The sequence below is a fragment of the Juglans microcarpa x Juglans regia genome, chromosome 3S (genome assembly GCF_004785595.1).
Source record: "Juglans microcarpa x Juglans regia isolate MS1-56 chromosome 3S, Jm3101_v1.0, whole genome shotgun sequence".
In the NCBI taxonomy this organism is placed as follows: domain Eukaryota; kingdom Viridiplantae; phylum Streptophyta; class Magnoliopsida; order Fagales; family Juglandaceae; genus Juglans; species Juglans microcarpa x Juglans regia.
Genome location: NC_054599.1, coordinates 10,856,730 through 10,928,818, shown reverse-complemented (window position 1 = coordinate 10,928,818; position 72,089 = coordinate 10,856,730). Strand labels below are relative to the sequence as shown.

Sequence of the window (72,089 nt, the reverse complement as noted above, 5' to 3'; positions counted from 1 at the left end):
TGGCTGTCTATTATTTTTGGGTTTTTCCCCCAAGATATTTTTTTCTCCTGCATATAACCCTGAATCTAATATCTGGCAGGCGCCTTGAAACTATTTAGAGGTGCAGGGTTTAATCTTTTTCATTGATATTGATTTGAAGCTATCTAAAACTGGTTGTACGGAAACAATTACGACGACTCATTTTGTTGCTATTCTATTTATGTTTGCAACCTTTTTCAACATATGTAATAAAATTCATCAATGATATTTATGATATATTTTTGGTTTTTGCTCTCCATTTCTTCGATGGCTTAGAAAGGGGGGTATGTTACATTTAAGCTTGCACCCGCATGGTCTTGGTATGGCTTTGTTTCTTTTTGCAGATGAGATGAGATGACTAGACATTAAAGTTAAAAGTTGAATAAAATATTGTTAGGATATATTTTTTTAATATTAATTTTTATTTGATTTAAAAAAGTTGAATTGTTTATTTTATTTTGTGTAAAAATTCAGAAAAGTTGTAATGATTAGATGAGATGAGAGGAATTGTGAAAACAAATGAGAATAATGGTTTCTCCTATTCAGGTTAGGAAGGATGTGTTTGTTGTAACATTTAGCTTACTAATTTGAGAAAATGTAAGAGGGGCTTCCCATTAGAGGCTTAGCTCAGGGTTAGTGATTTATCCATTTGCAGTCATTAAAAGAAGTGGGGAGATTTTGTTCTCACCTTCTCCTCCTCAAAGGCAGTCCTAAAATGTGTCCATTACCTCAAAAACTAATGCAAAGGCATTAGTGTACCCTATGTTAATTCTAATTCAATAAAATTGCTCCTTAGCATTTTAACATTTATTTGGTGGATGCCGCAAATATGGCACCAAGACACCCGAGTCAAACTTGTTGAACCTACACTTTTTTGGTGTTTATTGGGATTTTTACCCCTTTCATGTATGAGAAAAGATATTTGTAATTGTGAATTATGCAATTGTCGTGTAATCACTTTGAAAAATATAAATAAAACATGAGACTCGCATGAAAAAAATTAATTTTTTAATAGTGCACTCCACTATTTTTCAAAGCGATTGCACAGTGTTACGCGCTTTACGATTATATGTAGAATTACTCTTGATGTATTTCTTCTCTTATATTGACCATTAAAGGAAAAAATAAAAAAAACATAAACTACCAAAACTGTCTACCATCTTATAATCAACCTACAATTTATCATTTTTGTCTGTGCATTTTCATTCTAATTGGTGTTCCAGATTTTGTATGCTGAGGTTTCTTCATCCACGAATTAGAGGTTTGAGACATTCCAATGGTCTATGGGTTGAGTTTGAGAATTGCCTAGCCTAAACAATTGCTAAAGAATAAGATTTTCATATCGACCGATCAAGGACCATAGAGTTGGTAAGAACTGGCGTGTAAGTCAATTGAAATTGAAGTTTAAACAATGACTTTGGTTCATGTCATGTTAAATTAATTTTCAAGGTGATTATAATTTGAGAATTCCTTAGAACCGATCGGGCTGGTTTTAGTCAAATAACAGCCTCTCAATCACATAGCAACACGTAGAACTTCCACCACACTTATCTTGGACCAGCACTAGATCGAAAACTCTCTATCTCTCTTCGCGATTTCAAGGTTCAGAGCCCTCGCACGCCTACAATCTCTTCTTCACGATTTCTCGAAACTGATTTGAGCCCCACGAATTGCACCCCCTCAAAGCCCTTTATGTCGCGTCCGAAACCCTTTCCGTCGCGTCTTAGTCCCCTCGCACCCTTTCAAAGCTCAACCAATGCCGCGTCTCAACCCCTTTGCACCTAAGAAATGAAATTGAAGCCTACCCGTAAGAAATGAAATTGATTGCGAGTTTGTTCATGGGCTGTTGTTGTCTAGCATTATGGATGACAATTTACGAAGAAAGTTTGTAATAGCTGCATAGTAGTCTTAAGAATTACAACCAAGAGCCCTGCAATGTATGGTTTGTTTGTAGTGAATGTGCAAATGTATTAAACAGGGAGTGTGGAATAAGATGTAGGAATGAGTGTAATTTATGGTTTGTTTAGGTGTTTCAAAGAAATCAGCTTCCACCCACCACCATTGTGACATTTAATCAAACACATACCTGAGTGTTAGCCATGAAATCTGTGCGGGTAATTGGTTGCGTCGGCGTCTGACTTTTTGAGCTGCATCGGCATCGGATTGAGATTGGGGCAGTGCAAAGAGAGGCAGCGACGAAGAGAGGGGCATCAAGGAAAAGATGGCGGTGCGATTTAGAGAGGGGCACTTGCTCGGCGTCGGACTCAGACTGAGATGCTTGCATTGGCGTCGGACTTAGGCGGTGCAACGAGAGGCAGCGAGGAAGAGAGGGGCAGAGAGGGTCGGTCTCGAAGGGAAAGGGCTGAGAGGGCATACGACTCTTTGATTCTCTGTGGGTAAGCGTATTCAAATTACCGTGTATTTTCCTATGTGGCTTCAGTTGAGTAGAGGGCTGATTTAGTGGGATTCTCAGCCTGACTGCTGGGAAGCGGTTCTCTTATAGTTTTACCTAGAGTTCACTTTCTGACCATGAAAGAAAAAACAAAACTGATTAGTTTTTTCAAGACCTTGAAAGCGAACACCTATTTAGAAGTGATGATTCCTCCTCCTTTCTTGAGAGAAGAAAAAACGAAATAGAAAGAAAGAGAAATAGCGCATATTTAACTTGGCATTAGAAACATGAATTACTTTCCTTTGTACTTGTAGTTTGTATGTTCACTCAACTGCGATACATGGTCAATGTTGCTCAATTAGTCAATGACTTGATCCCTTTGCAAATGTCGCTATTGAGGTATGATTTTCTGCTACATAATCTTTACTGTTTGGCAACCAGTAACCATGTGATACAACTATACTAGAGTATGAGCAAGTCAAGGAAGCGCCAAAGCTATGGAATTTGATATTGAATTATACTGGATATTTTCAAAAGAAAAAAGATTCCATTACCATGGGGCCAACTTTTCCTTTTTTCCAAACAAGTCGAATGTTGTGAAAGGCCCCCTCAAAAGCATCATTAATGGTTAAAAAAAATACCATTTGAAGATAATGCATAAAGATTTTATGGAGATCGAGATGTAGGTCATTTACAAAAATACCCTAAAACTTTTAAAAATTGCCACTAAGGTTCTAATTTTTTACAATTTGCAAATAAGCTCTAAATTTAACCAAACTTCACAAACATCATATTTTCCATATTCTAAACCATCTATACCCTTAGAATTGTAAAATTCAAAGTGCAACTATGATGAACCCATTCAACCCGTGGCATGAAATTCCTTGGCGTCTAGAAGTGTTTTCAACTATTCCACCTCTATAGTTGCATGTGTACTCAAATTCATCTAGTGCCAATAGAAATTATAACCTTAGGGATAAATTAAAACTTAGGCTTAGGTCACACAAGTTCATTCTAACACTTAAACATGGCTCAAGACCTTAATCACTATTAAACTAACCTTTAAGCAAGCATGATATCTGGATTCGTTTGTTTTCACAACTCCTCTCAATTCATCTCATCTCATCTAATCATTACAACTTTTTCAAATTCTTATACAAAATAAAATTAACAATTCAACTTTTTCAAATCTAAAAACAAAAATAATATCAAAAAAATATATTCTAATAATATTTTATTCAACTTTTAACTTTAATCTCAATTCATCTTATCTGTGAAAACAAATGAGGTTTCAAGTTTCAAAAACTGGAATTAAATCATGCATTTTCCTTCTTGTCCCAATCACAGAAAAAATAAAATTAAGGCATGGAGTCATGCCATGATGTTGTTGGGTAAGGTTATGAAAATCTGGGCAGATTTTTGCTTCATTGCTTACATCCCTTTGTTTTATCTCCATGGCTGAAATACACAGGTATAGTGACACTCTTTGATGCCCTTTTCAGGTGGTGGAAGATGGAGGGACTAGCTGCCAACTGTTGATGTGTGTGCAACTCAAAGAAGAGGTGAAGTGGGGGGTGGTTGCCGAGTGGTGTCTTGCACAAAAGCCAATCAGTTTTGGCTCTACTTGGGATGGTTTTTGAGTCAAGGTTCACCATGATGACTGGAGGGGCTCTTGGGGATTGGAGGTGGAGGGAGGTGGTGTGTGGTGATGGCTCAACCAAGTGCAGAATTGTAACAAAACTCAAGCCATTCGGTTTGGCTTCAACTAGGCCTCCCACTGAATTGGTTGGAAACTTTGGTTTCGTTTCCTTGGTGCAAAATCGACCAACACTCAAACTGAACTAAGGGGAATAATGTGAGGGGTTAAAATACAAAAATGCCCTTTAGAAAAAGGTGTAGTTGGAGTGGGCTAGGGGCAGAATTGGTATAATGCACCAAGTGATGCATTACGGTGCCGATTGTGGTGTTTTGGGTCAATGACATGTCTATGCCTCATTTGACATGTGTTGGATCAAAACTAAACTTCTAATTTAGTCTAAAAATGATGAAAATAATAATAAAATCAAGAAGGCTCAGGTAAAAAAAACAAGAGAGAAATAATTAAAAAGGAAATCAAGCTTAAATCATGGTTTAGAGATCACTAATCATGTGTAGGTTGATTAATGCTCTCAACTCAATTTTAAAACTTAATTATGAACAAATGGGAGTTCTAAGGGGCATGGGGTACTACTTGGGCTTGAGGAAAACTAATGGTATGGTGTAAGGGCTTCAATTAGAAGTGCAAAAATGAGAGACAAGGCTTTTGGGCCTTGTTGGGCTTGAGGGGCTATATGTGTAAATTTCTTTGATGTGGGCTTTTGGATGTGGGTTATTGAGTGTGCCTTATGTCCAAATTTGAGAGTTCATGCAAGGTCTCAAAAGCTTGCTAAGATTGGGTCAAAATGGTATGTCTATCTAGGAATGGGCCAAGGGGCACTACTAATTGAGCCTGAAATCTACTCCGCTGGACTAGAACTTCAAGGGCTTTGGTAATTTTTGAAAAAAAAAATTATGACGTGATCATAATTATATTTTTCCCACCACTTGATAGAAACTTGGAGGGCTAAGAACATAATGTTATGGAAAGAAGGATGGGGTTTGATAACATATTCTCATTTCATGATCCAATTTAATTTTGTTTTGAGGAAGAAAATAAGAAATGGAAGACAATATTTTTATGTGAGTGAATATTCATTTTGGGATAAGAAAATCTTAAAACTTTCTTAGAGAGGGAAAAGAAGGAGAAAAGGTTCAAGATCATAATAATCTCACCATAGTAAAAATCATCGTGGAAGTGTCTTGATCTCTTGTAATTTGTCGAAATGGAGGAACCAAGAATGTTGCAAATTTTTGTTTTGTTTGAAAAAAATTTTTGTCCATGCTTGGTGATAATCGTAATAATCATAATATGACAAGTCATAAGGGTGAGAAATTTCCTTGTTAAATAGGAATTCTTTTTCCCATTGTTCCAAGGTGAGGACTTATTTAATGGTGACTTTATAAAAGACAATAATTGGAGATGCAGGTGGAGAAGGTTGAATTTGAAGAGAACAAGAGATTTTAGAGAGAATAATTGGATTTATGTTCACTAATATGAATTCATAAAAATACCGAATTTTCTTAATATTTTGTGGAACGTAATGCTAGTCTGGCAAGAGAAATGGATCAAGTATTCTAGGAATCAGACAGGTGCTGGATTTCAGACTCAATGAGGAAGACTAGATGACAGTGAGGTTTAATGATAATAGAGGATGCAGAAGGTTGAGATAGGAGTGGAGGACTAATAATTTGAAAAAGAGTAGAAGAAGAAGGAGAAACAACTTTTGAATATGTTGATAATTTTGGAGAGGCTAATGGTGAGAATGAGTTGTAAGATGGCCTAATATTTTGTGATAATATTCCGAATATTGTGTATGGTTTTGGAGTTGCAGAAGGATAGGGTGAAGGATAAGGAGGAGATGTTGGCCTAACATAAGAAGATTTAGACTTTACTCTTGACTTTGAGGATGACATGATCTCCTGTAAGAATTCTAGAGATAAAAATTCAGGAAGAGAATTAGAAACTCTTTTAATATGTTCAATATCAAAATCAAAAGAGTTAATTACACTTTATCCACTCGAACTTTCACTCAATTCACAATGTGACTCCGAAACTAATAATTGCATCAAAGTGGACCCTCGAACTTTCAAAACTTCTCAATCTCCCTTCCATCTACCAACAGAGTTAAATCTAATGGAAATTCACTACATGTGTTGCTCATGTGTATAATATTCACTGCAAAGATATAATTTTCATCTAATTTATTATCATTGACCATATAAAATATAAATTAATATATGTTATCAATTAATAATAAATCATTAAATAATTAAATAATTACTTTTTATTAAATTATATATGGTTAATGAATATCAAATAATTTCATTGTGTAGATAGACTATTCATACTTGCTTGCAACTTTGGTATAAAATAATTTTATGTATGGTTAATGATTAATGATTTATTATTAATCGATATCATATATTATTTTATATTTTATATGGTCAATGATAATCAATTATATGAAAATTACATATTTACAGTGAATTTTCAATGGATTTGACGCTGCTGATAGACGGGACGGAAGGGGGGATTGAAAAGTTTTGAAAGTTCGAGGGTCCACTTTGATTTAATTATTAGTTTTGGAGGCATATTGTGAATTGAGTGAAAGGTCAAGAGGGCAAAGTGTAATTAACCCAAATAAAAATCCTTAATATAGCTTGCCATCTAGTAAATATTTGTTTAACAGCCAGACTTTTTACATCTTTAATCAAAACTTCCTTGGCTGATTTGCAATCTATTTAAAGTAAAAACTTTTGATTCAACAAATCATTTTGAAATTTAGAAATACATAGCACAATAGCTAAAATTTCTTTTTCAATGGTACTGTAATTCTTTTGAGCAGGATTCCAACATCCTGAATAGAATCAAATAATCTGTTCTGATTCAATTGATGATTTTTGCTTCATACTTCCTCCATAACCAAGATCAGAGACTTCTGTTTCAACGATTATAAAAGTATGAGGAGATACAAGTCCTAAGTATGATAATTTCTTAACATGAGACTTTATTTGTTTTTATAATATTTGTATGATTTTCTGTCTATGGAGGTAGATTCTTTTTTAATCTTTTGAATAATGGTTTACGTAATGGCTTAAGAGATTGATAAAAATCTACAACATAATTAAGGCTTCCCAAGAATCTTTGTAATTGTTGCTTATTTCTTATTTGATCAGGAAATTTATTAGCAAATTTTATTGTTCTACTTATTGGTGTAATAGTTCCTTGATATATATCATGTCTAAGAAACGTACTTTTATTTTGGAATAATTTTATTTTTGATGATGAAATAACTAATCCATTTTGTTTAATAATTTGAACAAAAGTATTTAAATGTTTCCAGTGCTGTTCAATAGATGAGAAAAAGATTAATACATCATCTATATAACTATTGAAAAGTGAGTGAAATGAGTAAATATTTCATTCATAATATTTTGGAAGTCAGTAGGAGCATTTTTTAATTCAAATGGCATAACATTCCATTCATAATGTCCAAATGATACTATGAATGCTGTTTTATACCAGTCTTTTTCAACAATTTGGATTTGCCAAAATCTATTTTTCATGTCAAATTTTGAAAATATAGTGGAATTATAAAGGCGAGATAATAAATCTTTCTTATTGGAAATTGGATACCTAATCCATTGTAATATTTTATTTAATGGTTTATAATTGATAACTAACCGAGAAACTCAAGAGGCTCCATATCTTTAGGAAACCTCTTTTTGGCTTTTTGTGCGATTTAGTTTTCTAGGGTTTTCATGGCGGCTTCCGCTGCCCCCCTGGTGGGTCCTACAACAGTGGGGTCTTTTTCTGAGGGTGGTGTTGGTCACAAATCCTTTTCTCATGCATTACGTGGCGTTTCTACGTCTTCTACGTATAAACTTCATATGCGGTATCCTGTTGAGGTGGATGGGGAAGTTGGTTTTATTTTTTCTGAGGTAGAGATGAATAAAGCAATGGATAGGGGTGTAATTTCAAACCGGAAAATCGGTCCGGACCGGACCGGCTTTATCGGTTTTGAACCAGTCCAGTCCGGGACCGGTTCCTATAATGTAAAAACCAGCCGGTTCCCATTTTGAGATTTTTCAGCCCGGACTGGACTGGCTGATTAAAAATATATATAAAAAAATAATATTTGTATTATTGTATATATAAGTTTTATACAAAATATTATATATATATATTAAGTTTTATATATTATGTATAATTATAAAGTTTTATGTGAAATTTTTATATATAATATATATAATTATTATATATATTCATAATATCATATATTCATAATTTGTTATTATAATTTATAAATTATTACATAAAATGTTAATACTAAATCACTAAAAGTTTATAACTAATACTAATAGTCTAATATAGACTAATGACTATAGTTATACTTATAATTAATACTACAAGTTTTTACTAAAAGTTTATAACTAGTACTAATATTAAATATATAGTTTATAATTAATACTAATATATAACTTATAACTTATAACTATACCAATAGTCTAATATTAATACTATTATATAGTCTAATATATTATTTAGCTATACTAATATATAAGTCTATAACTAATAGTTATAGACTATTTAACTAATACTAATCGTCTAATATAAACTATAGATTATAGTTATACTTATAATTAATACTAAAAGTTTATAACTAATACTAATATATAACTATACTAATAGGCTAATATTAATACTATTATATAGTCTAATATATTATATAGCTATACTAATATATAAGTCTATAACTATTTAATTAATATTAATAGTTTAATATAAACTATAGTTATAGTTATACTAATATAGTTCTACTAAATCACCATAACTAATACTAATATATAACTATACTAATAGGCTAATATTAATACTATTAGACTAGTCTAATATATTATATAGCTATACTGATATATAGGTCTATAGCTATTTAACTAATACTAGTAGTTTAATGTAGACTATAGTTATACTTATACTAACATAGTTATACTAAATCGTTATAACTAATACTATTATACTAATATATAACTTATAACTATATCAATAGTCTAATATTAATACTATTATATAGTCTAATATATTATTTAGCTATGCTAATATATAAGTATATAACTAGTAGTTATAGATATTTAACTATTTAACTACTACTAATAGTCTAATGTAGACTATAGATTATAGTTATAATTATTATTAATACTAAAAGTTTATAATTAATACCAATATTAAATATATATTTTATAACTAATATTAATATATAACTATACTAATAGTCTGATTTTGACTATAATTATACTTATACTAATATATTATATAGCTATACTAATATACAAGTCTATAACTATTTAACTAATATTAATAGTTTAATATATTATATAGTTATAATTATACTAATATATAAGTCTATAACTATTTAACTAATACTAATAGTTTAATATAGACTATAGACTATAGTTATACTTATACTAATATAGTTATACTAAATCACTATAACTAATACTAATATATAACTATAGTAATATGCTAATTTTAATACTATTAGACTATGTTATATTAAATGTATTACAAATATATATATATATATATTATATAGTCTAATATATAAAATATTTGACTATAGTATATTAAATGTATTACAAATATGAAATATATATAAATTTAATTATCATTTAAAATAAAAACACATTGAAAATAATTAAACTTGAATTAAATAGGAAAGGGCCAAAGGCCAAACGGCGCCCGTTTTATCTATTTGAAAACCCTAAATCAGTAAATTTGAAAACTTCATCTCCTTCGTGAATCCATGATTTCACTTTCCGCCGGTCGTCTCTCACTTCTCAGCCCTCTGCTCTCGCAGCCTCGCCTCTCCCAGCAACAGCTCGCTCTCTCCGTCTCTCGTCCCGTGTCTCATTTTCTCGTCTCTCACTCTCAACTCTCCCGCCTCTCAACCGCTCGTCTCTCACTTCTCAACCCTCTACCCTCACCCCTCGCCTCTTGCAGCTCACCCTCTCCGTCTCTCGTCCCGTCTCTCACTCTCTCGTCTCTCAACTCTTTTGGCGTCGCTCTCAATCTCTCTTCTCTCAACTCTCTCGGCCCCTATCTCAGTCTCTTTGTCGATTTGCTCCCATGGTAAGTATTTTTTTTTTGAAATTACATACTAGCCTACTATGGTTTTTGTGATTGGGTTTTGTGATTTCATCTATTTGTGATTGGGTTTTGTGATATTGAGATTTTTGTGAATATGTGATTGCCGATTGGATTGATTGGTTTTTGTGATATTAGGGTAGGATTTTTGAATCTAAAATTTATTATTGTGTTTAATGTTTATTGTTACCGATCGAGTTGATCAGGTCCTTGTTGGTTGATCAAACCATGCCCATTGCCCATTTTGTGGCCTAGATCAGTGGATGGTTAACATGTATAGAAACCTAAGGAACCATGGGATTTTTCTATAATCTTGAATTTAAAATCTTGTATTTGCAGATTTTACATTCATTGCGAGTAAGCTTTTCTAAATATGATCATTTTTTCATTAATTATCTCTAAGGTAATATGCATAATGCTTGTCTAATTCTGTGTAAGAGTGGGTTTATTCTTAGAGCAGAAGTCAAACCCTGGAATCTGCATCAACTGAATTTTATGCTTACTCACAATGATTGTAAAATCTGAAGATTTTTATAGCAGATTTTTTTACATGGGAGCAGTTTTTTTTGTTAAAACAGATTTTTTTATAGCAGATTTTTTACATGGGAGCTGTTTTTTTATGGTAGAATTTAAACTGTGAAGACTCAACAATTAATGTTTATTTTTGTTACTATAGAATCACTTATGGATCCTTCAAATGAAACAGAAACAAACGGCAATTTTCAACCTACAATGGAAATGAGTCAAAGGACTGTAGAATCAATGGAGACTAATGATCCGCTTTCTTCCAAATCAAATGTAAGTAAGCCATCTATTGGTAGGAAAAGATCAGTAGTTTGGGATTATTTTACAAAGATTCGTACTGAGGATAAGTCGAAACCTAGGCCTTCATATAACCTTTGTGGGATGACTTATGCTTGTGATCCTAATATAAATGACACAAAATCAATGTTGGGGCACTTGAAAAAAATATGTAAGAAGTCTCCACTTAGGAAAGTAGATAGAAACCAATCTATATTAGGTTTCCAGTCTGGATCAAGCAGTGTGGGGCTTGTACCTATTTCTTTTAGTATTGAGGCGTGTAAAGAAGCTTTAGCAGAAATGTTGGTTGTTGATGAGCTTCCTTTTAAACATGTGGAAGGGGAGGGGTTTAAGAAATTCATGCTTGTTGTGCAACCTAGATGGAATGCGATTCCATCACGTGTAACGGTTGCAAAAGATATTTACAAACTTTATTTGAGAGAGAAAGACAATCTAAAAAGTGCTCTTAAGGGGCAACGCATTTGTCTAACCATGGATACATGGACATCCGTGTAAAATTTTAACTACATGTGTCTCACTGCACATTTTATTGATGAAAATTGGAACATGCACAAAAAAATTATCAATTTTTGCAAGGTTGAAACCCATAAGGGTGAGACACTAGGTAAACAAATTGAAATGTGTTTGCTTGAATGGGGAAGGCCCAAAATATTTACAATTACACTTGATAATGCAAGTTCAAATAATGGGACAGTTTCGTATCTCAAAAGAAAGACAAGGAATAGAAGGGATACGATTTTGGAACATGAGTTCTTGCATATGAGATGTTGTGCTCATATCTTGAACTTAATTGTTCGAGATGGGTTGAAAGAATATGATCAATCAATTGCAAGAATTAGAGGAGCTGTGAAGTATGTAAAATCATCTCCACAAAGGTGGAACACATTTAAGCAATGTTGTGACAGTGAGGACATTACTTGTAAAAGTGGTGTATGCTTAGATGTAGCAACCCGTTGGAACTCCACTTATATGATGTTAGATAGGGCTGAAAAGTTTCAAAAAGTATTTCAACGGCTAGAGGATGACGATCCGGGATATCTTAAGAGTGTTGGGGAGGATGATAGTGATGATGATGATGGTGTTAGTGAGTTGGGTAAAGGAGGGGCATCCAAGTTAGGGCCTCCAACCATGGATGATTGGGATAAGATTAGGTTGTTTACAAAAATTTTGAAACTTTTTTACGATGCAACCTTGCGTTTCTCGGGGACCAATTATGTCACTTGCAATAGTTTTTTATTTGAGCTAGCAACAATTCAAGCTACAGTTAATTTGGAGTGTGTGGAAGGGTCTCATAATTTGAGGACAATGACATTTAGTATGAAATCTAAATGTGAGAAGTATTGGGGAAATATTGAAAAAATGAATATTTTGTTGTATGTTGGGTTGGTTTTTGATCCTCTGTATAAAATGCGTGGTCTAACATATATTTTTGAAGGAATATATGAGATGATAGTTCAAAAGTTCTTATGTTGGTGGATCGGGTTCAAGATGCCTTGGCTCGTTTATATGATAGTTATTGTGAAAATGATGAAAGTAATGTTGGGGCACAAGATCAAACTATAATCCAATCAAGCGAGAGAGGGGCTAGTAGTACAAGTTCAACTGCTGGGGTAGGTCAAGGTGATTTCAGATCATTAATCCATGCACAAATTAAGAAGCGTTTGGAGTCGGATAACTCTTTGGCGACTAAATCTGAATTTGAGAGATATTTATTTGAAAAATATGAAGAAGATGATGTGAAATTCGACTTGTTGACTTGGTAGAAGGTCAACTCCATTAGATACCACGTAATTTCAAGAGTTGCGTGGGATGTTCTAGCAGTTCCGATATCTATAGTGGCCTATAAGTCAGCTTTTAGCACAACAGATCAAGTACTTGATCCTTTCCGCAGTAGCCTATCTCCACTTATGGTAAAAGCTCTTATTTGTACACAAAACTGGCTCCATTTTTCTGCCCCAATTAACATTCGTACTTTAATGGATGATGTTGAGGAGTTTGAGAAAATTGATACAGGTATGTAGCACCATTCACCTTTTCATTAACTATATCTAAAGTGTAAATCATATTAGTAATTTGTTTTAATTATTATGCTTTTTTTTCCCTTTTGTGTAGAGCTCATGGAAGACTTAGGGAGTTCTTCAAGACCTACTTCTTTGGCTGGAGATAATTAAATTTAAGGTAGGTCAACTTGTATAACATTTTTTCTTAATTTTTTTAATTTATTTAATGTAATTACTAACTTTTTATTAGAATTAATCGCTTGATTTATTTTTATACAATTGCAATGATTGTTGAAGGGACTATTAGAGTTGGTGGCTTGGTGCATAGCTATTGAAGTTTTTTGTTGGATGTTCTAAATTATTGTAATTTGGACTTGTAATTTGTTGGATTTTTAGACTTGTAATTCAGACTTTTAAGTGTTTGGACTTGTAATTTTTTGGACTTGTAATTTGGACTTTTGGACTTGAAATTTGTTAGACTTTTGGACTTCTAATTTAGACTTTTGAACTTATTTTATTCTATACGCTCATAGGCTTGTTGATGTCCATTCTTGAATTTCTTGTGACTGCTCTAAAAAATATATGTGTAAGTACTAAGTTATTTCCTTTAATATGCAAGGACTTATTGTAGATAAGGTAGTTTATTGCAGATTTTTTTTTTCTAGTTTTTTTCCAATTTTTCAGTAAAGCAGTTTTTTGGAAAGCAGTTTTTACTAAAACAGATTTTAGTTAATCAGAGTTTTTGTAGTAAAGCAGATTTTTTATTAAAAATTTGATGTAGTTTTTAGTAAAGCAGATTTTTTTAGTTAAACTTAAAACAGATTTTTTATAATAAAAGTATAAAACAAAGTTTTTTAAATCAGTTTTTTTTTTAAACAAATTTTTAATGACAAACTGTGAAACTTACATTTTAAAAAAACTGAAAAATTGGACTGGACTGGATCGAAAACCGGTAAAACCGGAAGTACCGGTTTAGGAGGGTAACCGGTGTGTAATCGGTTTTGAAAAATACAAAACCGGTACATACCAGTTCGGTCCTAGATTTTGTCCAAAACTAGACTGGACCGGACCGGTTACACCCCTAGCAACGGAGGATTTTCAATATGCATTGGTTATGAAATTTATATGTTCCAGGCCTTCCATTGACGTGATCAGACTTTCGATTATCAAGACGTGGGGTCTGTCAGAGATTCCAACCATTAGTTTCATGGATGCTTTCCATGTGTTGATTCAGATGAGGAACGGGAGCAACTTTATGCATGGATGGGCGCGGGAGGGCAGGGTTTTGGCTGGGAGTTCCTTTCAGCTCTTCCATTGGACAAAGGATTTTAATCTGAACAAGGAGCCATCTCTGGCCCCTCAATGGCTTTTTCTTCCAGATCTTCCGATGCATATGTATAGATTTGATTGTTTACAGATTCTTGCTATGAGGTTTGGCCAGTATTTGGGAACGGATAATGCTACGATAAATCGGTCTCGGGCTATAGGTGCAAGGCTGTGTGTGGAGGTGGACCTGTTGGCGGACCAGGTGGATCGATTTCTGATTGTTGTCTCTGCAAGCCATAAAATATGGCAGGAAGTAAGGTATGAAAAACAAGGTTTCTCTTGTGATAAATGTCATAGACAAGGGCATTCTAAGGTGGTATGTCGAGTAGGGGAGAAGAAAATATCTACAGGTGTTAATGGAAGCAATAAGGAACTACATGGTCTTAGACCAGAAGTTTGGCGGATGAAGAAAATAGATCGGGAGAATGAGAAGGAGGTTAATGGAATTTCGAAGGAGGTCTGTCAAGATGCTAGTGCAACACAGAGTAGTCTTGTTGGGGAACAAAGTGGTGAAGGTAATATAGAAGTGGCGGTTGGGGCTGTTCCAACGACTGATCCTGAGAGGGAAGTGGAAGAAGGGGAAATCGTGCATGACGAGGTTAATGATTTAGTGGGAACAGGGGCTATGCGTGAAGAGTATCAAGGGGACAAATATGTGGAAGAACTTTCTGTTGAAATTGAGAAGGTTGCTAATAGAAGTGTTGGCCAATGTTTGGAGGTACACGAGGCAGATGTATTGATAGTAGACGGACAGGGGTTGGTGCGCGACGTGCCAGTGCAGATTCATGATGTGGTTTCTGAAATATTGCAAGAAGAATGTCGGTTTTCTAACGTGAATGTGACTCGTGAGTGTGAATCTGATCAGGAAATGGACGGAAGCGCGCTGGAGAAGTTATCTTTGGAAAAAGGCTATAGCTCGGATAAGGATATGCAATATCACGTTCTAAAATCGAGTTCAAATGGGAAAAGTGTTAAGAAATCTCATCGGATGGTCACTCGTCCGAATAAACTTAATTTATGATTAGTAAAATTTTAGTTTGGAATGTGCAGGGGTTGGGCTTGTCAAGAAGTCAGTTAAAGAAGCTTGTGAGAGATCTGGTGCCTTCTTTGGTGGTTATTTCTGAACCATTCGCTGAGGAAAATATGATGTTTAGGTGGGCGAGTTTTTTGAGTTTTCCAAATTATTGTGTCAATGAGTCTGTGGGGGGAAGATTTGGATTTTTTGGAGTGACAACGTGAAGTTTTAGATGATTCCTATGTCAGATCAACTTGTTCTGGTTTTTTTAGCTTTGAAGAACAAAGTGTTTTGATGTCTTTTGTCTATGCAAAATGCCGTCAATTTGATCGCAGAGAGCTATGGAGGGACCTGGTGCTTGCTAAGAGGGAGGATATTCCTTAGCTAGTAGCGGGTGATTTTAACATTATACGGAATGATTCTGAGCGTATGGGTGGCAATCCGAGGCCTTTATTGGCTATGGAAGAGTTCAATTCATGTTTGGACAGTTGTGGTCTTCTGGATATTGGAGTAAATGGAAGGAACATGTCTTGGTGTAATGGACATGGAGATTCATCTAGAAGCTAGGCAAAGCTGGACCGAGCTCTATCGAATGCGGCTCTTTTGCAGAATTTTCCAGATATTTGCTATGAATATGGCAAAAGAGTGTCTTCGGACCATAATCATGTGATCATTCGGTTTCAAAGGGAGGTTTGTAGATATGGACTTCACCTTTTCGATTCCAGAATATGTGGTGTACGCATCCTGATTTTCGGAAGTGTGTTGCGGAAGCTTCGAGGGATGATGTTCAGGGATCGGGTTTAGTTTGCTTAGCAACAAAGCTCAAAAGAACTAAGGTGGCCATTCGAAACTGGAATTGGCAGGTCTTTGGGCGTGTTGATCACGTCATTAAGCAATTACAGAAGCGTAAGGAAGGATTGGAGGTCCAACTTCAGGGAGGGTAGTCATCAAAAATAGAGGAAGAATTTTTTCTAACAAAATTAGAGCTGGAAGCCTGGGAAAAGAGAGAGGAAATTCGTATAGCTCAACAGGCTAAGAAGAAATGGTTAGTGGAAGGGGATAATAATTCTAAATTGTTTCATGCTTTTGTGAATCAAAGGAGAAAAAAGTCCTTTATTTCATCACTGTCGCTGTCGGATGGGGAAGTTCTTGAGTCTCCCGAAGCTGTTCATGAGGGTGTAGTGTGTTACTTTCATGCCTTTTTAACTAGTGCATGGCCTAATGAAAGAGCAGATATAGGTGATATTATTTTTCCTGTCATTTTTGAGGAAGAGAATTCAATTTTATGTAGTGTGCCCACAAAGGTGGAGGTAAGAAATGCTATTCTTTCTTTCCCTAGACAGAGTAGTCCAGGTCCGGATGGATTTGGTTCGGCATTTTTTCAAGATTATTGGGATATAGTAAAAGAGGAGGCTGTCGAGGCGGCTAGGGATTTCTTTAAGGGGTCTCCTTTGCCTAGATTTTATTCGGCATCTTATATTGTGTTGATTCCAAAGGTCCCTAATCTTTAAAGTTTTGATAAATTTAGGCCCATTAGCCTTTGCAATGTTAGTTATAAAATTTTTTCTAAGGTTCTGGTTGCGTGCATGACTGGACTATTATCTAGACTGATATCTCCGGAATAGGGAGCTTTCATTCCAGGTGGAAGTATTTTTGAGAATATCACTTTGGCATAGGAAATGGTGCATTCGTTGCACAAGAATTCTAATGGTGGAAATGTGATGTTGAAGGTGGATATGGCTAAGGCATATGATAGGGTGGATTGTGCCTTTTTGGACTCGGTTTTGAAAGGATTTGGTTTTTGCCATGCATGTGTTTGGGTTGGTGGCGGAATGTGTTTCTTCTCCTTGGTTTTCAATAATGATGAACGGAACTTACAAAGGTTTTTTTAAGCCTACTCGGGGCCTTTGCCAAGGGGACCCTTTGTCTCTTTATCTCTTTATTATTATGTAGGAAGTTCTTTCTCGTCTTATCAAGAAGGATTTTGAGGAGGAAAGGATAGGGGCTTTCCATCATCCCCGAGGAGCGCCTTTGATGTCTCATCTTTTATATGCAGATGATATTTTAATTTTTGTAAATAGGAGAAAGAGGTCTCTTTGAAGGCTTATCAAAACTCTAAAGAGGTATGAGGACTGGTCGGGGCAGTTAATTAGCTAGGAGAAATCAAGTCTTTTTTTGTCTCGGCGTATTGCTTATTCTAGAAGGCACAATTTATTACGGATGACAGGTTTTGTTGAAGGTGTTTTCCCTGCCACTTATCTTGGTGTTCCTCTAGTTTCGGGACGGTTAACTGCTCGAACATTAGAACTGCTAGTGTTAAAAATTAGAAATAAGGTGGCTGGATGGAAATTAAAACTCTTATCTCAAAGGGGCCGGCTCATTTTGGTCAAGCATGTTCTATCTTTGGTTCCGATTCATCAATTGGCGGTATTGGATGTTCCCAAAGTTCTTTTAAATAAGATAAATTCTATGCTTGGGTCTTTTTTCTGGGGTGGAACGAATGGCAGAGGGAAGCGGAAATGGTGTTCTTGGTCTAATTGTTGTAAACCTATTTATGAGGGAGGATTGGGAATTAGAGATCTTGTTGAAGTGGAAAAATCTCTGCATATGAAGTTTGTGTGGCACTTGTTGACAGTTGATAACTTGTGGACTAAATTCTTTAAGGCCAGGTATTTGAAAAATGGCAAACATTTACGGGAAGTAAATCCAAATAAGGGCTCTCGATTTTGGAGGTCTATTATGCGTGTTGTGCCCGAAGTGCTAGATCATGTTCGATGTCGGATTAAGGAAGGAAAATCCTCTTTCTTGTTTGATCGTTGGCTAGCCTCGGGTCCACTATGTGCACAGGTTCAGAGAGTGCAAAATAATAAGCTGCGGGTTCGTGAGTATTGGGATAAAGATGGGTGGAATGTTAACATGTTACTAGAGTTGTTGGGAGAAGAAAATGCTAATCTAGTGATGAGCTCAGGTTTATCTTGTAGGGAGGGGCTTGATATTCCCATCTGGGAGCCGTCGATAGATGGTAAATTTAATACGGCAAGTGCTTGGGAGGTTGTTCACGATCATAGAGAAGAGGACTCGAGGTTAAATTGGTTTTGGCATCCTCTGCTCCCGAAGCATGTTTCTATTTGCATGTGGAAAGCTTGGTTTGCTTGTCATCCGGTTGATATGCGCATACAATCAATGGGAATTCAGTTAGCTTCGAGGTGTAATTGCTGTCAAAATGGAAAAGCTGAATCTTTAGACCATGCTCTTTGCTCGGGATCAATTGCTCAGGAGGTTTGGAAAAAAGCAGGGGTGGCTTTGGGAATTAACTGAATGGCAACATCTACTTGGAAAACCCGAATTATTTTATGGCTGAATTGTGCACGTCGTGCATCACAATATGGGATGTTGGTTGGTCTGCTTCCGAGCCTGACCACTTGGAAGTTATGGTGGCGTAGATGTAAGGCTCATATGGAGTCTATTTATGAATCGGCAGATGGAGTATGGATGGAAGTGAAATACTGGTTGTAGACAATCTCAGAGAATATGAATGGAGGGGCTTCTCCATCCCGAACAGATATTCAATTTCTTCGTGCTTTGGATATTCCGACTAGATTTTGTATTAAACGTTCACCATGCATAGTTAGATGGCGTAAACCTGGGATAGGATGGGTTAAACTCAGTGTGGATGGCAGTTGTCGGGGGAATCCCGGGAATTGTGGGGGTGGCGGTGTTATAAGGGATGATAGAGGAGTATTTAAGGTGGCGTTTTCGTCGATGTTTGGACATGGCACAAATAATATGGCAAAACTGAGAGCTCTCATTGCTAGGATAGAGCTATGTAAGGATCTTGGATTTTATCAAGTGGAGATTGAATGTGATTCTTCTTTAGTGGTCCAGTGGCTATCAAGGGGAGTTTGTTTAGCGTGGTACCTCTGGGACTACTGGGATGAGCTAGTAGCAGTTCTAAGGGGAGTTAACTTCTCGATTTCACATGTTTTTAGGGAAGCAAATCAAGTTGCAGATTTCTTTGCTAAACAGGGTGAAACTGGTATGGTTCGAAGGTATGGAGTTCATGATGCTCTTCCGTAGCAAGTGAGGGGCATGCTTAGGCTGGACGCATTTGGTGTCCCCTCTCTCCGTCGTTGAGGTTTTCAGTTTTAAGGAATTCTTTATTGCGATTTAGCTAGCTGGGGTCATTGGTTGTTAATAGGCTTGTGTAGATTTTATTTGATAGTTATATTGGTATTCTTCCACCTTAAGTGAGGGTTTTTTGAATAAACTTTGGATGGTCGGCTATGTGTGTGGCTACCAGTTCTAAAAAAAAAATTAAAAAGAAAACTAACCGAGGAACTCCTCGTTCTATTTCTGCCTATTTTTTAACATAAAAAGCAGCACAACTCCATGGTGATTTGCTTTTCTTTATTAATTATTTTGTTAATAAATTTTTTTTTTTTTTTTTTACAAAATTCTAATAATTCATTGTTCATTTGGATTGGTGAAAGTATTAGGCAAGCTAGAACATACTTCTTTCTCGACTATATTTTTAAAATTATTAATTTTTTGGATTAACAATGGATCTTTTAATTGTTCTTTAATTCTTTTGTAGTTTAATTATTGTTTTAAGAACTTATCTATTTTTCTTTTCTTTTAATCTTATTTTTCATTAGAATATTAATTTCTTCAGTTAATGAAACTTCTTTTATAGAATTTATTTCCTTTGAAACAAGAGGAAATAAAAATTTAAATTAAATTTATTGTCCAAATATTTTTGTAGAAATTCATTCTTCTGTTACATAGAAAGGGTAAAGTAAAGTAATAAATGGATTTCCTAGTATTACTTTGGTATTAATATTTTTTACTAAAAAAAATGTTGTTTTAAAGAAAATTCCATTATTACATATATGTGCATTAGATAATTTATAATTTATATTTAATTTTGTTCCATTTGTTTGGGATGATGCTTATTTTGTTTTTTCAAAATATTTGGAAGGTATTAATTCTTCTTAGATACAATTTAAATCTGCTCATGTGTCTAATAAAATAATTGTTGTAAAAGAAAATTCTTGATTAATAGAGACTGTCACTTCAATATACCATTTTTAAAAATTTATCCTGTCAATGACATTGATAAAATTATCTATTTCATCCTTAATAACTATTGTCAAGTATTCTCCTTATTTCTATTAGGAGTATTAATATTTTTATCTATTTTTAATAATATAATTTATTATAATAATTGTTCAGTTGAAAGTTCTAATTTAAGATTATATGTTTTTAGATTTTTAACTTCTTGTTTTATTTCATTAATCTCTTGTTGTAAGTCTTGTAGCATGATTTTTTGCTTTCCAGTTTTAAATCTACTTACTATTTCTGAAAAACTATAAGGTGCTGGCACTGAAGTAGTATGATTTGTACAAATATCTTTTAATTTTACTAAATAATCTTTTCTTTCTTGTGGATCATTATTTTTATCAATTAATTCTAAGATAGTACCTCATGTTTTGAAAGAACATTAATGGTTTTGTTGCAAATGCAATTATTTTTATCTAAACAATTACAAACATGAGTCTCATCTTCCTCAGATTCACTATCAAAAGATTGTTCTAAAAGACTTGATTCCTTTAATTGATAAATTTCTTCTGAAAAACTTTCTTCCTCTTCACTTGACGGTATTATAAAGATATTTAATAATTTTTTTTAATGTTTCAATACATCTAATTCATTAATTTGTTGTTTAACTCTACAATTTGACTTATAATGTCCAATTTTTTCACATTTATAACAAATAATTTGTTTTTTCTTTTTACTATACATTTTTTTTACGGGTTTATTATATATTTGTTTATTTTTTGTCTTTTTATACGATACTTTATATTTTCGCTTACGCTTGTTGTTAGAATAATTCTTATAAATTCTTTTTTCCTTTTTATGTCTTCTAGAAGGAGGCAATAATGAAGTACAACTAAACTATTCACAAAAGCTACCTAGTTCTTTCTTAGCAAATTTCTTTTCTTTCTACATTTGATTTTTTTAATATTAAATCATTACATATAATTAAACCAGTTCTATTAATAGTAGTTATAATATCACCATAAGTAAGATTAATTAAATCAATTGTACCATATGATTTTACTAATGATTCTCGTACCTTTGGGCGAAGTAATAGGGAGGTCCGGCTATGAACTTTTTTTCCAGTATGGTTGTTGACAGTCATTTATGATTATAATTTTAGTTAGAAATACATCTTTTGAAAATCAAATAATTGAGGGCATCTTAAATTAATTAATAGATCGCTGGTTGTTTCTTTAAACTGAACAGGATCACCAACAAAATGCTTAGTTAATATGAATATTAAAGTATTAACAGCATCTTCTAATGGATGGTCGTCTTCTGTTTTTATTATTTGCATTCTTTCATCATGTTTATATTGATATCATATTTTATTTCTTTGTTCATTTGAAAGATAATGATCCCACCAGCCTTTTAATTGGCCAGTGAAACCCAATAATTTGAGCTACTTGATGATATGTTTTTCCATTACATTTATAGACATTAATAACCATATTCATTTCTTGAAAATGATTTAGTATTTCATATTCAAATAATTCATTTGTATTCCATTCATATAATACGTCTGGTAAAAAGGTAAATTTTACTATATGTTCTCCCTTTTCAAATTGCATATCTGGTGGGGTTGGCCTTGGATACTAGTTACGAGTAATAGAAATGTGTATTTTAGAATCCCTAGCGGAATACTCATTAACATGGTCTCCTCTAATCTTGTTTATTTGTAAATCCATATTCTTAAACTGATTTTTGATATTGCTAATTTCAGAGTCGTATATAATAAGTGAGTCTGTTTTACTTAATATATTAATATGAGGTTGTTTTGAAGTAGAGGCACTGTTAGTAATATTTAATTTTCTAATTTATTAGAGATTTGTTCTAATAAATCATTTTTATTTTTAGAAAAAATAGTTTTTAAATGAGATGGAATCTCATGGGGAACAAATAAAAGGGTTTTCTTTACTTCTTTAACGGTAGGATTAATAAGAGATAATTGGGTCTCAACTCTTTCTAATTGTTTACCCGTAATCTTTAAAAATAAATTAGTATAATTATTTTGTTGGATTATATTATCTGTGTTTTTAATTTATGTTTTAGAATTATATTTCTTTATTGGTGATGCTAAGATTTGAGTATCCTTTTTGTTGTACTTAATAGCTTCAAAAGGGGGAAGTTTTTCATAAACAATTTTTAATAATCCATTGATTAGTAGTCCTATTTATGGCTGATAATTGGTTTGATTTATAAATTTCAAACCATGTAAAGAAATGTATATTAGTGTGTATTTCTTTTAAGTACTCATAATATTTCTCTTGAATATAATCTCTTTCTATTTTGTAAAAGTTGAGAAAAATAATAATCTCTTTTAATTATTTTCTTTTTTCATATAATCTTGTTTAAAATATTCCTTATTAATCTTGAAATCTTCCTTACTAAGGGTGTATATTTGAGCATCGTCTCCAATTACTTGTGAATATGTTGGAGAAGATGATTCTTTTACTGGCTCAGAATTATAAGATGTAGATGCTATACTAGGATTAACAGTATATACATGTGTGTCAGTAATATTTTCAGGAATTATTCTTCGGATCTAGGTGTCCAGGTTCTAGGATCTATTCTGAGAAGCTGAAATAAGAACAAATTTGGGTGTGTGGTAACTAGAGAGTGCTGGTAAAGAATAATGTGAAAGCAGTCTTCTAAAAGGTTGAAAAGCTGTTTGGACTGATCCATCCGCCTTTTGGTCTATGCATTCTAAATCATCTATAGCATTATTTTCTATTTTAGATAATGGAGTTATATTTTCTAACTTCCATTCATTAGGAAGAGTAATTTGATTCCAATGAATCTGTTTAGGAATATGTATACTAGAGTTTGATTTGCTAGATTGTAATAATAATGTATAACCTTTTGGACTGGTAATAAGAGCTTGTGGCTCTAATGTTGTTTTCATAAGTTCATAATGGATTCTATATACTATGGGTAAGGGATGTGATCCTTTCATCATATGATAACCACTTATTTTAATATTTAATGTTAAAGCATGTAAAAATTAGTATAAAATAATGAAAAGGAATAATTAGAATAGCAATTGAAATAAACACGGCCTTGAAACAAACTAGATTTTACCATACCAAGTAATGAATCATGAAATTTTTAATGTCTTCTTTCTCTTAAACAGAGTAGTACTGAGGCATTTAATCTACTTCTAGTGAGTGATTTTATAGCAACTTGTACTAATCCAATATGTATGAAAGAATATTTATGTTCCGTATAAAGTTTAATAGCATCTTAGTTAATAATTGTAATGTTTTATAATCATTGTTTAAACTAATAACTTTTTCTATAGTTTTAATAGTATAATTAGTAAGAAATGATAATTTTGAAGAAAAAGTAGATTGTTTATAAATTTGATTTTTTGGAACATTAGGAATTGTCCAATCTTATAAATTTCTTTCTATGTTTAATATATTATAATTTTCTTGATTGATGTTATCAGGCTCTATTTTTGTTTTTGTTTTTTTTTTGAAATAAAAAATCTCATCTCCATTCCATTAAACCAAGAAATACAAGAAAGAATCTCCTCCAATGTTACAATAAGATCAAAAAAGGAAGGAGAGTCTTTTGCTAACAAGTGAGCCATAGAGTTGCCATTTCTCCTAACATGAAAAACCTCCCACTTAGCAAAATTTCGAAGTAACATTTTAGCTTCACACATAAACAGACTAGCGCTATTCCAGCCCTCTTTATCACTTTTGAGCCTTAGTAACTTGTAGTGAATCCCCTTCAAGGATAGCTTGTGGTAGGCCAAGGTCTAACCCAAACTTCACTACTTGTAATGCACCAAATGCCTCAGCAAGTAAGGGGTCAGGGAAAAGATGTTTGCCTGTTCTCATTATGGCAATAACTTTGCCTGCACTATCCCTAACAACCACTCCAACTCCAGTATGACTTTGTACCTTATCTACTGCCCCATCCCAATTCAGCTTGAACCACTTCAAGAGGGGAGCCTACCATATGTCTGCTGAGGTGCACATCTTACTGGTTCTGAGGGCTCTTCTTATACCCTCCTCTGCTAGTAGCTCAAGAGTGACTCTGGCATCCTTAATAAGGATAGAAGGATGGGCAAACTCTTCTTTAAAGATAAACAGTTCCTCCTCCACCAAATTTTCCTAGCCACAACTGCTAATTCTTGTACTACCTAAGTGTTCATAGTCCTTAAAAGAGCATCAAAGAGATGCAACGTAGACAACTGAGGTAGGTAGCATTTTTGTAGACTCTTTGAGCAAGCACTCCAAACATCCCTGGCAGACTCATACCTCCATATGCATGCACTATGTCTTCTGCTTCCAATCTGCAAATGGGATAGAGGGGATGCTCCACAATTCTCTTCTTGAGGAGGTTGGATTGGGTTGGGAGGGACTTGAGGCAAGCTCTCCATAAGAAAACCTTGTCTCTAGGTGACACTTGGATCTACCAAAGTTGTTGCCATACTTCTCTAGATGAGTTACTGCCCGAGGCTTGGCCCTTCTCTAATAAGATCCTTGCATTTTCCATGTGAGAAGTACTTCTAACAGAGAAAGTGTCATCTTTGAATCCTTGCCAAATAAGTCTATCCTTGCTGTTGAGACTACTTATAGGAGTTTTCAAGATAGTATCAGCTTCTCTTGGGTCAAAAATTTCCTTCACAATATTAGTATGTCATTGTTTTGATACAGGATCTATCAGGTTTGAGATAGTGGCATTACTGTCCAGTACCTTGACAGTGCTTAGGCTTTTTCGAGGAGTAGGGTGTGCAATCCATTTGTCTTTCCAGATGTGTATATCACTGCCATTCCCAACCCTCTAGCTAGTAAGCACCTGCTTCAACAAGAGGTCTGGTTGAAAGGAAGCTCCTCCATATAAATGATGGCTTGGATCCTAGCTTTGCTTGCTAAAAGGTTGATCTTGGGTAGTATTTGGCCTTCATCACTTTGGCTGCAAGGGATTTAGGGTGTTGGATCCTAAATCCATTTCCCCATCCATTTCCAAGAAATCCAATGGATCCTATTCTCTTTGTCTTGCTGCCCCCACCAGAAGTTATGAACGACACTGTTAATGTCTTTGAGGAGAGAGTGCGGCAGCTTGAAAACACTCGTGGTATAGGTGGGGAAGGCTTGGAGCACAACTTTGATGTAGATTTCCTTCCCTACCTGGGATAGCATCTTCACTTTGTGGTTGCTTATTCTCATTCTTACACTGTCTAGGATGCCTTTGAAGGATTTGCATTGATCCCTTCCACCAACAGAGGGCAACCCAAGGTATTTTTCATAGGACATAGCAGACCTCATCCCAGCAATGGAAAGAATGTACTATTGAGCAACCTTAGTTGTATTTTTACTGAACATAATTGATGTTTTCTCAAGGTTAAGTCTTTGTCCCGAGGCTAGCTCATACATTCCTTCCAGAGAAATGCAATCCCTCCACTAAGACCTTTGAAATCTACAACAAAACTATTTTCAAGCCTCAAAGTCTTTTTCATGGATTCCACTTTGAGCTGTTTGCACTTTGTTTCCATCAAGAAAACAACAGATGGGAACTTTTTTTGCACCATTTGATGCAAGTCATGAACTGTCTTGGGGTTCTTAAGCCCCCGACAGTTCCAATTGATGCCACTCATTTAGCTTGGTGGGGCTGTTCAACTGCCTCCACCATGTCTGCATTGTACGAATTCTTATTGTCTCTTCCATCAATTTTAATCTTCTTACCCTTGTTTTAAGCATCACAAGCTGGAAAGGGACTTGTAACTCTCTTGTTTTTATTGGGTAGACCTGTGGTACCCCTCCCCAGTCCCACAGAGAAGCTATCAAAGCATAAGTTCCTTGCTCTTCTTTTCCAGGAGGCACTTTCCATGGACTGTTTCAAAGCTTGGACTTGATCAGAGATGAATTGGTCAAGGGAGTTTATCTACAACACTAGGTCATTTGAATCCTCAGTGCCCTTTGATGTTCTGTTGCCATTTCTGGTGTGGTGTATGGGCTATTTAGCTTCAGTATCTTCCTTTTTTGGATCAGTAGCCTCCACTCCTAGCATGTCACAGGGTCCCTCTGAAGGGTGTAGAGAGACAGCTACTTTCTTGTTCTACTTTCCTTCACATTCCTTCCGGGTAATTGTTTTGACTTTGTAAAGTCCTTTAATACTGTAGGTTGTCTAGAGCAGCAACTTTAGCCTTGAGATCAAAAGAGTCCTTTGCAGGCGCCTGACACCCCTCCCTAACTTCTGTTTTGCCATTTTGGACTTCATCATTGTCCTCCCCTCCCTTCCTCCATGGCTGGGAGTGAGCATGACCATCTTGAGTAGCCCTTTCTCCATATTTTTTATATTGCAAATCACTTTCCCTAGCTGCAGGAGCTCTCAACCATACCCCATATTGTTGCTTTCCACCCTCACTCGAGTCATTAGAGTAGGTATTCTGAGTATGTTTGATGATACCACACTTAAAGCACATTGTTGGCAATCTCTCATATTTGAAATGAATCCATGACTTCTTCCCATCCATAGTTAGAAAAGTACATCTTAGAAGGGCTTTACTAATATCAACTTCGACCCTTATTCTCAAGAATCTCCCCCAACTGACTCCTCTTTCATCTACATGGGCCTTTAATACCTTCCCCACATTACTTCTTAGCTGGAAACCAATCTCTTGGTTCATACAGTTGAAAGGCAAGTCATAAGCTTGGAGCCAAAACTCCTCCTTGTTGAAAGCCATCTCGTTGATGGACATAGAGCCATCGAAAGGTTGGAGGCACAGGAGCCAACAATCAAAAGACCATGGCCTACCCTTTACCACCCTTAACATGTCTTGTTCATTGTTGAACTCAACGAGGAACTTGTTGAGCCTAACTTCAGAGAATTGGATCTAGCTCTCACACCTCCAAACTTTGGTCATAGTGCTCTTTAAGGCTTCCTTGTTAACACTTTTGTCTGCCACAATTATCACCAACAAATACAAGGGACTTGGATTCCCATTTTTTGCCATAGAGGAAGGTGGTAAAACCACTCCTTCCTTCTCCGTCTTAGTGAGACTCAGCCTTTCCCATTGCCTAGATAGTTATTCCTCCATGTTCACCACTTCAGACTAGTAAACCAGTCCAAGGGACTTACTCTATTCTAGAGAGAAACTTCACAAAGGAGGACCACATATTGTAATGTGTTTTATTGTATACATGGTCGGCGGTCCAAAGTAATTAGGTATACTTGCTGAGGATTCAGGTTTGAATAAAAAATTCATTGAGACAGAACTTTTAAGCAAGGATTTCCTATATTAAGATCTTGTGAGAACACCACTGAGACCATCCTTAAAGCTCTCTAGCATAAATGGGCTTACCAATGGATTTTCATGGCTAAGAGCATCCACATTGATCTATGCATATGTATATGAAAGTCATATTTGCATTATATGACCCTAAAATCCTCTACATTGGCTTATGCATATCTAAATATTTAGCTAGCTATAAACAATACTTATCTAAATTTGGATAACTATTATTCACTCCACAAAACATATTTTAATCATTATTTCTCTCTCCTCCCACTCTCTCTCTCTCACAATCCTTTCTTTTTCTCTATTTTTGAACAACACAACAAACCTTCACATGCACATTCATTTTATTATTATAATATATTATATATATTATATTTTTTTTTTCATTTTATTATATTTTTAATATAATATATAAAAAAATTATATTTTTTATTATTGCATTTGTATTATTAATATCAAATGTATATACTGGATGTTAATTTCAAAAAATATATAAAAAGCAAAAAGTTAATAATAATAAAATAATATTTTATTATTATTTTGTGTCAAATATGCATAAGTTAATGTGAAAATTTTGCTTGAATGGCAAAGTGGTTATGCAAAAGAGGTGATTTTGCATATGCATATGCATAGACCAATGTTAATGCTCCAATACAAGACTCTCTATAATCGTTGTTAAAATCTGTATCAGTGAATTTTTTTACTCTTTTTTTTTGTATAATTACTATATACATTAGTAAACTATACAATACATAAATTACTATACTATAAAAATTATACGTTAGATTACTATCATATATATTATATTATCTATACTATAATATATATACTATAGTATACTATACTCATAGTATAATATATATATTATAATATACTATACTTATACACTATGTACTAGTATATATACTATACTAGTCTAGTGTTGTTAATATATTAATAAAGTATAATTAACAACTAATATTGTATACTAATATATTATAAGCTAATAATATATATATATATATTATACTAATATTTTGTAAGGATTTGTGCTCTCGAGTAGTAAATCGAGATATGTTACGGAAGATGAAATAAGACATTGATACCATACTATGTAAATTCGAGCAGATCATTTCACTATCATTTTTTGATGTAATGTTCTATTTAGCAATACATTTACCTTGTAAGGTACTGTTAGGTAGCCCGGTGTAGCTCCGTTGAATATATCCAGTTGAAAGATATTTGGGTAGATTGAAACACACTGTTGGGAATAAAGCCCTAGCTGAGGGTTCAACAGCAGATGCTTATATACACAATGAATGGTTGACATTTTGCTATCTATATCTTCGTGGTGTTGAGATATGATTTAATCGTGAAGAGCAGAATGCTGATCTTGCTGCTCCTGCCCTTTGTGAGCTATCAGTGTTTTTCTAGAATGTACGACCCTTGGGGTGCACAAACGGGATATGACTTAATTGGTGGAGAGTTAGGAAAAGCTTAGTGGTACATGTTAAATAATTGTCGGGAGATTGATGATTACCTTAGGTATGTCGCTGCATACTTACAATAATTCTAATTAAAAATTTTTAACTATAATGAATGTGTTCAAATATTCTACTCTTTTGTACTTCTATACAGTGAACACATGGACAAACTTAGGACAAAAGGTGTAGAGAATATAGAGGTGAGACACAAAGAAAAATTTTCCGGATGGTTTAAACACTGCGTATGCAATTAAATGTCCCATGACACAAAATCTTTTTGAACCATTGTAATTCTTGGTAACTTTTTATAATTTTGTTACTATTTCAATTGTTAGATTTTGGAAGAATTTGCTCATGATTCCACATCAGTTTCTTTTGAATTACATGCATTGGCCCATGGTCCTTCACACTGAGCACTTCGATACACTGCATGTACGATGTGAGGTTATAGATTCCATACTATGGACCGTGAACGTAATCGAAAGACGCAAAATTGTGGTGTGTTGGTCAAGAGAAGTCATGGAATAGATGATATTGACTACTATGGTGTCATACGTGACATTATCGGATTAAAATACCTAGGTGGGAATGTGACATATGTTTTTAAATGTGATTGGTGGGATCTAGGTGGTGGTTAGGTTTCGATACATAGGGATAGTCACTTTATGAGTGTCAATACTGCATGTAAATGGTACGAAGATGATCCATTCCTATTGGCTTGTCAAGCTACCCAAGTCTATTACTTGGTTGATCCAATGAAAGGGGCCGATGAAGATAGTGGAGAGATAACTTGGCGAGTCATACAGAAACTTATTCCTTGGAATCTCTATGATGCAGGAATCATAGCGGATCACGATCATAGTGGAGATGAAGATGACACTCTAATTATAGAGGCCTACCCTGAAGATGGGGGTATCAATTTATTTTTGACCTTGGTGCACTTGAACTAATTCACTTATATAGAGATGACGTCCCACCCATACATCTTGACCCATCAGTATTAAATGATCACTCAGTTGAAGTAAGTGAGGAAGAAGAAGAAGAGTCTGAAGAAGAAGAAGAAGAGTCCGAAGAGGAAGTCGATGAAGAAGACGAAGAAGAAGATGATGATGACGAAGATGTTATTGAAGTTGATTCTGAAACAAGCATGAAAAATACATCTAGAGAAGAAGAATAAAAGTATTAAATATTTTATTTATATAGGTGACAGTACAATACATTTTTTTTATAAGTTATTCTATACTAATTTTTTTTTTTTAAATATTAATCATTTTCAAGAATGCCATTAAAACGACAACGAAGAAATATGCTTTCTCCCCCAAGTCCTGAACTCGTTCACAACTCCCCAACTGAGGACTTCGCTCCTGAACAAGTTGATACACTAGAGACAGACAGTCAGTCGACACCTACCAGTAAGGAAATTTTGTTGATAATTAATTATATTTCAATACTTTGGGGACTGTATTTAATAATTTTAAAAATATTAGTTGATACCTTGTCATGTCGCGAACATTGCTTAAAAAATGGCCTTGCTCTCGGAAAAAATAGAAGGCACCGAAAAATCAAGATCAACAATATAACTGATAACTTCACTAGGGGTGTGGCTGATAGTGCAACATCGCTTTCCTCCTATTTCAGCACACTAGTTCGAACGTATGCCACATTTTATGAGTGATCATGTACAGATGTTCCGAATGAGGTTAATGATCACATTCAGAGTCATGTACTAGTGAGTTTATATACAATAGTAAATTTTTTAGAGATGTTTTGATTTCATATTTTTGACATAATTCATTTCTTAGGATGAATTCGATCTCAATTTTGACTATAGCGAGGATGTGCGAACTGTGAATGAGTTGATGGCTATATTATTTCGGCATCACAATGGACGATGTCATGACCACTTCAATAAATTCAAGACGTTGAAAGAGACTATTCAATCCCCTTTTCAGAAAATGAAGTTAGACGATTGGAGGAAGTGTTATGATATTTTCACAAGTCCAGATTATCAGGTATTCTAGATTTATCCCCTATAACTTATATATTAATATATTATTTCCATATATTATAGTTAACATTTTTTATTAATCTTGTAGCACTTAAGTTCTATCAATGTATAGAATAGAATGGCTTCGATAATCTACCATCACACTGGTTCAAGGTCATTCCAACGTCTTGTCGATAAAATGGTAATTAATAACTTCTTAAAACTCACTCATTTTTATTATGTTCTTTTATTTAAGTACTAACATTATTTTTTAAAATTATTAATATGACTTTGTTAGAAATGTGATGATCCTGAAAATTTCTCCTTCATTCATGTTTACGCTGCTACTCACATTGATGAGCACAATGAGTGGATTAATCCTGTCGCTAAAGATAATTATGTAAGTGAGGTTATTTTTTGTGAATAAATTATGCAAAATGTGAATACATATTATGTTTCATTCTTCATTTCTTTTAATATGCTACTTATTGTGTGTTTTCTTTGTAATTGTAGCAGAAAAATGATTAAGATGCAGTCAGGCTCTAAGGAATCCTCTCCTAGTAACGTGGACGTATTCATGCAAGTGCTCGGGAGCAAGTCTAGTTTGATAAGAGGTTTGAGAGGTTATTTCAAGTGTGTCGGTTCATCCTCCATGATGTGAGGGTTGAACAGCAAACCGTCAAAAATTATTTTCTGTAACACCTTTCAGGTGATGGTCTCAAACCATCATGTATTTATAACGATTTGTTTATTTTTTGTGATGGTTTCATCTGTCACAAAAGCCAAAATCTATTGTAGTGAGGTAAGCGTATTGACTATTTCAATGAGAAGTTGAATGATACATGACAAAGGCATTACTCTACCTATGAAAAGATGTTCTATGCTTTTCGACAAAACTCGTATTGCTCGAGTCATTATCTTTGACCCAAGGAGTTTGTTCTTTATTCTAATCACGATGCTTGAAGTTTCTGATCAATAGGCAACATAAGTCGGCCTGATTGTAGCCATGCAAAACGGGTGGAGAGTTTACAAGCTTTATTCATTTACCATTCAAACATATCTAAAAAATTCAGAACAAGGCTGCAAATGTTCCAAGTTAAAGACATTCCTTGCTTTGGTAAAATTATAGTTGAATGTTCCAAAGGTACGTCTTGTCATCTATTTTGTGACATTACAGTATGGATATTTGATTAAATGCACCCAATTATTATGCATTCCTTAATGTTCTTTGAAAAGTATAGGACTTGACTAGTGCGTAGGGAGAAAAGGGTGTAGTGGAGGGGCGTGGATTGACCCATTCCTAGCCCCCCACACCTGGGCTGGGCTTAAGTCCAATCCTCTCTCTCTCTATATATATATATAAAAGTTTGTTACAAAAATGACGTCATTTTGATGACGATTTTTTTTTAAAAAGCAATGACGTTTTTTGGGCGGGAGCTTAATTTAATCCCAGCCCCGCTCTCTTTCCTCAAATTCATCTCTACTCTTAGCCTCTCTCGACAACTCAACAACCGACTCTCAATCTCTCCCTCGTTGCGACACTGTCCTTTGCTTCTAAGGTCAAAGAAATTCATCTCTCAACTCTCTCTCTCTCTCTCTCTCTCTCTCTCTTTCCTTTTTTTTAATGTTTATTACTTTGAAAATAATTTTTGTAGATTTTTTGTGGATTTGTGATTTTTTTTTTGTTTTATACAACTGTGTAGTCGTGGGTGGGCAATGGACGGGGGGCTACGGACCAAGGGTTTGCCCCTGCCCCCGCCCCCGTATGGGCGAGTAGCACCACTAACTAATGCCACATAGGATTGAATTGCTAGACGTGGACATCATAAATTTAAAGGAGGCAAGATTGTGATACATTGTACTAAAGTATTGAGTGTAGGTAGTGAACAAAAATTCATATTACTTGGGAGAGAGATTTTGCTCCTTATAATGATTCCAACAAGGTTCTAATTGTATTATTGGTAGATCCTTTTGGAGTTTAGGCTTAGATGTGGCTTGGATTTCCTTTCAAACATTACATATATATGGCATTTTGACAACATTAGATGCATCTTATTGATCTGATCTATATCATGATGATTATTTTGATTCAAACTTGAGAATGAGTCGCTTTCAACAAGTGAAGCCCTAATATGGGTGTGAGATATGGATAATTATTTTAAGTGGTATTTTCGAATTTTTATCTTTTTTGTTTTATCTCTAAATATTTTACTTCATAATTTTACGGTATTTGGCTTGTGTTTGAAGTATTTTGTTTGGTATTTTAGTGTATATATATATATATATATATATACACACACACACACACGTGCACACGTACCTCTTTTCTTTATCTCCATGCACGTTTAATCAAAGACATGATTGCTGTAATTTTCCCTTATACTTACAGACCACTCCAAACTTAACCCATATAAACGCTAGTTATGTATATATATCTTTTCAATATAAGTTTGAGGTTGTTATAATTTAACTGTTTTATGGAAAAGATTTGCATTCAATCTTAATTTTTTTTTTCAAGGTCTTTTCATGTTTTCAACCAATCATTTAGATTTCAATGAAAGGTGAAAAATAGAAAAAACAAAACTTATTTATAATAAATTGAAACAAAAACTAAACTAAAACCCTATATATATTCAAGCAAATTTTTAATTCTACCTAAATATATATATATATGTCCAATTTTACAAATTATCCCAATATAAAAGATAATTCAAAATATTATTCAGTTAATTTTCTCTCAACCAAACATTGCCTTTAACCTTTTGTTTTATTGCAATAAGAATCTTCTTCTATTCTGTGTTATGATCAATCTCTACTCTCTAGGGAAACCTTCCATGTAATACTGAAGGGTGAGTCATGTATTTCCTTATACTGAAGGTTGAGTCATGTATTTCACTTATACGAGCTAGCATGTAATTTTCCTGTATATAGGCACGATATATAGGCACCCTGCAGGTCCAGAAAACTTTCCCCTGCATTGATTCCGTTTTATTTTTGCATAATTAATTATATATTTACTAGAGTTTTAATTATATATGGTTGTGTATATATATATATGCTGAGTGCAAAAAACAATATTATGTGTATAGAGAAGGCAATCGGGTTGCTCACAAACTTGCCCGGTTTGCTTGGAATGTTGAGGATATCTCAACGTGGTGGCCGGAAATATTGTTTTCCAGACTAATTTATTTCTCAAGCCATTTGAATTGACAAATATCTGTAAAATTTATTTTATTAATGAAAAGTACGTTCTGTTACTATCAAAAACAAACAAAATTATATATGGTTACGTTGTAATAATAATTTAAGTATTTAGGATTTCTTTTTCACGAACGGATCATCTTTATTTTATTTATTTCGAGATTAAAATAATACTTGATTGTGTTTTTTTTTTTTTCTCTACTCTTCTTATTGTACTGTGGATTTCTTTGAGGTAATTTTCTGAAGTTATACGATATCGGTGTAAGAGATTTCATTAATTCTTATCAAGTCTGCTGCATTTTTAGTGTCAGATATTATTATATAAAACTTATATATATAGCCATTGGCCATTAGACTTATACCACTATCCAAAAACTAGTTTTCATAAATACAATATATATATATATATATATGTAGGTGTGCTACGAAAACTCATGGTTATTCTTAACTCGCTATATATGGGGAACCCAGGATATGATCTAGAGCATCACGAGACTATATATGTAAATCTGGGAGAACATGCCCGCAGAAGTACGTACGCGTAAACCACGTGCAGTTGCCACTGATCAGGAAGTACAACGGCCCGCACCTACGTACATTAAAACATTCTACAACTGTATTTTCAAGTATTCATGCTTGTTTTATATGCTTTAATTGTTCCAGTACATGATGCAGGCATTGTACATTTTTTCATGAATTACCCAAAAACGAAAACATTTTATATATATTTGTTCGTTTACACAGAAAAATACATGAAACTGAGGAGTATAAAGTACCAGCCTACAACTAAACACTTCCTTCTCATACATCACACTACAAGAAAAACGGACTTTTGTGATCAATTTATTACAACTAAAAGACTATTCGCAATCAATTTTAGTTACAAATAGTCATTTCGCTGGAATTAACTGGTCACAAAAGTCCGTTTTTCTTGTAGTGCCATGAGCAGGGGAATATTTCCTTTCTAGTTAATTAGGAAGAAAAAAATTGAAAACAAAGCTCAAAACCTTGCCTCGTTTGTTTGTTTTCACTGATGAAATGAGATGATATAAGATGAGTTGAGATTAAAGTTAAAAGTTAAATAAAATATTGTTAGAATATATTTTTTTAATATTATTTTTATTTTAAAATTTTAAAAAATTAAATTATTTATTTTATTTTATGTGAGAATTTAAGAAAATTATAATAATTAGATTATATTAGATGAATTAAAAGGAATTGTGAAAAAAAACGAGGTGGTATTATGATAATTCTAATTCTGGTGAACCTAATATTTATTTGGGAATAATATTGTGTCTATCTGGGGTTAGTGTATCTGGCCTAAACGCAATATGACAAGTACATTATGGCCGAGCATATATGGTAGAGATTAATTTGTAGGCATCCTATGTCTAGAACTCGTGACTCTGCCAGCGTATAAAACGTAAGAGAAATGATAGATAAAATGAAAATAAGTACAACAAGACAAGAATAGAAACAAAAGTACTACTGCAAGTCACGACTGCCCCCCATGCAAAACAGTGCGTCAGAGAAATAGAAAAGATCGTAAAGAATCCAAAGATGATAAACCTAATTTAATAAGCTGAAAATATATCCAACTTGCTTGAGCCTTATGATCAATTTAATTCGTCGCTAGTTTTTTACACGTACCTCAGTACTTTTTCTTTGAGCAGCAGCTATTCTTTTGGATCGGTCACGGATAGCCCCCTCCACCTCCAAAAGATTGGCTTGAGGGCGCAGTATTCCTGTCCGAGTACGAGGAGCTCGGATCCATGCCATGTTGTTGCTGGTGCTGTATTTGCTGTTCTCTCTGCGAAATCCCGCTCATGCTTCTCACTATCTGTCCGACCCCAAGAAAGTCTCTGGTTAAACTATCAGACGCTCCAACGCTCCTTGTGGGATTTTGATGTAGATTCTGACGTTCGTCCATGTTTTCTAAATTGCTCATGTTTGCATGGTATCCATCAAATCTAGGGAGCCCTCCTGACCCACTTCCGAAAATGGAATTTCCAGTAGCATTAAAGGAATTCATTAGGTCTTGGACATGGTTCCCATTTCCGCCAAACATACTGTTTAAGCTGCCGGGTACAAGCGGCGCCATATCAGATTTGGTGCTTCTTGAGGCAGAACTTCCGAACGTTCTTAGCGGTGAGGCACTATTCTTGCTTGATGTTGAACCCATTTGAGCAGCCTTTTGGAGCAGTGAAGTTGCAGACATAGGCAGGTTGTCATTTTTGCTTCGAATCGATGAGCCATGGAGAAAAGCCGGGCCTGTCGTGATTTGATGATCAGCCGTTACGTTTCCCGAGAAGATACTCGACCCTTCATTACCCCTACAGGTACCAACATCATTGTCGAAATGATTGGGCATTAGCAAACCTGAAGATGAAAGATTGATGTTGTTAGTGTTCACAATATTGCTGCCGCTGCTAGCACTGCTGCTGGAGAGGAAGTTGAGGTTGAAGAGATTGTTCGCAGTTGGAGGGTTGGTACTTGTGCTGTTTTGAAAGTTAGAGAATTGCATTAGTCCATGCAAGGATTTGTTTGGTGAAAACCCTTGCTGAGATGGGTTCTCCGGCTCATAGTTTAGGGTCGATTCCTGCACGAAAAAAGCAGAAGAGTGCAAGGGTTGTGGTGATCTGAACGAGGAACCAATTCCCGTGGGAAGGATATGATGGAATTGACTTTGTCTGGCACCGTCAAATAATATTTCACTCGTTTGGCTATTCTGGTCTTGTATGGAGGAAAATTGAGAACCCACTTGAGATAAGCTTATTCCCATGTTGTTTCTTCCATATAAGTGACTGCCCATGGTAGTGCTCAAGCTGGGAGGGTGTCTTGAAGTTTCTCGAGCCAATGCATCACAAAATGCCCTGTGAGTTATAAAACTGTCCCGCCTGATACAATTATTGTTAAAAAAAAAAAAAAAGAATAAAAAACGGCCATTAGTCGTCCTTGCCAAGATGGTAAAAAGGACAATGCCGGAGGCCGACACAAGACTTTTAGTGGATGTCATGCCTACGGTTGCAATAATACTTAGCAAAGAAGGAAAAAGAAATACTGCAATTCAACTCTAGAAAACAAGGGAGATGAAAAAAGAAAGATAATATTCAGAATCTATAAAACGTACGATCATTTAAACAAAAAAATGCTAAGGAACTGTCTTACCAATTAACTAATTAATTCAACAATGGCGTAATTTTAAAGGCGACTGCAGAAAGATCATGATAATTTGCAATATTCTCAACGATACCAAAAATAAACTATAGGGAGAAGCTATTAGAAACCATGAGTAAGTAGGTAGAGAAGGATGTGAAGAACTAAGAAGGAAATTAAAAGAAACTTCCCAAGAGTTCGTAAGTACTGTAACATTTCAAGAACCTGTACTTCAATAAAAGCAACATAAGAACGTGTTTCAACTTTATGAACAAAACAATATGAAGAAACAATTTGAGAACTCCTGCTTCAGTTAATGTGAAATCCCATGATATATATGTTTTAATATCCAGGCTTAAATTGTGCTCAGGTCAACCGAAGTTTTCGCATTTTTTAACTAAGAAATTCAATAGAAGTACTCTCAACCCCATTCGACCGCGCGCCATTCTGTACTCGTGAGACGACAGCTGCTCTAAAACAGCGAACTCGGTGAAAAATGGCATCTGAGTATCAGTTCTGTGGAGAACTGATCACATCTAGCCAACCATAACAGAACAAAGCTGCTGGTAGCAACACCGTCACCCTCTACATGGAATAGGTAGCAACACGTGAATGGCCTAAAATATAAAATGCCTAACTGGCGGTACTTTCGAGGCATTTTTACACGGGAATAATTTTTTCTTTTTTGGAGTACGAAACATACGTCCGTGCCTGTTTCAGGGAGACCTCACGTCGGAACATGTTTTCTGCTATTTCCTTCTCCACCAAACCGATGCAAATACCGTAATAGTGCGTGTTTTTCTCTCGAGTTTGCGTGTGAGAAGAGAGATAGATAGGCAGATGATCGGACGAGGAAGAGAAGTGTAACCAAGACAGAACAGAAAGCATCGGAACTACTTTCTTTGATCAGCTGTCACTTGAGGAATCTAGCCCTAAAAAAAATACCAACCCAGCCGGATCCTCGCGTAATTATCTCTCCATCAGTACTACTAGGCGCGCATACGAGTGTGATAAATGAACAAGATTATGAAGAACGAGATAAATATTGATCATCACCTAGAGAAGAGGGTGCCGCAGTCACATCTGTATTCTCTAGTGCCACAGGTTTTGGAATGGGCCTTCCAATCAGACTGCACGGCATATCTCTTGGAGCACTTCTCGCACTTCCATTTCTTCTCGCCGTGCTTTCGAGAGTAGTGCTTTTTGATGCCAGTGAGGTCGCCGAGAGCCCTCAAAGGGTCGTGGTGGACGCATGTGGGCTCGGGGCACAGATAGACCTTTCTTTTTGGTAATTCTTTTGTAGTCTTCTGCTTTAGCTTCCAAGGCAGGTTGTGTCCTCTTCTGTGGAGCTGTAGGTTTTGCTCCCTTTGGAACCCTTTGTTGCATACCTCACATATGAATCTGTTTGTTGCCATTAGGGTCTTGGGAGATAGTGCGATTACCTCCGCATCTGGATCTGTCATGGAAAAAAAATTAATGCCAAACAATATTATACTATATATATTAGAAAATTCAGATATTAATAACCAGAGAAATCTCCGAAGAAGACGTCGATTAAAGAAGCACATTCATATATACCAAATTCTCGTAACTCAAATATTATAAACAGTGTCGAAATCTGTTTAATTTCCCGTAATGGATTTATCTTTTCAAGTAGCAAGAAAATCATAGAAAACTAATTGAACGAAGAAGGGTACTGAATCTTGTAGAATTGGCAAGAGATTAATTACTCATAATAGATATAGATCTTTGATAATAACATGAATAATAATAATAATAAAAAGGCCAAGTATACTTGCATGGTGTTCCTGGTTGGTTTCTCTTTTTCTTTGGAGCTGGAGGTATGGATGAATTCGGTGCGGAGGAAATCTGTTGCATCATCTGGTTCTGATCCTCTTCTCTAATTCCAACGACTGGCAGTACCGACGAAGACGAAGCAGCCATCTTCAAAGAAAAGCTCCCTTCTCCTCGCAAAAGCATCTGGATTGGAGAAACCAAAACCCACATGCAATTAGCTGAATCCTCCTTTGGGCAATCAAATTATCTCAAATCTGGAAGATGGGCGACTCCGAGCTCTTGCGCGGATTTGACAGAAACCTAAAGGCGAAAAATATATGAAAAGATCAAAGATAACTGACTAAAGCAAAGTCGAAGGCCAAAAAAAAAAAAAAAAAAAAAAAAAACAGTGGCCATTCGGTGCTTCTCCTCTACTATTTGTTTCTCTTGTTTTAATTGCATTTTTTTTCTTTACCAGGTGATGTTTTACTGATCAGGTACTTCTTCTCTGATTTGGTGTTATACCTACAAAGTAACACATACCTCGAATGTTTTCAATTTTTTTTTTTTCCTTTATTACTTCTTTGCTCTTTTTCAGTTTTCCAGATTTTGCTAAATTCTTTCCTACCATATATATATAAATTAAATGTACATAATGGAAATTAATTTTTGGCAGAGGGAGAAAAGAGTAATGGCAAACAACTTGGTGGACCCAATCACAAGCCACATAACGACATGGTATGGTGTGTGTGTGAGAGCAGCATGAACACCTCTCTCTCTCTCTCTCTCTCTCTCTCTCTCTTTCACATTTTGTGTCTTCTTACTCACTTCCAGACAAATTTTCCTTCATCACCCATCCCCTTCGGTCCTGACTGTAAAATTTCAAATAAAAGTGAAAAAAAAAAATCAAATTAAGCCATTTATTAAAAACAAAAACAAAGAAAAATAATCAAACCAACCGTAATATAGAGAAGGAAAGAATTACGGAGACAGACATGAACTTGATTTTGTGTAATGGAAAACACTGGGCCGAATTCAGCTTAAGCTAGAACATTACTGTTACATTCGGTAGTTTACCTTACAGGCTCCTCTCAGCTTGTCGTAGTTTACCTGCACGTTTGGTTCGGTTGCATGGAGCGGCCGGCGCTACGTACTCACAGCAGTCGTATCAGTGGCAGAGAGGGTAGTTTGGTCGTTTCGCGGAAAAAGTAGGATAAAATCACCATATAGAACATAGCTAGGGAAGACCTAATCCAACCACTACGGATAAACAATGTCGCTCAAATTTGGTCGCCACTGATATTCAGTATAAGCACACTGCTGTTATTTCCATGTGTCACAGCTGAATTTCAACCGCCGGATTTAATAGAAAATAAGTACAGTCAGTACGAGATTTTACGAAGTTCAATATTAAAGATAATGACAGTTTTTATTCCATGCCAGCTAAACCTGTTTCCACAAAGGAGAACCTTTCTGCTAGAAGAGTTGTCATTCTCTGTAACAGTGACAGCTTAAATAATTATGCTTGGTTGTCTTTAAAAAATTTATTATATGTATATCGTTAACCTTTTCATTTCCATCATTATAAGTTTACATGTCCGAATTATAACGAATTAATTTCAGAGGGAGATCCTGTTTATGAGACTCTGACATTTGTTATTTTAGACAAAATAAATAATTCTATCTGTACTAGGTTTTGAACCTCAACCCTAAACAACAGCACATGCCTTTTTTTTTTCTTCCTTCTAATCGCCGGGAATACATAGTAACATAGATAGCTGTTCTAAACTTCTATTGTGTTAAAAAAAAATAAAAGAAAATAGTAAGAAATATGGTTGCCGGTCATGTACATGAAAAGTATGGGCAAGAAAAGTATTACCTGAAACAACCGTTCTCTGAAAACGACCAGAGTTAAGAGACGTGATGCTTTTAGTGGTTTGGTTCCTGACTAAAAAACTGGAAACAATAACCAATAAAAAGAAAAAGAAAAAGAAATTGTTTTAATACACGTGTTCAAAATAAAGTTAGTCAATAAATATATTCATCATCTTCTTTCTCATGATTCTCTCATTATTTCATATTGTGATATTAGATGATTAGATACTATTTATTATATTTCACTTGTGAACCAATCATCTAATGCCACATCATAAGATAATGAGAGTATGATGAGAAAAAGGACGATGAGTAGTATTACTCAAAGTTCGTTTTTTATATATAAGAAAGGAAAATTCTATATATCATATTATTATCCTACTTTCATTCCACTAAGTAAGGTGTGACACATTTATCACCATTAAATGATTATTTATTGCATATTTTTTTATCATCTAATGATGATGAATATGTCACATACTATTTAATATGATCAAAATAGGATGAGAGTGTTGCGTATAATATTACTTTATAAAGATGTATGTTCTGAATCCTGATTGTTTCTGCTTTTCTATTCGCTACAAAAATAGGAACAAGGTTGATAGAAGGAACTTATATTAAGAGAGGATGTGCAAACGTTTAAAGGTTTAAAATTGACAATTTAATTTTTTTAAAATTGAAAGACTTTTGAATTTTATAAAAGAAATATATATATATATATATATGTATGTATTCATACTTTAGCGGCCAAATTATGGACTTCAGGAAGATATAGAAACTACTTTTATTTCATACTTTTAAGAAGAGTCAACAATTTTAGACGGGTGAAGAAATTTTTTCATGTTTTTGAAAGATTTCGAGAAGTTTTCGATTTTTTTAGGATCAATAATATTACTTTTTACCGAAATTTATTTGAATATGAATAATAATTAATAATTATATTATGGGAGGACGAGGGCCATGGCTCTCTCTAGACTCAACGTAGTACGTACTGCTTATATTGGTTTCAGGATAGGCATACAGAAACACAAAAAATATTGACGCGTAGTACATATATATTTGATCTAACTCTTAGTGTGATACCCCATATGATATGGATAAGGGTTGGTAGTGTTTGAGATTCTACATTACTTGGGAAGGAAAAGTTTTTGCTCTTTATAAGGTTCGAATGAGACTCCAATTGTATCATTGAGTACTAGTCCTTTTGGAATATAGGCCATGTGGTTTGGGCCTTCCATTGGAGTGTTACAAATGGAATCAGAGACAATCCTAACTAGAAATGTGGGACTTGAGTCGTGCCACCTACAATATACAGGACCGACGAGCACGTCGGGAATGTAAATGGGGTAGATTGTGATACCCTATATGATATGGATAAGGGCATGTGGTGTATGAGATCCCACATTGTTTGGAAATGAGAAATTCTTGCTCTTTATAAGGTTCCAATAAGGTTCCAATTGCATCATTGACTAGTTCTTTTGGAGTATAGGCCATGTGGTTTGGGCCTTCCATTGTGGGGCATACTCCAAAAGGACTTGTCAATGATACAATTGGAACCTCATTGGAATCTTATAAAGAGTAAGAACTTCTTCTTCCCAAGGAATGCGAGATCCCATACACCATCTACCATTATCCATATCATATGGGGTATCACAATCTATCCCCCTTAAATTCCCGACGTCCTCTTTGGGCCTATCCATTGTAGGTGACACGGCTCAAGTCCCACATTTCTGGTTGGGACTGGCTTTGATACCATTTGTAACGCCTCAATGGAAGGCCCAAACCATATGACTTATACTCCAAAAAGACTAGTCAATGATACAATTGGAGCCCCATTAGAATCTTATAAAGAGTAAGAGCTTCTTATTCCCAAATAATGTGAGATCCTATACACCACCTACCCTTATCCATATCATATGGGGTATCACACTTAGATTATACACCTTCTAGTAAATGTTAACAAAATCAACTTGATGACCACACGGAACGAAAGACAACTTTCTCAAGAGAAATCAAATTGTATGTCTCACTTGGATTATACACCTTCTAGTTTAGATGCCACGAGTCACCACCCATTTTCTCTCTACAACACTTTGCTCACCTAACACTTGCTCCCTTAACACCTTGCTCAATTAACACTTTGCTGGCTTATCACTTTGCTCACATTTCCTCGCCCAACGTCCCCTCGCTAAAAAAAAAAAAAAAAAATTCCTAAGCTTCGGTCTCCTACCCATGTAATTCCACTAAAACGCGTACACTTATGTTGACTTTCCTCGCTTCACTCCCCTTCCCAGACCTCAATCCTAGATCTTTAAGTCTGTGTAGGGTTCGATGTGCGAAGGGAGAGAATATATAAACTTGTGAGTATGGGGAAACTTACTGTAGTAGTGTGTACATATGTGGGTAACGATGTGACAACTTTCCTTCCTTTTTTCCTTTTTGATTTTGGTGATTGAGCGAAGTTTGAAAATACCTATGGCATGGTTAAAAGGTGGCTCAGTACAGTAGGGTTACGCTATGATACCCCTTATCTTCCTCTCTTTTCGATTAACAAATAAAGCATATGCGACATGATCTGTGTGTTAGGTAAGTGTAACGTGGGGTACCATGATGTGAAGCACTTACCGGTGATCCTAAGCGGCACATGAATGAGGTTTAGCGGCACTTGAACGTGGTAACTTTGCGGTGAAAACCAATCCACGGTAAATGTTGCAGTGTTGCTCTTCTCGTGGGGTTGATTCAGTCTTGTAAATTACAGTTGACATAATGATTCTCGGCAAGCACAACGGCAAGAGGGGATGAAGAAGAAGATGTGTCGACCGGGTATAGTGATTTTTCGTGTCAGGTGAATTGATCAATTCTCCATCAATTTTGGTGAATGAGTTCACGCATTGTCTAGGCAAAGAGATTGTGATACCCCATATGATATGGATAAGGATAGGGTGGTCTATGAGATCCCACATTGCTTGGGAATGAGATGTTCTTCCTCTTTATAAGGTTTCAATAAGGCTCTTATTGTATCATTGACTAGTCCTTTTAAAGTATAGGTCATGTGCTTTAGGCCTTCCATTAGAGCGTTAACAATTGTATCAGAGCTAGGTTTGAGGTTATGCAAACTATAGTACGTGAGATTTTGAAGTATAGATAGACTTTAAGAAATCATTTTCAGATTTGATGTGATAGTGGAACTGACTATAAGGTAGAATATTATAGGTATTTGAGGTCTTAGGATTTGCAGACTTTAGGAATGATTTTGATGTATAGGATTTTACGGGTCTTTGAGCTGAATTCTTGTTGTTTGTGGTTTGGTTGATTCCGGAGACTTTTTAAATAGATTTGATGGAGCTAAAGTTTTAGACTTTGGAGACTTACCATTACTATTGTTGTGCGTACTTCTTTTCTCTTTATTATAGGTACGTTTATAACTTTGAAGTATTATATATATGTTTTGTTTTACGGGTACCACTAATTAATTATGTTTATATGAACTCTATAATTTTTTGGAACGATTATTAAAGATCGAAGTTATTTTGTCAAGTTGGCACCTTGTCATCGAGTCTAAATACAAACGAGAACGAAAGGGAAGAAAACCCGAGTGCTTCTGAAGTACTACGAGCAACGGCACATCAATTAATAGATGACCTCGTGCAGAATCCGTCTGGTCGCCAACACAACTATAACGAAGGAGGCTGTACCGTAGATCAATTCAATCGGATGCACCCCCTTTTATTTGATGGGAGAGGCGAACCAACCCTAGTGGAGAATTGGATTCAGGACATTGAGGAGATATTGCAGGTCCTAAATTGCACAGATGAACAGAAGGTGGCATATGCCACATTCAAGCTAACTGGGGAGGCGAATAGATGTTGGATTTCTAAAAGAATTATTAGAGAAGCGGAAGGGACAAAAATAGTCAGTTGGTTGCATTTCAAGCAAATTTTTCTTGAACGCTTCTTCCTAAGCTCGGTTCGAGAGGACAAGGCTATAGAATTTGCCACCTTGGTACAGGGAACTATGACTGTACATCAATATGCAGCTAGATTTACTGAGTTATCCTGTTTTGTTGCGTATCTGATTCCTGATGAGGAAAAGAAGGCGTGTAAATTCGAGCAAGGGCTAAATGAAAAGCTTTATCAACGAGTAGTGGGCTTCTAGATTCAGAACTTTTCAGAGTTGGTAAATAAGGCCACAGTTTTTGAACGAAGCCTTCAAAGGAGAGCTGCATTGCATGATTAGAGGAAAAGGACCATAACATCTAGGTATTATTCTGGCATGGATCAAGGATCGTGGAAAAAGAGGAATGAAGGTAGTAGCACTGGTAAGAGGCCAGTTCAGGGCACCTAACATGCATATCAGTGTAGAACTTGCAACCGAGTACATGCCGAAGTATGCAGGATGGAGGTTGGACTATGCTTCCATTGTGGCAAACCGGGTCACTATCTCAGGGACCGCCCATTGCAATTGGACAGCAACATGCCACCACCACCCAGAGCAGTAGGGACAGCGCGAGACCACATCTAGCGTACTAATGTGCTTGCACGGGTTTTTGCTCTGACACCTAGAGAGGCTGAGGATAGAAATAATGTGATCACTGGTATGTCTTCTTTGTTTTGTTTTAAGATATTAATCTATTGGTTGATGTTAAGACTTGGAAATTTTAGTTCATGAATGATGTTGATTGTGACCACAGGTACCCTTTATTTGTTTTCTAATAATGCCACTATGTTATTTGACTCGGGAGCGACACATTCATTTGTTTCTATGACTTACTTTCATTTGTTTCTATGACTTACTCTAGATTTTGCACTTTAGAAACTGAAAAGTTAAAGCACAAGTTAGTGGTCGCGACCCTAACAGGAAATTCGGTAGTCTGTTATGAGATTCTATCAGGGTGTCCTTTATCTATTGAGGGAAGATTAATGGCAGCAGATTTAATAGTGTTTAACATAATTGGGTTTGATGTGATTTTGGGTATGGATTGGCTGGCTTGCTACCTTGCCAGTATTGATTGTTTTAAAAAATAAGTGGTTTTTAGACCCCCAAAGAAAGTGAATTTTGGTTCATAGGGTCGAAAGTGAGGTTGCACCCACCCATCATATCTGCCATTCAGGTTGGAAAATTTTTATGTGATAGTTGCCTGGGATTCTTAGCCTGTGTCGTAGAAGCACCAAAAGAGGAGTTGAAGTTAGAGTAGATACCTATTGTGAGTGAATATCCAGAGGTTTTCCCAGAAGATTTATCTGGACTCTCACCCGAACGGGAGGTAGAGTTTGCTATTGAATTAGTCCCAGGCACGACACCTCTTTCGAAAGCACCTTACCTGATGGCACTGTCTGAATTAGTGGAACTCAAGGAGCAGTTGCAAGGTTTGTTGGACAAGGGTTTAATCAGGCCTAGTGTATCACCTTGGGGAGCTCCAGTTCTCTTTGTGAAGAAGAAGGATGTATCGATAAGAATGTGTATTGATTACAGGGAACTTAATCAGGTGACCATAAAGAATAAGTACCCACTACCTCATATAGAAGATTTGTTTGATTAGCTCCAAGGTGCTAAAGTATTTTCAAAGATTGATCTCCGATCGGGTTACCACCAATTGAAGACCAGGGCATAAGACGTGGCTAAGACGGCTTTCAGGACCAGATATAGCCATTATGAGTTTTTGGTTATGCCTTTTGGCCTGACTAACGCCCTAGCAATATTCATGGATTTGATAAACAGGGTGTTCCATGAATTTTTGGATAAGTTTGTGGTTGTTTTTATTGATGATATACTGATATACTCCAAAAGCAAGACTAAGCATGAAGAACATTTGAAGCTTGTACTTTGGACACTCGATAAAAAGTTATTTGTTAAATTAAAGAAGTGTGAATTTTGGCTTGATTCAATCGCATTTCTGGGGCATGTAGTTTCGAAAGATGGCATTTCAGTGGACCTGGGAAAAGTGGAAGCAGTAGTTAATTGGTCGACACCGAAGAATGTTCATGAGGTTAGATTCATTGATGGTTTCTCCAGGATAGTAGTTCATCTCACTGCACTCACCAGAAAAAATAATAAGTTTGAATAGATAGCAAAGTGTGAAGAAAGCTTCCAGGAGTTGAAACAGAGATTAGTGACAGCTCCGGTGTTAACAATCCCCACTGCTAGAGGTGGATTGTATTTTATAGCGATGCATCAAGGCTTGGATTGGGGTGCGTACTGATGCAACATGATTTGGAACTTGCGACAATCATTTTTTGCACTTAAGATTTGGAGACACTATCTGTATGGGGAAAAGTGCGAAATTTATACAGATCATAAGAGTTTGAAATATTTCTTCACCCAAAAGGAATTAAATATGAGGTAGAGGAGATGGCTTGAGTTGATCAAGGATTATGATTGCACCATCAATTATCACCTAGGCAAAGCTAATGTTGTAGCTGACACCTTAAGTAGGAAGTCAATGGGACCGGCAGTTGCAGCCCTTACCACTCAACATAGGTTGTTAATGGACTTAGAAAGAGCCGGTATTGAGGTCATCACTAGTGATACTAGTACTTTCATGGCCAGTTTGATAGTTCAACCAACCTTGATAGATAGAATCAAAGCTGCTCAGAAAGTGGATTCAAGGTTGGTGAAGCTAGTGGAAGAAGTAGGGAATGGGGACAACTCTGACTTTAGTGTTTCCGAGGATAGAGTTTTAAGGTTTAGAGGTAGATTGTGCATGCCAGTTAATCATGAACTAAAAAGGATAATTCTTGAAGAAGCAAACTGTTCTTTATACATTGTTCACACGGGGAGTACCAAGATGTATTGAGACTTGAGAGAGTCTTTTTGGTGGAATGGTATGAAAAGAGAAATTGCTAAATTTGTGAAACAGTGCCTAACTTGCCAACGCATCAGAGACCAGCAGGATTATTACAACCACTCCATATTTCAGAGTGGAAGTGGGAGCATATCTCCATGGACTTTGTGACAGGTCTACCAAAGACATTGAGCAGACAAGATGTTATATGGTTGATCGTGGATCACTTAATGAAAACTGCTCGTTTTGTGCCTATTAAAGTTTCTTAAAAAGTGGAGGAACTAGCTGAGCTGTATGTGAGGGAGATAGTGAGGTTGCATGGGGTACCGGTATCCATTGTGTCGGATAGAGACCCTCGCTTCACTTCCAAGTTCTGGCGAAACTTACAAGAGGCAATGGGTACTAAGTTATGTTTCAGTACTGCATTTCACTCTCAGATAGATGGGCAGTCAGAAAGAACTATTCAGATCTTGGAAGACATGTTGAGGGCATGCGTGATGGATTTTAAGGGAACTTAGATGCGACATTTACCATTGGTCGAGTTTGCTTATAATAATAGTTTCCAAGCTAGTATTGGAATGACACCCTACAAGGTTTTGTATGGTAGAAGGTGTATATCTCCAATGTATTGGGATGAAGTAGGTGAAAGGAAACTTTTGGGGCCAGAGATTATTCAGCAGACCACAAAGAAGATAGATACCATTCAGGCTAGAATGAAAGCAGCTCAGAGCCGACAAAAGAGTTATGCAGATAAACGCTGCCGCCAATTAGAGTTTGAGGTTGGAGAGAAAATATTTTTGAGGATAGCACCGATGAAAGGGGTTATGAGATTCAGAAAGAATGGTAAGTTGAGCCCAAGATATTGGACCGTTTGATATTCTTGATCAGATTGGACCAGTGGCTTACAAGGTGGCATTACCACCGGCATTCTCGGGAGTGCATAATGTGTTTCATGTGTCTATGTTGAGAAAGTACATCCATGACCCCACCCATGTTATAGATCATGAACCACTTCAGATTCAAGAGAATATGGCCTACACCGAGGAATCAATATGGATTTTGGACAGGAAAGAGCAAGTGTTACGGACTCGAACTATCCCTTTGGTTAAAGTGTTGTGGAATAATCATGCTATCAACAAAGCATCTTGAGAATTCGAGGAAGAGATGCAAGTTAAGTACCCTCACTTGTTCGACGAGAATTTTGATAGCTTGTAGCAAATTCTGAGGATGGAATTTTTGTAAGAGGAAAGGATGTGAAGCCCACGCCCATGTCAGCTGAAGCCAGCCCAAAACCATTGAATGTCGTCGTTTCTCTTCTAGGTATGACCCCTTTCAATTTTCCTTCCCCGATTCTTTTTCTTTTCCCTCCTTTTGCTTTCTGTTTCATGAGCTTTTGTTTTCTGCTCGACAGTTTCCTTTTCTCCCACATTTTTCACTCCACTGTAGCGCATTTCTCACTTTCAGTTTCCCTCTCCAATCGACGCTCTCCCTCGCATCTCTTCTATCTCTTGCATTTTTGCTGTAAAAATTTTAGGTAGCAGTTTCATCTATTTGTTTTATTTTCTTAGAATGGGCTTCAGATTTTAATATTTTTATTTACTCTTGTTATTTTGCCTTTGTCAGATTTTTGACATATCTCTTCAAATTCTTGAAAATTTATTGGGTTGTGGCAAGTATTAAACCAGTTTAAATACAAGTTGTAGGCATTTCTCACTCAACCTGATTTTAGGTAAAACTCTCTTTAAACTTTTGTTTTTAAGTTCTCTATTCTTATGTGTTTTTGAGTCCCTCACACATTCCCTTTTTTTATTCTAAAAATCTAGAATTTATCACCTCGGAGTGGACTGCTATCGGGTTCAGTGGAAGGTGGAATAGCACGATCTAATTTTGAAGTGCTACAAGGTAATCACAAACGCTAGTTTTGGAAAATTAATGTGATATCTGCACTGTTATGATATTCATGGATGAATCGATGAAATATATGAAACTTGGTTGGCTGTGTTGAGTGGTTTGGAATTGTTGTGGCTAGTTGGGTTGATGTGACGGTGTAATTGGAGGTTTGTTTGTGATATTTTGTAGTATGTTGGTTGGATAGTTGGAGCTAGTTGGTTTCTACGTTAGAGTTGTTCATATTGACAATTTTGAATATTTATTAACTATTTTGGAAGTTGTGTGGAAACTGTTTGTGACTTAATATTGGCTATTATATTGATGAAGTGTATTGGAATGGTTTCTGAGTTTGGATTATTTGAGTGGGACGTGTAGTGAATTTACTGGATACTCGGGGTTATGTAGTGGCTACTTTTGTACTATTCGGGTTTTATACGACCGTTGGAGTGGAGTGTAAATTATTTGAAGGTACATTATTGCTGAATTGGTTGAGTTGTTGGTGGTTGCTTGGAGTGAGGGGCCATTGGAGGGGGTTGATATATTGATTATTTGAGTTTGTTGTTGGTTTCGGTGGGTGTAGAGGTCAATATTGAAATTGGTTATGGTATTTTGGGTTGAAGTGTGGGCTGTCCAAGTGATTATATGGCTGTTTGAGTTGAGTTAAAATGTGCATGTTTTTTTAAAAAGAAAAGGTGAAAAATACCCCCAGTATATGGTTTGCATTCACTCATGATGTAACACCCGGATCCAACCAAGCTCTTTTTTTTATCTATTTATTTATTTTTAGTTCATTTATTTTATTATATTTTCTTCACATGTTTTTTTTTATTATTTTAAACCCCAGATTTAATTTTGTTTTATTTTCTTTCCCTTTTTATTTTTCTTTTCCCCCCTAGCTCTGCCTCTCATCCACGGCATGCATACACACGCATTTGTTCACAGCATGCATGCACACACACGTCTCTCTCGTCTCTCTAGGATTTCACCTCACATATATAAAGATACACTTTCAACTTATACCCTTGAGAATTACCCTGTGACGTCACTGAACCACTGCACAAAACCACCCAGCCCTCCTAGTTCGATGCCAAACTCCATTCTCTACGTAAAAAACCGACGCCCATCCTTCTACCGTAAGCGGCCACCACCTAGGCTCAAAACCACCCTGCGCCACCTCTTCCATTCAACAACCCAGCCCAAAACACACGAACCACTGTGCGATAGCACTGTCCAAGCCCCACGAGAAACCGAACAAACACCACCGAAGGGCAGTCCCACTGCCAAGCCTTCCACGCTGCAACCCACACAGCTGGCCCCTTGCACGACGGAAAACACTAGCCCGAAGCAGAACCGACCACTACAAGCCTCCACCGGCAGCCACACGAAGCTGCCGCCTATCATCCCGTAGCCTCTTCTGCAAGTTTCGGTTTCCTCTATTTTAGTATCCAAAAACAGAGCAGCTTTCAACCACCATAAACCGCTGCCATACCCTCCACCTAGAGCCCCGCCACGTTGTGACCTCACCTCACAGAAACCACCGCGGTTAACTCTACCGCGAGCCACCCCTCTCACGGAAAACCCAGCTGCTTATTCCCCTGTTTTTAGCCACCCGAAACAGAGGTCCACCCACTGCACTGCACTAGCCACTCCAAGCCGTCGCCACCTGCTCGGAAAAAGGCGTTGAACACCCTCAGGTCACCTCAGCCCGTAGCACCCCCTCACGGTGAGTACCTCCCTCGGTTACTCCCTCCTTTCTCTCCGCCCTCTCTCGCGCTCACCTCTCCCTCTCTTTTTCTCTCTTACTCAGCCCAACTCGACGGCCTCTCCGCCGCACTCCTGCTCCTCAGTCGTGCCACCACGGTCCCTCCAGCCATCCCCGTCTCGCATCACCCCTCGACGCGTGCCTCGGTTTCCCTTGGGTAAGTTCCTGCCGCCGCATGTGTTAATCCCGTTATTTGCATGATTAACGCTTATAGGTTATAGGTTATAGGTTATTTGCATGATTTACGTTATTTGCATAATCTCGTTATTTGCATGTTAATCCCGTACTTTATATATATATATTATATATCGAAAGTTTTAACCTAGGTTGGGTGCTTACTAATTTTGACCTAATATATATATATATATATGTATATATATATATATATGGAAGGTTGGTTTAACCTAATGTTTTCAGTGAGAAGTTTTATTTTTGGGGTTTATGTTTAAATGAGTTTTGCTTTAAGTATCAATAAATATTATATTTGTATTTTAATAATATTGTTAATTAAAGGAAGTAAACCTATTTTTAAGAGAGGAGTTTTTCATGATTTATTTTATGGAAATTTTAGTAACTAATGTATTCTTTTTATTTATAAAATATTGTTGGTATTTTAGATATTTTGAGTATTAATTTTTATTGAGTTATATAATTATCATAATACTTATTCAATAAATTTTCTTATTTGGTATGAATTCAATTAAGTGGATATTGATGGTCTTAGAAAATGATGGTATTTTAAGGTTATGATGATTTTTAGGTATTGAAGGATTAAAATAAATTATTTTAGAAGTTTAGGATTAAATATCGAAATGTGTGATTAATTGAAAATTTACGAGAATTACGTGATTATTTTATAGGTGACGATTAATTATTATTCGACATTTTGAGTAAAATTTCGAAAAAGCTAAGAAGTCCAGATAAGCGAGGTTCCTATGCTAGACTTTGCATTAAAATAAAATGAGCTGAGGTTAACCTTTTGAAAAATATAAATATTTGGTTATAAAAAGAAATTTGAACTACCTCAGTTATTTGTTCTGCATTATTCATGAGATTCTGTTTAAGAAGAGAGTATTTTCCATCATGACTGGTGTAGATATGAGCTTATTTTTGACACTTTATTTCTGATTTATGCAAAAAGAGTGAATATAAAAATTTGTGCATAAATATTGTAAATATGCTTTGGATCTGTTCTGATTACGAAGATAATATAATTTTGTTCAGTACTCTGTTTGGATAAGATGTGATCTTTGAAAACATTTGGCACGACTCTTTGATTATGAATTTGATTTTGTTTCCGTTCTGTTAAGTACGGCCCTGCCACAGGTTATAATAGTGGATACGGCCCAACCACGGGTTATAATAGTGGATACGGCCCAACCACGGGTTACAATAGTGGATACGGCCCAACCACGGGTTACAATAGTGGATACGGCCCAACCACGGGTAATAATAGTGGATACGGCCCAACCACGGGATTATAATAGTGGATACGGCCCTGCCACGGGTTATAGTAGTGGTCTCTGTTTTGAGTGCACATCTTGGTGATAGAGTGATTTATGTTCTGCTTAGTTATCCGCAGATTGCACAACCTTACCACGGGAGTTATACATGTCTTTTGTTCTGATATGATGTTCTGATGATGATGATGATCATTTATGCTATGCCAAAAGGATATTTTTGAATGAAATTATTTCTAAATCTTCACTCTGATATTTTGATAACATGTTTTGCTTCCGCACTCTAAAAATGGAAATGTTTTGTTCTGCATTTTGATTTCTGTAAATGCTCATGTTTACACACTAGTATATGTCATCTGCTTACTGAGTTGTTGATAACTTACCCCTTATCTCCATATATTTTTCAGATAATTTTGATCTTTCGGCTGGAGAACAAGAGTAGGAAGTTTTAGCAATGTGTGATGATCAAAGTGGAATAAGTGCTTGAGGGTACAAGTGCTTATTTGAGTCATAGTTAGTGAACTGATTTTATTTTTCGTGTATTTTGATTTGATGAGTTAAGGATAATTTCGAGTTTTGGAGAGTTTTTAATTTATGTTATTGAGATTCTCTTTATTGTCCCCATGGAGGAACTTAGATATTTGAATTGATTAAATGGATTAACATTTTATGGGATTTTCTGGATTTTATAGTTGTGTTATTTAAATTGATTTTAGAAATTAAGAGTTAACTCTCCGGACCTCCGGGAACGAGGCGTTACACATGAGATATGTATGAAAGACAAAAGAAATGCTTTTGACATAAATAGTGTAAACATGAGCAAAATTTGACATGTTTATGAAATTTGCAAAAGAGCGAATATGATATCATTGAGTTTTTTATACATGTGATATGAAATGATTTGGATCTGTTTTTTATCAAATGGAAATGATATGAATATGTTTAGCACGTGTTTTCATATGATATGGATATGAAAAACCTTTGGCATATTTATCTGTTTTGATTTTGATTATGAATATGGTTCTGATATGATGATATTGGTTCACGTGATATGGTTGGTACCAACATGATATGATATGATATGAGTGCACCCACTTTAGAAATAAAGTGGTCTTTTATGTGTTCTTTCCTATGTGCACAGTCGGCGCTCCGAGATTGAAAAAATTGAAGTTTCACAATATGATACTATCTGGTTTGGCCACCGGGGATAGCACAACCCTACCACGGGGGTTAAATATTTTATATGATATGATAAAATACGATATGATATGATATAATAAGATGAAGAAGTTCAGTTATGTTATGCCAAAGCGTTCTTGAATATGAAAATGGTATCAGAGCCTATGCCAACAAAAAATGTTGGACTTGAGTTGTGCCACCTATAATGGACAGGCCTGACGAGGACATTGAGAATTTAAGGGGATAGATTGTGATACCCTATATGATATGGATAAGGGTAAGTAGTGTATGAGATCCTACATTGCTTGGAAAAGAGAAGTTATTGCTCTTTATAAGGTTCTAATGGAGCTCTAATTGTATCATTGACTAGTCCTTTTGGAGTATAGGCCATGTGGTTTGGGCCTTGCATTGGGGCATTACAGAGATTCCCCGTGTTGAATGGGTGGAGTGATTCCCTGTTGGTACTTATATTATAAGATCTTGTGATTTTACGAGTTTTTATAATAGGGTGATTCCTAACCTTGATAATGAATTTGCATATAAATGATTTCATCAAAGGGTGATTCATCACCATGCTTATATACTTGTGATTTGATCAGAGGATGATTCCTCACCTAGACTAAGAATACATGAGTTTTGCTCGGAGGGTGATATCTCGCCATGCATGACTATATGTGTTCTCAACTTTATTTACACGAACTAGTACATGCATACTCATTGTCATTGTCTCTCATTGTTAGTACAGTCATGGGTTTTAACTTACTGGGATTTGTTACAAATCTCATAGTGGTGGTCTCACTTACGATTTCATTCATCAGAGCTGTAGATCTTGATGCAGATTTAGCCCAAGAGGATTATCTTGAGAACGATAGACCAACCTAATCCGAGAAGTAATTACGGAGGACTTTCTCTGACTAGTGATTATTAGTATCATAAGATGTTTATTTTAGTTAGGTAATAAACTCTTTACGGTTCATTGTGTTTTAATGTAAGTGATGGATTGATAACAGTGGAAAATATTGTTTGGTATGAAGTGATAGTGACTTATAGATATTACTATTAATGAAGGTTTATATTTGTAGACCTATCTAGTACATCTACCATTAGTCTCTGTCTAATCCCCTTACATATTCCGCTGCGATTTATTACCACTAGCGTGTGTTCACCATATGGTCACGTACTTTCCCTAGGAAAGATTCGGGTATTGTTGATCGGCTAGCATCCCTGGCACCACGATCCCTCATCGGGTACGTTATCGAGGGCTGAGGGCGCCACAGGTGAGTGATATACTTGTACTTGTGTCATGCCTCCAACCCCTGCTTGGGATTTGGTGGTGATTGAAACATTGGAGCATGCAACACTGGGTTACATACCCCCATTCAAGACAATTAACATGCATTATACCTAGGCTCGTGCGAACTTTCGATAATTCTGACTTCGTTCAACCTCCGCTTCGATTCCGACTCTGACGGAGTCGGAGTTGTCAGAATGCGGAGTGACTTTGAGAATGACTATCGGAGATTGAGCTTCATGGCGAACTCTGAACTCTGAACTCCGAACTTTGACTTTTTAAAAAAAAAAAAATCAGATGTAAAACGACGTTATTTTACATCTGGATTAAAAAAATAACTAAACGACGTCGTGGAACGACATTGTTTCTTCACTCGGGGGTCCAAAATGCAGGACCCCCCTTCTTCCTTCTTCCCCAAATCCCCTCACTCTCTTTCCCTTCTGAATGTCTTCTCTGAATCTTTGTCTCTGAGCATCTGTTCCCATTCACTTCTCAAGCCAACCTCTGTTCCCGTTTGCCGTTGTCTACATCATTCAGCCGTTATGCGTCCACTAACTCGTAAGTGTACCTTGTAGTCTGACTCTGAGCCCAAAATTTAAAATTTATGGCTCTTAATTTGCTTTTTTGGGCTTTGGAGTGGTGTTGTTGCTCTAATGTTGGTATGGAATATAATCCAAGAATTTTGGTTATGAAATGTCTGGCTTTTGTTTATTTTTGATGTTTTTTCTATTGTTCAAGAGAATAGCGACTCACTAAAAAATGAGTAGCACAAAGGCTATACTAAGTGCAGAAGGGTGTCGCGTAATAATTAAGAATAAATTCCTAGATCGTCTCCTCAGGGAAAGTTACATAAAGTCAATCTCGTTTAAAATGGTGAAAATATTCACAAAGAGAAAATAAAAATGATGGTATGTGCAATGGATGGAAGAGTGCAACAAGAATGAAAAGGGTACTAGTCATGGACTAGATTCATATTTTTGGATTTTTGAGTGTCGAAATGAAATGTAAAAGACTAACAAATTGAAATTAACAATCAAAGAATCAACTAAACTAAAAATCTTAATTAATCTGAAAATTAAGCAATAAAACTGAAATTATTTAAGTCCTAATTAAACTTTAATCAATCTAATATGCAATGGAACTAAGAGATTAATAAAATTAAGCTAAGAATTAAACTAGATTAGAAAGTAATTGACAAAATACGAACTGAAAATTGAAAAGCCCCAAAATCAAGATTCTAGGGTTCATCCTTGTATTCAAATCACAAATTCTCAAAATTAATCCATAGTAATTGTAATCACTGTTCAATGAAATCTTAAAAGAGCAAGAAAAATAGCGATATTAAGTAAAATAAATAGCAAATAAATTTCCCAAATTTCTAAGCCAAAAATCTCAAAATTACTCCATAAAGTTTAAACTAAAATTAAATAAATAGTAGAGAGTAAAAAGAGCAAGTGAAATGAATGGAGATGGAGGCTGTAGGCAATGGAGGAGGTAGCTGGAGCAGCAATTGGACCCTGGAAGAGTTCTTCAAATGTGCGGCACTGCCCTCCAAAAGTCTCAAATTTCGTGCTAATGATATGCTTAAATAGGGTAGGAAAGAAACCCTAATATCTTCATATTCCCACACACAAAATCGCTTAAATTTTAGGACTCAACTTGACAGCCACGTACGCACTTCATGATTTTAAATTTGAAAATTCTTATTAGAGACAACTTTATAGCCCTTTAAGATAGCTTTCCAACGCATCAAGAATCGTATCAATCGGATATTTGAATAGAAAGTTATGATTAAAATAGTAAAGTGTGTCCATTGTGTAAAGTTGACTTTTCTGAAGCTTTTCATTTCTTGACTTATAAAAAAAATAGAAATTAGAAATAATAATAATAATAAAAAAAAGAATCTCAAAAATATATTGTGCATGTGAATAAACATTATCCAATTAAATCACAAGTTATAAAATTAAGCATAAATCATGTTATTAACCAATTTAAATCACAACTCGGATTTATTCATCTTAACTATTTTTTTATCTAAAATTAATAATAATGTAATGAAATAAATAAAATATATTAGTTCTAAATGTATAAAATATACAATAATTCAGCTCAATCAAATAGTTTTTGTTTATGCTCGATTTGGTTGCTGAGAAATAATTGTTGGAAATACTGAGAAGTTATTTCTAGTTATTGAACTAAGTGGCCTTCCTGCAATCGTAGAACTTGGGTCTAGTGAAATTTCTTTTTTTGAGAACCCTGTCCTATGTGTGTTTGTATATTTGCAAATTTCACCAGTTCGACATATCATAAATCCAAGACATGATTCCCAGTTTAGGTTATATGAATCCAACACATTCTTTGCATGCTTGTGCCCCAAAAAAAATACACAAGGGAGAAAAATAAAAGGCAGTGAGGATAACAAGTATTTCTAGCTTTCACTGATGATGCAAGTAAAGACAAACTTCTGTCAAAATGAATATTCTGTACCTGATCTCAGAGATGGAGAGATATGTACGATACGCAAATGAGAAACTGAAAGGCTTGCAATTAATGTTTGTGGTGCGTGATATCATTTTTAGATACCCATCTTCTGCCAAAGAGACTCTAAGACGGAACTCGAAACTGAAAAGACATCGAATCATTATCTTACTAGGAAAAGGGTAAATTTTCAAGTTCATAAAGAATGCTATGAACTAAACCTTGGTCGTAGCATGCACCTAATTCTGTAAAGTTGTTGGCCACTACTTCATTATGTGGATGAGTAACTTCGAGTGTTCTAACTTAATCAGACTCACGTGGATAATCCTCTCCTTTTGTTCTTACTTAACTACATTTAGTTCATTTGAACTAATATGATGATCACTTTTTTGTCTCTTTCCCAAACTCAAAGAATCAAATTGTGATGCTATGGTCACTGATTCACTCAAAACTTGGGAAGGATGATAAGCTACTCAAGCTCATACCTATGGGGCCAGGTCTTTAGATCTTCTTCAGATGGTTTAAGTAGCAGGTCAGTGTAGGGTTTTCCATTTGAGTCATTCGGATGCTGGGGTGGAGGATTTTGATCAAAGACCCAAATCTTGTTCCTGGCAAACCCATGTTGTTCAAGCAGTCCATGGCTTCCAACCTTACATAAATATTTAAGCAAACCTTGTCAGTTAAATTAAACAAGATTGATACATGATATGATAATACTAAAGCACATAGGTACCTGTGGGAAACAAATTGGTATTCCTCCTCGCACTGCTGGTGGTGGTTTAAAGTTGCCTACAGTAGATAAACAGAAAACACAAAATGGCAGGGGCATGAGGGGAATCAGCTTTTGTAAATGGCATGACAGGTTAAGAAACTTCTTCGGCCACTGATGGTACACAGGTTAAAAAATTGACCATTCCTCAATACAGTGAGAAGATGTTGAGGGAAATTCTTGCAGAGATGATAATAGAGGCTTCCGAAAGTTTGTACAAACTATTGAGCCACGATTTTTCATTTCATCACGGTATACGGTGATGTGAGATTATATGAAGAGGCATGCAAAGGAGAAGGCGAAGATGAAGAAGATGTTTATTATCACTAGCTAGAGAGTGTCATTTATGACTGACACATAGACGTCCATGTAGAACGCTTGCTACATGTGTATCACATCACACTACATTGACAATGAGTGGAATTTGCATAAACGAATTATTGGCTTCAAAGCAATTGTTGATCATAAGGGTGCATCCGTTGGGGCGAAGATGGATGATTGTATAAAAGATTGGAGAATTTGAAAAGTGTTGTGTATTACAGTTGACAATGCCAGTGCCAATGACACTATAATTGATTGGTTCAAGCAGAATACAACGATGAAAGATGATGTCATTCGTCAGCACAAGTTTATTCATGTTCGATGTTGTGCTCATATCATTAATCTCATAGTTATTGAGGGGTTAAAAGAGGTTGATGATTTCATTACCAGAGTACGTAGCATTGTGCGATATATGAGGGCTTCCCCCCAAAGGCTTGCCAAGTTTAAGGCAATAGTAGAATAACTTCAGATTGGATGTTCTAGTATGTTGTGCTTGGATGTTTCGACTCGATGGACATGATGTTGGATGTGGCAAATAAGTACCAAAGAGCGTTCGAGTGGATGTAGGTTAAGGATGGGGGCTTGAGGTATGCTTTGTTGGAGCTAGCAGGACAGGGGCTCGGTGTGCCAAACGCACATAATTGGACTAGTGTAAGGTAATTTGTTGAATTTTTTAAAATTTTTTATGACATAAAAACTCACTAAAAAATGAGTAGCACAAAAGCTATCACAAGTACAGGAGGGTGTCGCGTAATAATTATGAATAAATTCATAGATCGTCTCCTCAGGAAAAGTTACTTAAAATCAAACTCATTTAAAATGGTGAAAATATTCACAAGGAGAAAAGAAAAGTGGTGGTATTTGCAATAAATGGAAGAGTGCAATGAGAATAAAAAAAGGCACTAGTCATGGACTATATTCATATTTTTAGATTTTTTTTAGTGTCGGAATGAAATGTAGAAGACTAACAATCAAAGAACCAACTAAGCTAAACAATCTCAATTAATTAATAAAACCAAAATTATTTAAGTTCTAATTAAGCTTTAATCAATCTAATTTGCAATGGAATTAAGACATTAGTAAAACTAAGATAAGAATTAAAATAGATTAGAAAGTAATTGACAAAATATGAATTGAAAATTGAAAAGCCCCAAAATCAAGATTCTAGGTTTCATCCTTGTATTCAAATCACAAATTCTCAAAATCAATCCATAACAATTGTAATCACTGTTAAACGAAAGCTTAAAAGAGCAAGAAAAATAACTACATCAAACTTAAACATTATGAAAATAAAATATCCAAAATCAAATGATTCTAAATTAAAAATCTAAAAAATACACTATAAAATTCAGACTATGATTAAATAGAGATTAGGGAAAGAAAAGAGCAAGCCAAATAGATGGAGATGAAGATGGAAAGCAGTGGAAGAGGTTGGTGAAGCTGCTGTTTGGACCCCTCGAGGTTCTTCAAGCCGCCGTGTTCTTTTTCTGTTTGCGTCCGTTTTTTCCCAAAAAAAAAAAAAATCAAAACTTCCGTCCTTTTTACCTCTCCCAACCAAAGTGAAAGAAAAATAAAATTCCTCCTGCGTCCTTTGGTTTCTCTTTTCAAAACCGAAAAAAATTGTTTTTTTTTCCTTTCTTTTCCACGTGGCATGCGTGAGTTTTGTGAAAGCCAAAAACACTTTTTTTTTTCTTTTAAATCACAACTCGAATTTATTCATGTTAACCATTTTTCCATCTATAGCTAATAATAATGTAATGAAATAAATAAAATATGTATTAACTCAGCTCAATCACACCCCCAACTAGCGTTTTGATAATCCTTGAGCTAAATAGTGAAAATTAATTGAGATGAATATTACATAAAGATCGAAATCCAAACAGATAGAATTAAACACAATTCTAAATTATCACAAAAGTGACACGTTACTACTCAACTCCCAGGGGCTATACCTATCAAGACTATCTCAATAATTTTTCATCTAAAATTAAGGCAAATGTCTCAGAACTTAAATGTGTGTGTAGAGCTAAACTGGCTGTGTGTTCCTCATTACTAGCCATGATTTGTCATAGGATTTTTCAACCTTAAGATTAATCATTACTGATTCTAACTACCTCTAAGCCCAAGGGACTAGCAGTTTTCATGCCAACTCTGTTTTTAAAGGTTGAATTCTCAACTCCCAAAGTCTTGAGTAACTGTTTCTAGCCCTTAATTTAGGAAAGTTCCATAAATCGCTTTCATCTTTATTTCTTTATTTCTTTTTTCATTTTTTTTCCTTTTTTTTTTGGTTTTTATTTTTTTGAAAAAAAGGCTCGGTAGTTATGCAGTTTACTTCTCACGTGTTAAATCAATGAATAGTAAATTGAGGAATACTACAAATGTAAGCATGTGCAAAATGCCCTTCAAAACTTGCCATTCATTCTACAAAAATATCACCAAGTCTCATCTCAATGAGTATAGCATCCTGATATTTCAAGCTACACATCAACAAAATATGATGCATAAAAAATCATGCTATGTGCTCAAGCTTGAAAATAAATCTTCACAAAATGATTTCGCTCAACTACTCCACAATGATGCTCAAATTTCACAAAATATTAGAAATAGAGTGTGTATCAATGTACATCACATTAATGCAATTTTTTTTTTTTAAAAAAAATCTGTGCACACACGCTACCCCTAACTAGTGAGAGAAATGGTACTCAATGAATCTAACGAAAGAAAACAAAGTACATAGGAATAAGTAAGCAACACAGACAACCAAGCGTGTGATATAAAATCAAAGCAAAACAATGATAAATATAAAAAACAAAATGCAATTAAACAAACTTATAAGGGAGAAAAAGATCAAAACACTTCCCTGGAATCTTGCACAAGCAAGATCTCTTCATTTGGATCAAAGGCAGTTATAAACGACTTCAAACATTATCCATTGACAATGAAGCTATTACCATTCTTCGGATTGACAATGTCTACTGCCCTGTGAGGATGAACCTTCTTTACAATGTTCGGTCCACTCCATCGGGATTTCAGTTTACCAGGAGAAATATGTAAGCAAGAGTTGTAAAGAAGAACTTCCTGGCCAAGTGTGAAATGCTTGGGGATGAATTTTCTGATCATGTAGAATTTTCATGCGTTCCTTCACCAGTTGAGCATTGTCATAGGCATCTCGACGAGTTTCATCTAATTCATTGATTTGCAATTTTCTCAACCTTGAAGCTTCATCCAATTCATTGATCTACAATTTTCATGCGTTCCTTCACTAGTTATAGCCGAAAGAGCTCAATGCTGAATTTCATCAGGTAAATGAAAAGCTTTGCCAAAAACTAATCGATAAGGGGACAACCCTAGATTAGCTTTAAAAGCTATCCTATAAACCCACAAAGCATCAAGAAGCTTAATTGACCAGTCTTTCTTATTAGGATTCATAGTTTTCTCCAAAATGATTTTGATCTCTCTATTTGCCAATTCTACTTGCCCATGTGTTTGAGAGTGATAAGGGGTAGAAACTCGGTGTGTGATACCACATGCACCCATATGATAAAATCTCAACACAGAAGAAAACTCACCATCAGGAATGCACTTTCAAATCAATTGGTCCGAACAATATTTGAAAAAGTATGAATCATCAAAATAAAAGTGTCTTACCACAAAGTTCAATCGATGCTTATCTTGGGTGGACCATTCAAAAGGCATTCGCTCAGTCACCAGATAGTTGACTATGTCAGCATTCCAGGGAGCTCTATGAATCACAAAGAGCTGCTCATCCGGGAAACTATCATGAAGAGGAAGGTTGGCATTTGAAGAGGAGGATTATGGCAATCTAGAGAGGTGGTCAGCTACCACGTTTTCAACTCCTTTCTTGTTCTTAACGTTGATGTTGAACTCTTGAAGTAATAAAATCTAGTGGATTAAGCATGGTTTGCATCTTTCTTAGTCAACAAATACTTCAAAGCAGAGTGGTTAGTGAAAATGGTAACAGGAGAACCAAGAATGTAAGCCCGAAATTTATCAAGTGCAAAAACCACTACAAGCAATTCTTTTTCAGTAGTGATGTAATTTTTCTGGGCAGCATTCAAGGTTCTACTACCATAATAAATCACAAAAGGTCTATTATTCACACGCTGTCCCAAAACAGCACCCAACATATAATCACTTGCATCGGTCATAATTTCCAAGGTAATGTCCCACTGCGGGGGTTGCATAACGGGGGTGGTGGTAAGCGATTCTTTAAGGGTATCAAAAGTTTTTTGGCACTCATCAGTCCAAACAAATTCAATATCATTTTGTAAAATAGTGCACAAAGTTTTTGCAATAGAACTGAACCGTTGAATAAACCACCTATAAAAGCAGCATGGCCAAGGAAAGAATGAATATCCTTAACCATCCTAGAAATAGAAAGTTTAGATATTAATTTAATTTTTGCCTTGTCGACCTTTATACCTTCAAAAGAAACAATATATCCCAAGACAATGCTCTGAGTAACCATAAATTGGCATTTCTCCCAATTAAGTAAAATATTTTTTTCCTCATATCTTTTGAGAATACGTGCCAAATTATGCAAACAACTATCAAAAGATTTCCCAAAACCAGAGAAGTCATCCATGAATATTTCACAAATATCCTCAATCGTGTTAGAAAAATACTCATCATGCATCTCTGAAAGGTGGCTAGGGTATTACATAAACCAAAAGGCATTCTGGTAAAAGCAAAGGTACCGAAAGGACATGTGAAAGTGGTTTTCTCCTGGTCCTCAGGTGCTACTGCAATTTGATAATAACCAGAATATCCATCCAAGAAGCAATAAAATGCATTATTAGGCACTCTTTCTAAAATTTGATCCAAGAATGGTAAAGGAAAATAATCATTCCTATTGGCTGAATTAAGTTTTCTATAATCAATGCACTTCTCCAGCCAGTAACCATTATAGTTGAAATTAACTTATTTACAGTTAAACCAGATTTTTTTGGTATCACTTGAGTTGGGCTTACCCACTTATTGTCTGATATAGGATAAATGATACCCACTACGAGGAGCTTGAGCACTTCCTCTCTGACAACTTCCTTCATGGTTGGATTGAGCCTACATTGAGCATCACGAACCGGTGTAGCATCATCTTTAAGATGGATTCTATTGGTACAAATAGCAGCATCAATACCTTTAATGTCGGCTATTGTCCAACCAATTGCGCCTCGATACTTTCTTAGGACTTCAATCAACTGGATTTCATCATTCTGATTTAACTTTCAGGAAATCACCATAAGGAAAGTCCATTCAGGACTAAGAAAAACATACTTTAAATTTTGAGGAAGTGGTTTCAGCTCCAACTGGGAAACATTTTCTCTCAAGATTTAAGTATGTCTGGTGGTGGTAGAGTTTCAAACCGGTGTTGTCATCTTGTGGTTGCAAATTGTACTTCAAGTGGTAAAGAAGAATCTGCAAAATAATCCAAAAATTCAAGGACATTTTCATCAACATGGTCAGTTTTTTAATCAAGTAAAAATTCAGGTGTCTAAAAAATGGAATCTTCATTAGAGAAAGGAAAACTTGAGCAAATAAATTCTGTTAGTGTCAAACTCTCTACAGCATTCAAATCACTCATCAAAATGTGCTGGCATCTTGCAAGCAATGAAAACATTCAACTCAAATGCCATGTTCTCCAAAGTAAGCTTCAGAACTCCATTTCTACGATTAATCAAAGCATTTAATGTAGCTAGAAATGGTCTTCCAAGGATGACAGGAGCATGGTAAATAGTGGAAGCTAGCTGTTGCATATCGAGATCTACAAAATTCACTGGGTAGTAGAATTTGTCCACCTGGACCAGCACATCCTCAACATTACCCCTCGGCACCTTAACTGATATGTCAATCAATTGTAGCATGAAGGTCTTTTACAGCTCACCCAATCCCAATTGCTCATACACTGAGAACGGTAGCAACTTCAAACTACTCCCCAAATCAAGTAAAGCTCTCCCAACGCGTGACTCACCGATCATAATCAAAATGTTGGGAGAGCCAGGATCTCCGAACTTCTGAGGAGTCTCTCTCAATATCAATGCACTGACTTGCTCCGTTAGGAAAGCCTTATTCTTTACATTCAGCTTCCTCTTCACTATGCACATGTAATATCCCACTAGAAATTCATTGGTGGAATTTCTATTGACTTTAGGAATCTCGTGAAAACCCCATAAGTTTTTATGAATCGACCAATCGCACAGGTTTTAGTCTGTCAACATAGTTAGTGTTATCACTCACTATGGTGTTAGAAATATGAGTTTAATTATTTGAGGTAATTAGAAGTGTCAGAATGTGTTTTGGTCTATGCCATTTGACTCAGTTTTTTTATTTAGATTTTTATGGTGAATAACCCATTTTCATAATTTTGGACTAAATGCTTGTTTGAAATTATGAAATTATTTTTAGGGGCACTCCGGGGTTGAATTTTGGTAAACGATTTTCACTATAGGTTAATATGAATATTTAGGATTTTTGAGTACTAAGTTTATTATGCATTTTTTCAGAGTGAATAGAAATCTCAATAAGTGCATCCAGTGCAGTGTTTTCAAAATCACAATGTGGAATGCTTAAATTAGGTTAGAGAAGTTTTATTTGGATACTTGGCAAGATCTTAGCCACACATTGTGAATAGTATTAGACACTTGGCACCACAAGGAACCATGAAATTGTGAATGAAATCAAGGTGTGAGACCATACCCCCTAAGCAAAACTTTATTTCATCTGATCAACCAATTATGCTAGATCAAAGAGGGTTTCAATCCAAGAGAAACCCTAAATAGTTGGAATCCAAATAAAACCCCAAAAGCTTGGTTGAAACCGAAATCCTAAACGGTTTCCGAAACCCTAAAGTTGGCCTCCGATCCGATTTTAATCCGATTTCTAGTATTATGTTTAATGACTTGATTAAATCACTTCCATATGCTATTAATTAATCAAATCCTTTTTATGACATCATTATCCAACCTTTTAAACTTTGAAAATTTGATTGGGCCAAGAAAAACTGGATTTGAGCTTGATAGCATCTCAAACCCTAACCAAATCCCATTTAAACCCAAATTAAAGCCACTTGGTTGGGGCCCACCAAGGCCCACGAATTTGGAAACCTTGGCAAAACTTCTTGAAGAAGTTTACTCTCCCACACGGCAAGTCATCCACTGCCCTTGGTTGCACCCAATAGTGTCTTGATGTGAAGGAGAAATCCACCTCATCAACCTGCATACCTCACAGCTGTTGTAGGCAGTCATTGCCCCTCACTATTCTCCACTTTATGTCACATAGCCACCTCCAATCAAGGATCATTCAAGCCTATAAATTCCCCCTCCAGAAGTCTAAGGTCGTGCAAAACACATTTCACTCCCTTTTATCACTTCTTGACCCGCTCTAAGAGAGAGATAAAAAAGAGCTCTCTTGGGTAGATTTCTGTGTTTATTGCGTGGAGATTTTTGACCTTTTTTATGTATTTTCTCATGATGACTCATTCAACAAAATTGTTCGTCTTTGAGTATAGTTTTCATGGATATCTTATTTGTCTCATTCCATTCTCATTCGGTTGGTCAAAAGTATTTTTAACCATGGAAAAGTCATTTTGGGTATGAACTGGAGAGTATGTTATGTTTTGAAATTTTTTACCAAACTAATGGACATATCTTGGTCCAAAAATATAATGGAGTGTTGTTCGCATGTATTTATGAATTTTAATTGTAGTTTTATTGCATGACTAAAGCTTTTGATGATAGATTTCCTTAAATCTACAAACTTGAAAACTGGAAGTGGAAAAACTGTTTTTGTTTTAAGAAAGTTTGAATATTTCATGGTTTAATTTTACTTCAAAGTCTTTGATATTTTTATGTATGAGCCTAAGCCTCTTATATACATGTTAGGATATTATTTTGAAGATATTTTGTATTAGTTTTAAAAATATGATTTTTCTATGCAAGAGGATTTTCGTTAGCCCTAAGATTTGATATTTTTGGGTTAGATCTATGTTTTATTGAGTTTTAGCCATTTGATTTTAAGTTTGATAGTTGGCTCTTCTTTATGTCACATTTTTAAATCATGTGATGTTTTACTTTGAAGATCACATGTCTTTAAGCCATGGATCAAGAGATTGATCAAAGTTAGTTGAGAGAAAAGTTTCTATTTTTGGACTAAGCGTAAAACCAAAAACTCCAAGTGTTATTTTTGATTCTTGGTGACTTTTGTTTGATCATTTAAAGCATGGTTGATCTTAGAATGATGCTATGAATATGTTAGATGTAAGATTTGATTTTTTGGAATTCTTGGAGATGTTTTGAATAAGATCAAAACTTGTGATTCAAGGTTTTGCTTTTAGTAAAAAAGTTTGGATCTTTTTACTAAATAGTTTTGGGTTGATGATTAGTAAGTTCTTGTTGGATATTTTAAGTATGTTTTTAAACTTAGGATAGGAAGATCTTTGTTGCAAAAATTTGGTTTGATCATGAGTCTTGAAACTAGAAGAAGTGCAACAAAAATTAAGGAAACAAATTCTATGGATATTTCAGCCAGTGTGTTTTCCATAGTTGTGATTTGTTTTAAATTTTTCTAAACTGATATTTGAGTTTAGGATGAAATTTACATGGGGAATGTAAATTTTAGAAATTTTAAGAGTTAAGATGTGAAATCCTTAAGTTAGGAGTAAAATGGTCATTTTCCCAAATGTAGAGGCTAAAATTGTAATTTTAGTCTAAGTTAGCTTATTTTCATGTTTCTAATTTTTAGTAATTAAATTTCAAACTTTTAGAATACCCTCTTACAGTTCCTCGTATTTCGCACTTTATTCTTGTAGAACGTGACTATCGAGGTAAATTAGCTCTTAACTCACTATCAGTTTACTTTGTATGTGTGATGGGTAAGGAAACTATAGTTTATGTTCGTATGTCGTTATATATGCCATGTCATGCCATACCATGTCATTATATGTTTATCTGTTACACAATCTATTATATCACGTATTGCTATAAATTGCAAGTATGTCATGTTACGTTATGCCATCTGTTACATGTATGCCATGTCACATAATATTCATTGTTACATGTATGCCATGTCATGTAATATTTACTATTGTATGTTATGCCATGTTATGACTACTCTATCATGGTGATCCCATGAGACAAGAATATGTTTCAAGTTCATGTTTAAGTCATGTTATGTTCTGGTTTATGTTATGTTCAAGTTCACATTCATGCTATGTTTCAAGTCTATATTATGTTTCAAGTTCATGTTCTTGTCAGGTTATGTTTACATTCTTGTTATGTTCAAGTTTACATTATATTTCAAGTTCACGTTTATTTTATATTATGCTCAAGTTCATGTTATGTTCAAGTTCATGTTAAATTACGTATGTTCACGTTCATGCTATTTGCCAAGTCCAGGTTATGTTTCAAGTTCACGTTCATGCTATGTTGCTAGTCCATGTTATGTTTTAAGTTCACGTACATGTCATGTCACATCAAGCTAAGTTTCAGTTTCAGTTCAAGTTATGTGATTTACGCCATGCTATATGTTAAGCTATGCTATACTTACTTATAACTTTGATTATGCATTCATGCTTTTACTGTCATGCATGCATCATTAATCTGTGTGGAAGTTTCTAGTTAACTTGTTGAGATTTGTAATCAAATCTCCCCATGGTAGTCCCAACTATCATTCCCCTCGAATGGTAGGCGATGTGTTCGGATCAGAGCAGGGAGCACACACTGGCAGACTAAAATAGGTTGACTAGATGCTATAGACGCAACACGGAGCTTGTAGCCTCCATACTTAGGTCTTTGGATAGTATTTCTACATCGTTAGTCGAGTTACGCGAGTGATTGACCGAACTAGCCCAATAATGTATTTTTGGAATGTAATTATGGAGCTAGGTCTTCGTTGTTTTGAGATTACAGTCTTCTGAGACTCATGCTGTAATCGTGGATGTTTATTTTGTTAAGTATGCATGGATTATGTTTTAACTGTTTGGGATATTATAAGTTTGATGCATATAATTGCTAAAAAAAAAAAACTATCTACTGCGAATATTGCATAATGCTAGATGCATGTTAGGAACATTGCATCTTATATGTCATGAACTGGGGTAGGTAACCATGTGTTGCATGTCCTGACACTTCGGATGTCCATCCCCAAGCAAACTTTGGGGGCGTCACAGGGTGGTATCAGAGCAATACATCTCTGGGTTTAAATCCACATGTCCTTAGAAAATGCAGCAAATATTAGGCTTCAAATTTTAGTCTTCATTAGGCTTGAATTTTGTTTGAAGTATGAGAGATAGTACGTGGTTGTAACACTTGTACTCATGTGTTTTAGGATGTCACATGACTCATGGTAGGATACCTCAGAACCCTAAGGGAGCCACAAATCAGGAGAATTGGAATCCCCCGATGGATGGAGGATTAGCTGAAGCTGTACATCTACTAGCTGACATGCTTAGACAATAGCAACAGGAGCAAGTGCATGTACCTAGACTCGAAGTCAGTGGTTGTCTGTATGAGAAGTTCTAGATCCATCATTATCCAAACTTTTTTGGTAATGAAGAGCCACTGAAAGCCGAAAAATGGATTATGGATCTCGAAAGGACATACATCTGTGGTTGTACTGAGGACCAGAAGGTTCTATATGCTGGATACCTATTCCAAGGAGAAGCTGGAATATGGTGGGATATGCGAAGGCAGCTTCTAGTCAGGGAACTAGGAAGTTTGGCTGCATTGTCATGGGAGAGATTTAAGGAAGAGTTCGACAACAGATTCTTCCCATATTCTATCAAACAGCTGAAGGCGCAAGAGTTCGCAACTTTAACTCAAGGTAGTTTGATCGTAGAGCAATACGCCGCTAAGTTTATGGCATTAGGAAGGTTTGCACTACACTTGATTTCTACTCAAAGGATGCAGGCACAAAAGTTTCAAGCAGGACTTCAGCCAAGGATCCGTAGCCAAGTAGCTTGCCTAATAATAGAGAATTACCAAGAGTTGGTAAACGTGGCTGCGATAATAGAGACAGAGCATAAGGATTTGATTGCCCTGATCATTTCGGAAAGAAAGAGGACTTCATCATACGCTGCTAAAGAAAGTTCAGAAAGGAATAAGATGTTTACTGGATCAGATAAAGGAAAATGCATTGAAACTAAGAGCTCAATGCTGATCACATTTCCACCTTGTGGAGAGTGCAGTAAACACCATGGAGGCAGGTGCTGAATTGCATTGGGAACTTGTTTCAGGTGTGGCCAATGGGATCATATGATCAAAGATTGCCCTAGTGTTGCTTTGAGGAATAAAAGAAAAGGGGTTTCTCTCAACAAAGGCTACAAACCAAAGCCGAGGCAGCACGTGCCGTTGAGAGTGTATGCTGTCACTCAGGGAGACGCAAATGCTAACGCCGAAGGAACTGAAGAAGCTGGCACCATCATCGGGATTTTTTTCTAAGACCTAGGTATTGTTAAGCTTATGCAAGGTTAATTTGATTGCAATTGATTGTATTATTGCATTATTGTTATTTTGGGGAATGTCAAGTCATTGAAGTTTGTAACTTGTACGCTATTGATTCAAGTGAGTCCCTCTTTTAGTGATTGTGGTATTACATGAGAGTTTAGTTCGGAAGCTGAATTGTTACCCAAGTGGTAAGAGTAACAATTCTCATTAAGAGTATTATTGTTCATATCAGTGTAGATATAGAATATCCTTTAGCAATTGGAGGAAGGATATTGAAGGTTGATAAATTAGTATTCCATATATATAGAGTTGTTTTGATTTTGAGGATCCAAAGGAATTTGTGTTAGGAAGAGTAAAGTGCTTGGGAGAGGCTTTGGCCATAGTAGGATTCGCTTATGGTGGTAGTTTTATCCAGCTACCATTAAGTGTTTTTGGCAAAGCATTATGTTTGTGTAAAACGTAGATTGTCTTTATATCGGAGACTTTTATATGGGTAGTATATCTTGGTCTTGAGGACTTACATGAACAGTAGGAACATATCATTTCGTTTAAAGTCAGAATAAGAGGCAGCTCATGATAGATAGAAGAACTATGCCAATCATAAGAGAGAAAATCTTGAGTTTAGGTTAATAGCTGATCATTTATCGAGGTACCACCTAGGAGAAGGAATGATTAGTTGTGATTATGAAGGAGTAAGCTAGTCCTAGACAGATAGAATTCCTTGTGGAAATAGAGAATGTGAATTCAATTGTGTATGGATTAAATTCTTCCAAATTGAACTGCGTGAATACTTGAAGTTTTAGATTTAGAGAGTATGTTGGTACAACTTGACCTACTTTGGGATGGATTCCAGTATAAATTGATATGATTTGAGAGAGAGAGCTAATAATGGTAGATATATATATATACACACATTGTGGATAATTCTTTGAATAGTAAGGAGAATAGTGATTTCAATTAAGCAAGGATTCAATGTAACACCTAGGCCTAGCACCAAGTTTGTTTTTACATTTTTGAGTTAATTATATGAAAAGCCCAGATGAAAATTTTTCTTCAAATACTATTTTATCGGCCCATTTTGGTTTTATCGGTTATCAATTTTTTTTTTCCAATGGACTTGTCTCTATAATTAAATTTTTTTGAAATGAACTCTACCCGATCATCGTATGGCCTGCGCCCGTTTTTATTAAACCAGCGACCCAATCGCAATTTGGGTTTTTTTTTTTTAGAAGGAAAACTCTCCTCACCTTCACACATCTCTAGTGTATTTTTTATCCACTCCATGCACACGCACGACTCTATTTCCATCCGCACGCACGTCTCCCTCATTTCTCTATGGTTTTCATACCGCCCTTTGATATATATTTATGCACTTATCATCTCATGTACGGAGAGACTGCCGAACTCAGTTGTTGCCCTCTTTAGCTAGATCCCTTCCACCGTAAACCACTAACACCAAAAGATAGCCCACTGCAGAAAACTCCTCCACACATGACCAATGCAACATCCTTGTTTAGCCACCGTGTGAAA

General features: G+C 35.6%; 3 protein-coding genes, 1 long non-coding RNA gene and 1 pseudogene across 4 annotated transcripts; 3 read left to right on the top strand and 2 right to left on the bottom strand.

Moving 5' to 3' along the window:
• Positions 1 to 277, top strand: part of LOC121258543 — a 20,400-nt pseudogene extending 20,123 nt beyond the window's left edge.
• Positions 278 to 35,829: 35,552 nt separating this feature from the next.
• LOC121257813 (protein indeterminate-domain 5, chloroplastic-like) lies at positions 35,830 to 39,711 on the bottom strand. The gene is made up of 3 exons (XM_041159058.1): positions 39,318 to 39,711; positions 38,575 to 38,974; positions 35,830 to 37,259 (listed from the first exon to the last, which is right to left on the bottom strand). Exons 1-3 carry the CDS (start codon positions 39,523 to 39,525, stop codon positions 36,056 to 36,058), a joined length of 1,812 nt encoding a protein of 603 aa, XP_041014992.1. The 5' UTR covers positions 39,526 to 39,711; the 3' UTR covers positions 35,830 to 36,055.
• Positions 39,712 to 44,883: 5,172 nt separating this feature from the next.
• On the top strand, positions 44,884 to 45,324 carry LOC121258683. Its single transcript, XM_041160227.1, has one exon. It carries the CDS (start codon positions 44,884 to 44,886, stop codon positions 45,322 to 45,324), a length of 441 nt encoding a protein of 146 aa, XP_041016161.1.
• Positions 45,325 to 57,543: 12,219 nt separating this feature from the next.
• LOC121258186 lies at positions 57,544 to 58,081 on the bottom strand. The gene is made up of 3 exons (XR_005939355.1): positions 58,020 to 58,081; positions 57,788 to 57,888; positions 57,544 to 57,554 (listed from the first exon to the last, which is right to left on the bottom strand). It is a non-coding gene; the product is annotated as an uncharacterized LOC121258186 (long non-coding RNA).
• An 11,614-nt stretch (positions 58,082 to 69,695) lies between these two features.
• On the top strand, positions 69,696 to 70,553 carry LOC121258682. Its single transcript, XM_041160225.1, has 2 exons — positions 69,696 to 70,318; positions 70,349 to 70,553. The coding sequence occupies exons 1-2, from the start codon at positions 69,696 to 69,698 to the stop codon at positions 70,551 to 70,553; spliced, it is 828 nt and encodes a 275-aa protein (XP_041016159.1).
• The last annotated feature ends 1,536 nt before the right edge of the window (positions 70,554 to 72,089 follow it).

What these genes read in the sequence shown, in the direction of transcription:
- LOC121257813 (XM_041159058.1), bottom strand. Translation starts at nt 39,525, where the DNA reads ATGTGGGTTTTGGTTTCTCCAATCCAGATGCTTTTGCGAGGAGAAGGG. An exon ending in AAACCAACCAGGAACACCAT is followed by an intron (nt 38,975 to 39,317) that starts GCAAGTATACTT and finishes TTTCCATGACAG; the next exon opens with ATCCAGATGCGGAGGTAATC. An exon ending in TGCGGCACCCTCTTCTCTAG is followed by an intron (nt 37,260 to 38,574) that starts GTGATGATCAAT and finishes TAATTGTATCAG; the next exon opens with GCGGGACAGTTTTATAACTC.
- LOC121258683 (XM_041160227.1), top strand. Translation starts at nt 44,884, where the DNA reads ATGCACCCCCTTTTATTTGATGGGAGAGGCGAACCAACCCTAGTGGAG.
- LOC121258682 (XM_041160225.1), top strand. Translation starts at nt 69,696, where the DNA reads ATGGATCTCGAAAGGACATACATCTGTGGTTGTACTGAGGACCAGAAG. An exon ending in AGTAAACACCATGGAGGCAG is followed by an intron (nt 70,319 to 70,348) that starts GTGCTGAATTGC and finishes AACTTGTTTCAG; the next exon opens with GTGTGGCCAATGGGATCATA.